At 37.6% G+C, this 72,089-nt stretch overlaps 4 protein-coding genes across 4 annotated transcripts in view; 2 read left to right on the top strand and 2 right to left on the bottom strand.

Annotated features, from left to right (window-relative positions):
* The window catches only part of zgc:100918 (Ras-related protein rab7-like), a 16,349-nt gene extending 614 nt beyond the window's left edge, over positions 1-15,735 (top strand). The window contains exons 2-6 of the mRNA XM_056466321.1: positions 1,911-1,983; positions 5,448-5,574; positions 7,990-8,208; positions 10,839-10,967; positions 11,382-15,735. Of these exons, the coding sequence (XP_056322296.1) occupies positions 1,931-1,983; positions 5,448-5,574; positions 7,990-8,208; positions 10,839-10,967; positions 11,382-11,471 (618 nt within the window). The 5' untranslated portion in view covers positions 1,911-1,930 and the 3' untranslated portion in view covers positions 11,472-15,735. The remainder of the gene's footprint in view (positions 1-1,910; positions 1,984-5,447; positions 5,575-7,989; positions 8,209-10,838; positions 10,968-11,381) is intronic.
* LOC130235820 (EKC/KEOPS complex subunit LAGE3) lies at positions 15,527-20,904 on the bottom strand. Its single transcript, XM_056466322.1, has 3 exons — positions 20,834-20,904; positions 20,523-20,651; positions 15,527-18,057 (listed from the first exon to the last, which is right to left on the bottom strand). Exons 1-3 carry the CDS (start codon positions 20,878-20,880, stop codon positions 17,943-17,945), a joined length of 291 nt encoding a protein of 96 aa, XP_056322297.1. The 5' UTR covers positions 20,881-20,904; the 3' UTR covers positions 15,527-17,942.
* Positions 20,905-36,110: 15,206 nt separating this feature from the next.
* Positions 36,111-65,490, top strand: LOC130236828 (cGMP-dependent protein kinase 1-like). Its single transcript, XM_056467597.1, is given in 20 exon segments — positions 36,111-36,449; positions 37,091-37,205; positions 37,279-37,445; positions 41,684-41,797; positions 44,634-44,739; positions 45,849-45,912; positions 48,320-48,397; positions 49,108-49,202; positions 49,289-49,354; positions 50,730-50,804; positions 53,085-53,151; positions 53,153-53,182; positions 53,276-53,415; positions 56,725-56,814; positions 56,886-57,027; positions 59,504-59,667; positions 60,932-61,054; positions 63,536-63,598; positions 63,675-63,741; positions 65,243-65,490. Coding segments are annotated over 20 exon segments (2,091 nt in total). The 5' UTR covers positions 36,111-36,223; the 3' UTR covers positions 65,342-65,490.
* Positions 65,491-71,003: 5,513 nt separating this feature from the next.
* Positions 71,004-72,089, bottom strand: part of rhobtb2b (Rho related BTB domain containing 2b) — a 21,917-nt gene continuing 20,831 nt past the window's right edge. The window contains exon 11 of the mRNA XM_056467468.1: positions 71,004-71,524. Within this exon, the coding sequence (XP_056323443.1) occupies positions 71,316-71,524 (209 nt within the window). The 3' untranslated portion in view covers positions 71,004-71,315. The remainder of the gene's footprint in view (positions 71,525-72,089) is intronic.

Raw genomic sequence — 72,089 nt, 5'->3', positions numbered from 1 at the left:
TGAATATTTCTGTTTATCGTCAATGACATGCCTTGTGTTACATACAGTATGGCAGATTTTCTCGGGCACATGTCTGACATCGTGCAACCTTCCCTTTTCATTATGTTTGTGTTTGGAAATCACAGTTATTGTGTGTCATTTGTAGTTATTGTGTGTCATTTGTAGGGCTGTACTATATGGATACAAACCTGACATTTATATACATGGCATTATACATAAGATGTTAAATATAACTCTACTTGGGTAGAATTCGTAATTTTACACTAATAGTGAGTGTATTTGTATTAAATATAATAAACAAGCATAAATTCAAGTGGTAGTTCACCCAAAAAATGAAAATTCATGTCATTATTTACTCACCCTTTACTTGTTTCAAACATTTATGACTTTCTTTCTTCTATTGAACACATAACAAGATGTTTTGAAGAATGTTGGAAATCTGTAACCATTGACATACAATTGTTTTTCCCTACTATGGAAGTCAGTGGTTGCCAGCTTTCTTCTAACTATCTTCTTTTGTGTTCAACAGAATTAAGAACTTATAAAGGTTTGGAACCTCTTGAGAGAGAGTAAATAGTATATTTTCATTATTGGCTGAACTATCCCTTTAAAACAATAGAACAAAGATATGAAAATTAAATAAACTGTGCCTTTTTGTTTCGCTGGAGAATCTAGCAGTATTGCGGTACAAAAATCGAATGTAAAATTAAACTCTATAGCCTACCGTAGTCAACTTTTCAAGTGGATCAAAAACTTTCATCAAAATGATCCTAAAACTATTCAACATCCATTTTTTTTCTTGGGACAAATTTGAAAAAATATATTTTGATCCACTTCAAATATTGACTACGGTAATCTTCATTGTTTAAATAATAAAGGACAGTTAATCTTTGTTAAGGCTAGAAATGTGTGTTTATTCTATTAACTATTCAGTTATACATTTTATTAGCTTTTCATATTTTATTTTTTAATTGCATTTTCGACTTGAAGTATTAAAAAATTACAGTTTTTATAATGTGTTTTAGTTAATGTTTAGTTGCAGTTACTGTACTGTAATGAATACCTTTTTGGTATTTAAATGAATATTTCTGTTTATTTTGTATTAATTTACTTATAGTTTCAGTAGTTCCCCTTACAGTAAAACACATTTTACTGGACTGTCCTGCCTTTAATGACTCCAGAAGACTTTTTTATGAAATGAACTCCCTTAAGGACATTTTTAACAAAGTGACACCAGGAAAAAATTTAGAATTCTTATCATGCATTAACACTAAAAATCCTATTTAACTTTTGTATTCATTTGTTTGTTGTTCTTAATTGTTTATTTATTATTGATATGTTCTTGCCGTGAAAATAGCCTTGGTTGCTGACATGGCAATAAATAAAAAATTACATTATATTATAGTTTCAGTTTTTTCAGTAGATGAAGTAAAATTAAGTTAAATGTTGCCCTGGCAGCTAGCTAAAATAAAATAAATGGTCAGAATTGAGGTTAAGGTAACATTTATTTAGTTTTACATTTAAATGCAAATGTTTTTAATCCACTTCAAATGTAATGACTACTGTAATCTAATCTATTAAAGCTACAAATTTGTGTTTATTTTATTAACTATTCAGTTAAACACGTTATTATTATTATTTTTTAATCCAATAGATTTTTCTACTTGAAGTAGTGGAAAATTACAAGTTTTATAGTTTATTTTAGTTAATGTTTATACATATCTTTATTTAGTTTTAGTTGTAATTACTGTAATGAATAACATTTTTGGTACAATAAATAAAATGATAACAAAGTAATTGATCAGAATTGAGGCAACAGTGCTAACCACTGAGCCACCGTTGTTGCATATTTAAACACTAAATGATGGCATGTGACACAATCTTATACCTATAATAATTGTATTTTTTAGGCACAGTTCAGTCCTTAAGGATGGCTTCTCGTAAGAAGGTGCTGCTGAAGGTGATCATTCTGGGGGATTCTGGGTAAGTAATGGCCTTCTCAACCTGTAATAGATTAGATTAGATTTGATTCGACTTTATTGTCATCACACATGTACAAGTAGGCAATGAAATGCAGTTCAGGTCTAACCAGCAGTGCAATAGCAGCAAGTGCAGGATACAGGTATACGTTATAAAGTGCAGCTATACAAAAGCTATGGTGATATTTACAGATGGATGTACTGTGAACATTATATACAGGTTGTGTTAGCTATGAACAGATTTAAAATAGATGAATATATGTACAGGATGCTATTAATAATCAGAGGTCTGCAGATAGACATGGACATAATGTACAGTGGGTATGTACAATTCAAGATTAATTAGTGCAATGTAGTGGAATGAATATGTGCAAATTTAATCGTGCAAATATGACACCTTCCTGTCTTTTTTTTTACTTAAACTTAAATCACTCATAAATATTGTGTTTTACATCTGACTGCCTCAAGGCCTTATGATATCCTCCACGCTATCCATTTGAACATAAAAAAGTGATGATCATCTCTTTCATTGAATTTTGAGTGTTTTTAATCAGCCTTGTTACACCAGTGGTGTTCCCGGTCAAAAGTGACCGCCATAGGAAATGAATGGGTATCCAGGCTATATTCATTCATTAGACTGAAAACATCCCCACACACACACCACCCCAACTCACTCACTCACTCACTCACTCACTCACTCACTCACTCACTCACTCACTCACTCACTCACTCACTCACTCACTCACTCACTCACTCGCTCACTCATTTCAGACTGAACAATGTCTTTTGCAGGTACACATCTCTTTTACTGTGCTGATCCTCCAGCCTGATCTCACAAGGAAACTTAACTATTTTACGTTTTGCCAGTTTAGTGGCTAATTCATATGAGTTCAGTCGTACAAAACTGTACGATTTTTAAAAGGAGGCGTGGCACCCAACCCCACCCCTAAACCCAATCGTCATTGGGGATAAGCAAATTGTACAAAACTGTATGAATGAGATGGTACAAATTCATATGGATTAGCCACTAAACCAATAAGTTATGAACTGCCATGAAAGTGTCGGATCCTCCACAGTGAATCAACTTCCTGATAAAATAGTGGATCATATCTTCACACAGACTAGATGTCAGTTCTGTGAATCCATCTATGTGTGTCTTTCTTTCTTTTCTCTTTTTTTAAAATTTATTTATTTCTCTCTCTCTCTCTTTCTGGAAATGAGCACAGAGAAGGAATCTTGTTCCCTTTCTTTCTTTTCTTTCTTTTCTTTCTTTTCTTTCTTTCTTTCTTTCTTTTCTTTCTTTCTTTCTTTCTTTCTTTTCTTTCTTTCTTTCTTTCTCTCTTTCTTTTTTTCTTTCTTTCTCTTCTTCCTTCCTTCCTTTCTTTTCTTTTCTTATTTTTATTTATTTATTTCTCTCTCTCTTTCTGGAAATGAGCACAGAGAAGGAATCTTGTTCCCTTTCTTTCTTTTCTTTCTTTCTTTCTTTCTTTCTTTCTTTCTTTCTTTCTTTCTTTCTTTTCTTTTCTTATTTTTATTTATTTCTCTCTCTCTCTCTTTCTGGAAATGAGCACAGAGAAGGAATCTACTTCCCTTTCTTTCTTTTCTTTCTTTCTTTTCTTTCTTTCTTTCTTTCTTTCTTTTCTTTCTTTCTTTTCTTTCTTTCTTTTCTTTCTTTCTTTCTTTCTTTTCTTTTCTTATTTTTATTTATTTCTCTCTCTCTCTCTCTCTCTTTCTGGAAATGAGCACAGAGAAGGAATCTACTTCCCTTTCTTTCTTTTCTTTCTTTCTTTTCTTTCTTTCTTTCTTTCTCTCTTTCTTTTTTTCTTTCTTTCTCTTCTTCCTTCCTTTCTTTCTTTTCTTTTCTTTTCTTATTTTTATTTATTTATTTCTCTCTCTCTCTCTCTCTCTCTCTCTCTTTCTGGAAATGAGCACAGAGAAGGAATCTTGTTCCCTTTCTTTCTTTTCTTTCTTTCTTTCTCTCTTTCTTTTTTTCTTTCTTTCTTTCTTTCTTTCTTTCTTTCTTTCTGTCTTTTCTTATTTTTATTTATTTCTCTCTCTCTCTCTCTCTCTTTCTGGAAATGAGCACAGAGAAGGAATCTACTTCCCTTTCTTTCTTTTCTTTCTTTCTTTTCTTTCTTTCTTTCTTTCTTTCTTCTTTCCTTCTTTTCTTTCTTTCTTTCTTTCTTTCTTTCTTTCTTTCTTTCTTTCTTTCTTTCTTTCTTTCTTTCTTTCTTTCTTTTCTTTCTTTCTCTCTTTCTTTTTTTCTTTCTTTCTTTCTTTTCTTTCTTTTTTTCTTTCTTTCTTTCTTTTCTTTCTTTCTCTCTTTCTTTTTTTCTTTCTTTCTTTCTTTTCTTTCTTTCTTTTCTTTTCTTATTTTTATTTATTTCTCTCTCTCTCTCTCTCTTTCTGGAAATGAGCACAGAGAAGGAATCTACTTCCCTTTCTTTCTTTTCTTTCTTTCTTTCTTTTCGTCCGGGAACACTAAAGTAGGAGGCGGGATGGGAACACGACAGGAGGGTTAAATATTGCAGTGTTTATGGGGAGTGTAAGTAATAAGGAGAGTGTCGGGGTGTATCAAGGTAAAGTCTAGATCAGATACGCGGCCGGCCGGAAGTGCGATATGCACATTAATATAGCAGCATTTTTTAATGACACTGTATAACAATAACTCAGATTTTTACAGTACTGTGACGGTTGGGTAAAGGGTTGGGGTAGGGGGTAGGCGTTGAAAAATACCATTTATTGGGTAATTTAATTTATAACAAATAATATTCAGAATCAGAAAGAGCTTTATTGCCAGGAATGTTCACACATATGAGGAATTTGTTTTCGTGACAGAGCTTCTACAGTGCAACAGCATTACAGAGACAAAAAACAGATAATAAATATATTTAAAAAAATAGAAGTAAGTAGTGAGTGCAAATCTACAATATATGAATATATTCAGTACAGTTCTGAATATATTCAATACAACTACTATTTTTACAGTGCTGTGACTGTTGGGTTTAGGGTTGGGGTGAGGGTAGACATTAATAAAACACAATATATGAGAAATTTAATAAATAATATAAATAATTCTCGTAAACTTCCGGCCGCAACCATATCCGATCTAGCAACAGCCGTGTATGAGGAGGCAAAAGAGTCAGTGGGGGGCAGAATTCAAAAGGGAGACATTTCTGTGGGAAAAGCTGTTCCTCCGTCTGCTGGAAGGCCGGATAAAAAACACTCTGTGAGCAGGGTGAGAGGAGTCCTTAAGAATACAGCACAGACAGGGTTTCTTCTGGATGTCCTCAATGGCTGGAAGTTGAGTCCCTGTGATGCGTTGGGCAGTTTTCACCACCCGCTGCAGTGCCTTACGCTCAGCAACAGAGCAGCTCCCATACCAGAATGATAGACAGACTTTGAGATTATAATACTTGACAGACGTTGAGCTTATGCTATAAATGCTGTTGTGTTTGTGTCGGGCAGTGTTGGGAAAACCTCTCTGATGAACCAGTATGTCAACAAGAAGTTCAGCAATCAGTATAAAGCCACCATCGGCGCAGACTTTCTAACCAAGGAGGTGATGGTGGACGACAGACTGGTGACGATGCAGGTATGAGCATATTACAAACCTGTCTGTCTGTCTGTCTATCATTTTATCCATCTATCAGTCTCTCTGTCTGTCTGTCTGTCTATCATTTTATCCATCTATCATTCTATCTGTCTGTCTGTCATTTTATCCATCTGTCTGTCTGTCTGTCTGTCTGTCTGTCTGTCTGTCTGTCTGTCTGTCTGTCTGTCATTTTATCCATCTATCATTCTCTCTCTCTCTCTGTCTGTCTGTCTATCATTTTATCCATCTATCATTCTCTCTGTCTGTCTGTCTGTCTGTCTGTCTGTCTGTCTGTCTGTCTATCATTTTATCCATCTATCATTCTATCTGTCTGTCTGTCTGTCTGTCATTTTATCCATCTAACATTCTATCTGTCTGTCTGTCTGTCTGTCTGTCATTTTATCCATCTATCATTCTCTCTGTCTGTCTGTCTGTCTGTCATTTTATCCATCTATCATTCTTTCTGTCTGTCTGTCTGTCTGTCTGTCTATCATTTTATCCATCTATCATTCTCTCTCTCTGTCTGTCTGTCTGTCTATCATTTTATCCATCTATCATTCTATCTGTCTGTCTGTCTGTCATTTTATCCATCTGTCTGTCTGTCTGTCATTTTATCCATCTATCATTCTCTCTCTCTGTCTGTCTGTCTGTCTGTCTGTCATTTTATCCATCTATCATTCTCTCTCTCTGTCTGTCTGTCTGTCTGTCTGTCATTTTATCCATCTATCATTCTCTCTGTCTGTCTGTCTGTCTGTCTGTCTGTCTGTGTCTGTCTGTCTGTCTATCATTTTATCCATCTATCATTCTATCTGTCTGTCTGTCTGTCTGTCATTTTATCCATCTATCATTCTCTCTGTCTGTCTGTCTGTCATTTTATCCATCTATCATTCTTTCTGTCTGTCTGTCTGTCTGTCTGTCTATCATTTTATCCATCTATCATTCTATCTGTCTGTCTGTCTGTCTGTCATTTTATCCATCTATCATTCTCTCTCTCTGTCTGTCTGTCTGTCTGTCTGTCATTTTATCCATCTATCATTCTCTCTGTCTGTCTGTCTGTCTGTGTCTGTCTGTCTGTCTATCATTTTATCCATCTATCATTCTCTCTGTCTGTCTGTCTGTCTGTCTGTCTGTCTGTCTGTGTCTGTCTGTCTATCATTTTATCCATCTATCATTCTCTCTGTCTGTCTGTCTGTCTGTCTGTCTGTCTGTCTGTCTGTCTGTCTATCATTTTATCCATCTATCATTCTATCTGTCTGTCTGTCTGTCTATCATTTTATCCATCTATCATTCTCTCTGTCTGTCTGTCTGTCTGTCTGTCTGTCTATCATTTTATCCATCTATCATTCTCTCTGTCTGTCTGTCTGTCTGTCTGTCATTTTATCCATCTATCATTCTCTCTGTCTGTCTGTCTGTGTCTGTCTGTCTGTCTGTCTGTCTGTCTGTCTGTCTGTCTGTCTGTCTGTCTGTCTGTCTATCATTTTATCCATCTATCATTCTGTCTGTCTGTCTGTCTGTCTGTCTGTCTGTCTGTCTGTCTGTCTATCATTTTATCCATCTATCATTCTCTCTGTCTGTCTGTCTGTCTATCTGTCTGTCTGTCTGTCTATCATTTTATCCATCTATCTGTCTGTCTGTCTGTCTATCATTTTATCCATCTATCTATCTATCTATCTATCTATCTATCTATCTATCTATCTATCTATCTATCTATCTATCTATCTATCTATCTATCTATCTATCTATCTATCTATCTATCTATCTATCTATCTATCTATCTATCTATCTATCTATCTATCTATCGTTCTGTCTGTCTATCATTCTATCTATCTATCTGTCTGTCATTTTATCTGTCTGTCTGTCTATCTTAGTAGTTATCTATGTTAGTGGTTTGATCCATATAAAAATACTATAGAAATTTATAGGAAATACTACAGTCATTTTGAACCATACTATAGTATATTGTATTTTATGTTATACACGATACAGAATGATCGCCTGTATAACATTGATAAACTGTAAAAAAAAAAAATTTAAAAATACAGAAGTATACTTTAGTTTTTACTACAGTAAACTCTTATGCATTTAGTATAATAGTTGAAGGAAATTTAGTACAGTAATTTGTTTATATTACTGTAGATGTTGTTACCATAGCAACTAGAGAAACACCTAATGTTGGAGCACATCTGATCATTTCTACTAGTGGCTTATAAACACTTAGCAGTTACTATGAATGAAATATACATGTATGTAATAAAAATACTATAGCGTTCCCAGTCTCTCAAAGGGAATATCGAAAAATAATGTAGTATGTACTTTATTTTTTATATTACTATAGAGGTTGTGTTACCATACCAACTAAAGATTTATAACAATATTCTGTCTGTGTAAAGTGCACTATCCTGATGTGTGTTTGAGATCTGGGATACAGCAGGACAGGAGCGTTTCCAGTCTCTGGGGGTGGCGTTTTACCGTGGTGCTGACTGCTGTGTTCTGGTGTACGACGTGACCGCGCCAAACACCTTCAAGACTCTGGACAGCTGGAGGGACGAGTTCCTAATTCAGGCCAGTCCTCGAGACCCGGAGAACTTCCCTTTCGTGGTGCTCGGAAACAAGATCGACTTGGAGAACAGACAGGTCTGACGGATCTCAGCCAGACGCTCGTTTAAGAGTTATTTTAAATGCTCATGTGGAGGAAATGAACGAATAGATGCTTATGTTTGAGTGAAGTTTATGTATAAACTAATTTGGAGAGGATCACATGTTTATGATTGCCTGCGTCTGGTCCCGCATTATCCAATTTAGGATTCACCAATCAGACGATTCCTAAGCCACTATAAATACCCTCAGTTCCATATCACAGCCATCTTGGTTTTGAAGAATCTCCCCTTCCACCCCTACTCCTTCTCCTTTCCTAGATAGGTGACACAGTGGCCCAGTGGTTAGCACTATTGCCTCACAGCAAGATCATCACTGGTTCTAGTCCTTATCAAACCAGCAGACGTTTCTGTGCGGAGTTTACACGTTCTCCCCATGCTCACGGGGGTTTCCCCCGGGTTCACTGGTTTCATCCCACCATCCAAAAACATGCAACTTAAGTTAATTGACTAATCCAAATCAGCACCATAGACATGCTCCTAGTAAGTAGTTATCTCTTAAGAGCAATCACTATCTGTTCATTAGCTACTACAGCAGGGGAGTTCTCCAGATCTACATCAGCTCAAACTCCCCTCTCTCCTTGCAAACAGGAGGAAGCCCAGGGCTCGAGGGCCTTATCAGCTCAGGGCTCTCTCCCGGGACAGTGTATATAAACTAGATGCAGAACCTGTGTGGAAGCCCCCTAAGTGGTGCACTAAGTGTATGCTTTACTGACAGATAGGTCTGTAAGCTAGTTTTGAATTGGGAGAGTGTGTCTGAGCCTCGGACATTGTCAGGAAGGCTATTCCAGAGTTTAGGAGCTATAAATGAGAAGGCTCGACCTCCTTTACTCGACTTTGCTATTCTAGGTATTACCAGAAGCCCTAAGTTTTGAGACCTTAAAGAGCGAGTTGGATTGTAGTGAGGCAGAAGGTTGGTTAGATAAACAGGAGCTAGATTATTTAAAGCTTTATATGTAAGAAGCAATATTTTAAATTCAATACGAAACTTGACAGGCAGCCAGTGTAAGGAGGATAAAATTATAATAATAATAGCTCCAAGTCTAAACACATGCGCTATAGGTGAATTGGACAAATTAAATTGGCCGTAGTGTATGAGTGTGTATGTGAATGTGAGAGTGTATGGGTGTTTCCCCACTACTGGGTTGCGGCTGAAAGGGCATCCGCTGCATAAAACATGTGCCAGAATAGTTAGTGGTTCATTCCGCTGTGGTGACCTGATAAATAAGAGACTAAGCAGAAGGAAAATGAATGAATCAATAATAATAATAATAATATCTTCATAAAAATGTTCTATTGATCTGTTTTAGTGTTGAGATGAATTGTAACATTTCATTGTATCATTTATATTTCATATATTGTTTTAAAATGAATTGTAGTTTATGTTTGATTTAAAATAATATTAATGAAGTATAATAATATACTGAAGTATAATCATTTTTAAATATTTAATTTTATTAACTATTCAGTTTTACATTTTATTAGTTTTATTTTTTTCTATTTGGGCCTAAGCTACGGTTAGGCCCAAATGATTTATTTATTTCAGGTAATGTGCACACACAACTTTGTATTTGTTTTAGTTGTAATTACTGTAATGAATCAAGTTTTGGGTATTTGATTTCAATTAATATTTATGTTTTGTTCCTTTCATTATAAACTTAGTTATAATTTTATTAGTAGATATAGTAAAAATAAAGTAAATGAAATCTTGCCCTGGCAGCTCGCTGAAATATAATAAAAATAAAACGTGTATCTACAAAAAAAAGTAATCCATAATTAAAACAAAATTGGCTAGGTTAACAAATTTGTGCACATTTTTAAATCATTTTATTGTAGTGTTGATTAAATAAATAGTTTAAATTATGAATGAAATACAAAAAAGTTAGGGTAATACTTGGAATCTACATTTACTTAGATTTAACCTTAATGAAGATGTGAAATGTTGCTATATATATATATAAATATATATATATATATATACACATATATACACATATATATATATATATATATATACACATATATATATCTTCATTCATTAATTTTCTTTTCGGCTTAGTCCCTTTATTAATCAGGGGTCGCCACAGAGGAATGAACTGCCAACTTATCCAGCAAATGTTTTACATGGCGGATGCAGTGGAAACACCTATACACTCTCATACACACTCATACACTACGGCCAATGTAGCTTACCCAATTCACCAATAGCGCATGTGTTTGGACTTGTGGGGGAAACCGGAGCACCAAGGTCGCCACAGAGGAATGAACTGCCAACGTATCCAGCATATGTTTTACATGGCGGATGCAGTGGAAACACCTATACACTCTCATACACACTCATACACTACGGCCAATGTAGCTTACCTAATTCACCATAGCGCATGTGTTTGGACTTGTGGGGGAAACCGGAGCACCTCCACACAGAAATGCCAACTGACTCAGTCGAGGCTCGAACCAGCGACCTTATTGCTGTGTGGTGAACGTGCTACCCACTATGCCACCGTGCAGCCCTTACCCAGTTTCTTTTAACCCAATTGATGAAATTGATTCTAAAGTCTGACAGCATGAGCCGCACACTGTATCCGTTTACTGCAAATCCCGTTTGTGCAGGTGACGACGAAACGAGCCCAGGCGTGGTGTCAGAGCAAAAGCAATATCCCGTACTTTGAGACCAGCGCAAAGGAGGCCATCAATGTGGACCAAGCTTTCCAAACCATCGCCCGCAACGCCCTCAAACAGGTGAGCGCAGAGCAACAGCTAGAACAGACAGAGAACGTTTGTTCAACACATTTCTAATCATAATAGTATTAATAACTCATCTCTAATAACTGATTTATTTTCTCTTTGTCATGATGACAGTAAATAATATTAGACTAGATATTATTCAAGATACTAGTATACAGCTTAAAGTCACATTTAAAGGCTTAACTAGGTTAATTAAGGTAAAGTTAGGGTAATTAGGTAAGTCATTGTATAACAGTGGTTTGTTCTGGAGACAATCAAAACTAATATTGCTTAAGGGGGCTAATAATATTGACCCTAAAATGAGTTTAAAACAATTATAAGCTGCTTTTATTCTAGCTGAAATAAAACAAATAGGACTTTCTGTTTATAATAATTTAAATGCTAATGTTTGCTCTGATGCTAACGCAGGAGTCTGAGGTGGAGACGTACGATTTCCCTGACCAGATCAAACTGCGAGACGACAGACCCGTGTCCTCCGGTGACGGCTGCAGCTGCTGAGACACTGACACACACGCGCACACACACACACACACATATACACACACACACATAGACATCCAGCATCCAGAAGAAAACACTCTTTTCCAAAACTTGTATGTAAAGAACTGTTAGCAAGAAACTCCCTGCCGCAGCATCAGTTTTAACAGAACTACCTTTATTATTTCTACGAGAAAGAGATAGCTATTCTATTATTTACAAGTGATTATGTTTTTGCTTCATTCATGCACATTATATAGTGTCTCCTGCTTATGTCTGTCCGTGCCTTTTACTTCTCATTTTTTTATTTTTTAGGATGTAAATGCAGTCACACTTCCTTGTAATTCCTTTTATTTGCCAAATCCCTTCACATGTTAAACCGCGGACGCTTGTTTCAACAGGGAGACTTTAAAAAGGTATGACTTTTTCTTTTTTTTTTTTTTGTCTTGCTTGACTTTTATCTCAGAATTCTGGGGTTAAATTTCAAATTAAAAGTTCTGTAGGAATTATCAGATTTTCTGACGTGCTAAACAGCCAATAAACTGATATAATAGCTGGAAAATAATGCAAATTTCAAGTAACTTTTCAGACAAACTCTGAATTCTGACATGAATTTAAAGAAAAATCTGAATTTGAAGTTACATTTCGTGTTAAGATTCTGCAGTTTTTCCCTATAATTCCTCTAAATATTAAATTAAACTTGCGTTTGAGGGGGAAATAGCAGCAGTTCCCAACACAGAATAAAAATGTAAACATTGCAAGATATAAAGCAGGTTACAATGCAAAACAGCCTATAAATTAGCAAAATTACACTGAAGTTCATATTTTATAGCGCTGCAAACATCTCAGAATTGTGAGATATCAACAAAAATAATAATAATAATTTCAAAGCAATTTGTTAAATTGCAAGTAACAAATTTTTCCCTCATAATTTCTCACAAAACTTGCAATAAAAGTGAAGGAAAATCTGTTTCTGATGCAGAAAAATGACTTTAAAATGATATTTTCAAGTGACAAAAATGGCCAAAATATAAAAGAACTGCAAATATAATCTAAAAACCAAGCAAAAATCTAAATATTAAATTAAACTTGCGTTTGAGGGGGGGAAAGCAGCAGTTCCCAACACAGAATAAAAATGTAAACATTGCAAGATATAAAGCAGGTCACAATGCACAACAGCCTATAAACTTGCAAAGTTACACTGAAGTTGAATTTTATAGCGCTGCAGACACCTCAGAATTGTTAGATATCAACAAAAATAATAATAATAATTAAATACATTTATAAATTCCAAGTTACATCATAATTTTCCATCATAATTTCTCACAAAACTTGCAATAGAAATGAAGGAAAATCTGTTTCTGATGCAGTAAAGTGTATTTAAAATATTTTCAAGTCACAAAAATAACCAAAATATTAAAGAACTGCAAATATAATCTAAAAACCAAGCAAAAATCTGGATTTGAAGTCACATTTCAAGTTGAGATCCTGCAGTTTTTCCCTATAATTCATCTAAATATTACATTAAACTTGCATTTGTGAGGGGAAAAAGCAACAGCTTTCAAGTCTCAAACATTGCAAAATATAAAGCAGGTCACAATGCAAAACAGCCTATAAACTTTCAAGATTACACTCAAGTTGAAGTTTTATAGTGCTGCAAACACCTCAGAATTGTGAGATATCAACAAAAATAAGTCATTTTAAAGCAATTTGTTAAATTGCAAGTAACATCAAATTTTTTCCCTCATAATTTCTCACAAAACTTGCAATAAAAGTGAAGGAAAAACTGTTTCTGATGCAGAAAAATGACTTTAAAATGATATTTTCAAGTGACAAAAATGGCCAAAATATTAAAGAACTGCAAATATAATCTAAAAACCAAGCAAAAATCTGAATTTGAAGTCACATTTCAAGTTGAGATCCTGCAGTTTTTCCCTATAATTCCTTTAAATATTAAATTAAACTTGCGTTTGAGGGGGGAAAAGCAGCAGTTCCCAACACAGAATAAAAATGTAAACATTGCAAGATTTAAAGCAGGTCACAATGCAAAACAGCCTATAAACATGCAAAGTTACACTGAAGTTGAATTTTATAGCGCTGCAGACACCTCAGAATTGTGAGATATCAACAAAAATAATAATAATAATTTCAAAGTAGTTTGTTAAATTGCAAGGAACATAAAATTTTTTCCCTCATAATTTCTCACAAAACTTTCTGATGCAGAAAAAGGACTTTAAAATGATATTTTCAAGTGACAAAAAATGGCCAAAATATAAAAGAACTGCAAATATAATCTAAAAACCAAGCAAAAATCTGGATTTGAAGTCACATTTCAAGTTGAGATCCTGCAGTTTTTCCCTATAATTCCTCTAAATATTAAATTAAACTTGCATTTGAGGGGGGAAAGCAGCAGTTCCCAACACAGAATAAAAATGTAAACATTGCAAAATATAAAGCAGGTCACAATGCAAAACAGCCTATAAATTAGCAAAATTACACTGAAGTTGAATTTTATAGCGCTGCAGACAAACTCACGATTGTGAGATATCAACAAAAATAATAATAATTTAAAAAAATATAGAAATTGCAAGTTACATCATAATTTTCCATCATAATTTCTCACAAAACTTACAATAGAAATGAAGAAAAAACTGTTTCTGATGCAGTAAAGTGTATTTAAAATATTTTCAAGTCACACAAATAACCAAAATATTAAAGAACTGCAAATATAATCTAAAAACCAAGCAAAAATCTGCATTTGAAGTCACATTTCAAGTTATGATCCAGCAGTTTTTACCCTATAATTGCTCTAAATATTACATTAAACTTGCATTTGTGAGGGGAAAAAGCAACAGCTTTCAAGTCTCAAACATGGCAAGATTTAAAGCAGGTCACAATGCACAACAGCCTATAAATTAGCAAAATTACACTCAAGTTCAAGTTTTATAGCGCTGCAGACAATCTCAGAATTGTGAGATATCAACAAAAATAAGTCATTTCAAAGCAATTTGTTAAATTGCAAGTAACATCAAATTTTTTCCCTCATAATTTCTCACAAAACTTGCAATAAAAGTGAAAGAAAAACTGTTTCTGATGCAGAAAAATGACTTTAAAATGATATTTTCAAGTGACAAAAATGGCCAAAATATTAAAGAACTGCAAATATAATCTAAAAACCAAGAAGTCACATTTCAAGTTATGATCCTGCATTTTTTTACCCTAGAATTGCTCTAAATATTACATTAAATTTGCATTTGTGAGGGGAAAAGCAGCAGCTTTCAAGTCTCAAATATGGCAAAATATAAAGCAGGTCACAATGCAAAACAGCCTATAAACTTCCATAATTACACTAAAGTTGAAGTTTTATAGTGCTGCAAACACCTCAGAATTGTGAGATATCAACAAAAATAATAATTAAAAAAATGCAAGTTACATCATATTTTTTCCTTATGTCTGACAAACGTGCAATAGAAATGAAGGAAAAACTGTTTCTGATGCAGTAAAATGTATTTAAAATATTATCAAGTCACAAAAATAATCTAAATATTAAAGAACTTCAAATATTATTTAAAAACCAAGCAAAAATCTGAATGGTGATATTAAAAAAGTCACAATTACCTTTTTTTTTATTGAATCTCACAGCAGAAACAGGCTTCCATGTTAACCTTAATCAATTCTTTAACTATAAAACTTTACACACACACACACACACAGTACAAGCAGTCTACATTACCAAATTTAACGCATAATTGAAGTTTAGAAACTCCAGCAAGAAAAAGTGAGCGATTGTGCCTGAGAACGAACACACACACACACACACACACACACACACACACACACAGACATCAGTGCAGAGGGCCGCGTCGCTGTCAAATGAAGGTTTTTGGGGGCATGAAATATCCAGTGCAATCATTTTAACCATGCAGCAGGTTTTCTTGATAGCGTCTCGCTGGTTATAATGTATGAATGTAACATTGATTAATTTCCATCTCCACAGCTTATGTTTCTAACCAAATTATGATGCAGTTTATGGATGTGAAGGAGAAAAACAAACAGAGAGCGAGTCCTGACAACCGTTTGATTTCTTTTTAACATCTTTATTTCCATCCTCCAGTATTGTAGATGATTTCGATCAGAGAATCGTAGTGACGTCTGCCAATAGAAACCAATAAACACATCTGTCCCTCTTTTATAAAACAATGACCTTTCCTAGAACGCTGTTCGATCATCTCTCTGTATTGTTTCTTCAACAATGCTCATAAATAAATCTTTATTCAAATGACAACGCTGTGGATCTTGTTTCTTTTGGATCTGTTTTCTTAAAGGAACACCACATTCTTGGAAAAAATAGTCTAATTTTAGTTCACCAAGAGTTAAACGAGAAGTTTTACCTTTTTTTAATACATTAAGATGATCAATGGGTCTGGCGGGAACACTTTTAGCTTAGCTTAGCATAAATCATTGAATCGGATTAGACCATTAGCATCTCGCTCAAAAATAGTCTAATCTTACAGTTCCCCTAGGGTTAAACAGTTGATTTTTTTTTTTTTTTTTTTTTTTTTTTTCAATTTTTAACACGTTCGGATGATCTTTGGATCTGGCTGTAGCAGTTTTAGCTTAGCTTAGCATAAATCATTGAATCGGATTAGACCATTAGCATATCACTCAAAAAAAGTCTAATTATACAGTTTCTATAGGGTTAAAAAGTGGATTTTTACCAAATTCAGACTATCTTCAGTTTTAGCTGGAGGAGTTTTAACATAGCTTAGCATAAATCATTGAATCGGATTAGACCATTAGCATCTCGATCAAAAATCTAATCTTACAGTTCTACTAGGGTAAAATACTTGAGATTAATCATTTTTAAATTCATTCAGCCAATCCCTGGGAACACTTTTATCTTAGCTTAGCATAAATCATTGAATCAGATTAGACCATTAGCGGTTTACTCAAAAATGATTAAAGAATTTAGATAATTTTTTTTATTTAAAGCTAGACTCTTCTGTAGTTAGATTGTGAACTAAAACGGACAGAAAATCAAAAGTTGCTGTTAAAGGGTGATACAGGAACTATACTCATCCTGGCGTAATAATCAAGGATTGTGATATTACGCAGCTCCTGAAAATCGACTAACTATTGTCAAACATAACCACATAATACTATTGCGTCTGCTGCAGCCATGATATGGCAGCAAAGTTCCTTGATTATTATGCCAGAATGAGTTATTTATTACATATTTTATTGAGTGAGATGCTAATGGTCTAATCCGATTCAATGATCTATGCTAAGCTAAAAGTGCTCCCACCAGACCAAAGGATCATCTGAACATATTAAAAAAATGCTGAAAACTCAACTGTTAAACCCTACTGGAACTGTATAATTAGACTATTTTTTGAACAAGATGCTAATGGTCTAATCCGATTCAATGATCTATGCTAAGCTAAGATGAAAGTGCTCCTGCCAGACCCAAGGATTGACTAAAATTTGTTTTAAAAATGGTAAAAATCAACTGTTTAACCCTAGGGGCTTTAAAATTAGACTACTTTTGAGCAAGATGCTAATGGTGTAATCCGATTCAATGATCTATGCCAGTGTTTCTCAACCCTGTTCCTGGAGGCACACCAACAGTACATATTTTAGATGTCTCCCTTTTCTGACCCATTAACTTCAGGTGTTGGAGTCTCTTCTGATGTTATGATAAGTTGATTCAGGTGTGTTTGATTAGAGAGAGGTTGAAAATGTGTACTGTTGGTGTGCCTTCAGGAACAGGGTTGGGAAACACTGATCTATGCTAAGCTAAAAATGCTCCCACCAGACCAAAGGATCAACTGAACATATTAAAAAATGCTAAAAATTCAACTGTTAAACCCTACAGGAACTGTATAATTAGACCATTTTTTGAACAAGATGCTAATGGTCTAATCCGATTCAATGATCTATGCTAAGCTAAGCTGAAAGTGCTCCTGCCAGACCCAAAGATTGACTAAAATGTGTTTTAAAAACGGTAAAAATCAACTGTTTAATCCTAGGGGAACTGTAAAATTAGACTATTTTGGAGTGAGATGCTAATTGTCTAATCTGATTCAATGATTTATGCTAACCTAAGCTAAAAAAATTGCCAGAGATCAGCTGAATGTAATTAAAAAAGATAAAAATCAACTGTTTAACCCTAGGGGAGCTGTAAAATTAAGACTACTTATGAGCAAGATGCTAATGGTCTGATCTGATTCAATGATCTATGCTAAGCTAAGCTAAAAGTGGTCCCGCCAGACTGAGAATGTATTCAAAAATGGTAAAACTCAACTGTTTAACTCGAGGAGAGCTGTAAAATTAGCCTATTTATAAAAAAAATGGAATAATCCTATAGGACTTTATAATGTATCTCATTTCTCAAAGCACCTTTATTATGCTTTCGGAGTCCATACTGAACAGATGTTTCTCAGTGCAAACAGTATCTGCATCCACATTTCTGCTGTTTTGTCTCTCTGAGCTTCACTGTGAAACAGGCGGTCCAAAAGCATCCATGGTTTCCATCACTAGAGACAAATGGTCCAAGAATGAACTGACAGAAACCCGGAGAATACGAGCTTCATCTGCAGCCCAGCTCCTACATGACAAGAGGAGAAATCACATGGAGGTTTTATTGCATTCTGTTTAATATACTAACATGTGTTACAGTAACCATCAGATCACTTTTATTGGAAAAGCCTATTATAATGTGTAAATTGGAGTGTTGGTCTGTTTCAAAATACTTTTTCTAATTGTTATGTCTGAAAAGTTATTTAATTACTCAAAAATTAATTTAATTACTCAATTCAATATTACTTAAAGGGCACCTATGGTAAAAAATCTACTTTTCAATCTGTTTGGACAGCCATATGTGCATGTATGGTGTATAGACCGTCATATTGGGGTGATATAAGCACACCCAGTGCTTTTTTTTTTCAATTTAACAACATAAAAAACGGTGGACCAATCAGAGCGGTTTTCAAATCGACCGCTACCTGACGTAGGAGAGCGGTCCCCCCGCCCACCAATATTGATTGACAGGCGCGTCATCATATCCTCAGTTTGTTGATTCACGTCCGCCATTTTCAGCGTGAGTCGAAGCGATATCACTAAAGGAACACGCTAACTGTATCTCCACATTATCGCTCTAATCGGAATTATTGGTTGTATCTTTAGGTAGGTTTGCAAACATGTGTACTTCTCATTGAGTCTACCTTATACTTCAGCCGTTTGCATTTCTCGCGATCCCAGAAGCTCCCTGTGAACTTAACTAGGTGCTGCTGTATCTGACGTTGTGCCATGCATTTTAGAATTCTAAACATCGGTTTCTATCAGGGTACACTCAAGTCGACGGCTGGGCGCCGCGGACCGCTGCAGAAACCTATGTTTAGAATTCAAAAATGCGTGGCGCGACGATTTGGGACATTTCATGTTTCTGCCGCGCCACAGAGAGTGTCTGGTGTGCCGTGTCGCGGCTTCGAGCGGCGCATCCGGTGCCTCAGTCAAAGTTAATTCAGTGTGCGTGGTTATTAGTCTCTGTGTACAAGCTCGGCACTTGAAACTAGCACACAGTTGGCTGTAAAACTGTCAAAGACACAAATGATTTTGTACTCTCTGCTTGGTCTGTGTCCGAGTCGTATATGTACAGCTGAATGCTGAACCTCTGCAGTCTTCCAGTCAGACTCTGTTGCAAACGCAGAGCGGGTGAGCTCATGGCCCCGCCCCCTTGTTACGTTGGGCGGGAAGCTGAAACTAATTTACATGTGAAGCAACACACCCCTAAATCAGCGAACTGTGGACACGCCCCCAACATGACACTTTCTAACACATTATAATAAAAGAATCTGAATTGTGTTTTAAACTGAACCTAAACTGGCAGAAGAACCATAATATTAATATTAAATCAGAAAAAAGAGGTGAACTATGTGCCCTTTAAAATCCATGACAAAAGTCTTCATTTTTTCTCATTAAGTCTCATGCTATTTTTTTCCATAACCTGGTAACAACCAGTACAGCGTAGACTGGCAACATGGCAGCCACATGAAATTATAAGGCTAAAAAACGTCTGTTTCTAACGTCTCGGAAGCAGACATTTACGTGGGAACAACACGACAAAAAAATGAAGTGAAGTTTTGCACAGTTCGCCGTCAGTTTGACAAGTCAACCACCATTTGTTAAATAATTTAGAACTGCAATCAAAAACGCGTTTAAACATGAATGTTTCGAATGTTCATCAATGAATGATGCGCGTCCCGTGCTGCAAACGTTACATTACAGCACATGCTTTTAGTAATGTTCACGTGGAACTGAGCTTTGCAGAGCAACAAATGTGTACAACTGGAAAGGGGGCAGTATATGATACAATAATCGTTTATCTCCATTAATGCTTTTTCATAATCATTAGAAGCCGAAATCGAATTTTCCATTAATTGCACAGCCCTACTGCTGTTTTTGTTTGCATTACACTTTGAATTTTGCTCATCATACATTTTTTAACAATTTTTAAATATTGAAATTCTAGATTCACAGACATTACTTTTGGCACATTATTTAAAATATGTGGAAAAAAATAGCTATTAACTTCTCTCTTTTTTTTTTGGCAGGGCAAGTAAAAATCTGAACCACTGGCTTAATCAGACCAGTAGAAAAAAAATCCTTAGCATTGAACCCTGCATGCACTAACAGGTGAATTGGGAAAGCTAAATTGTCCATAGTGTATGAGCATGAATGACAGTGTATGGGTGTTTCCCAGTGATGGGTTGCAGCTGGAAGGGCATTCGTTGGCAAATATATGCTGGAATAGTTGGCGGTTCATTCTGCTGTGGTGACCCCTGATGAATAAAGAGACTAGGCCGAAAAGAATATGAATGAACTTGAACTGAATAATTCAAACCGAAAGCACTCGTTAATGAATCAACATTATACATCTATTACGAGTAAATGAGATGGTGCTTTAAATTAAAAATAATTAGTCCAGTGTGGGTAAGTGTGTCGACCTAAATTGAAGTCTAAATGAGGGCAACTATTCTGATCTTCACTCTTTTTCCCCCGGTATAAACTCACACAGACAGCGTTTGTCCTGAAACGCACAGACTTTTGCTGATTCCTCCTTTTCTGGGTTCGGGATCTGGAGATAAAGACTGCAGGGCGATATTTGCCTCTCTTTCAGTCGGAAACGGGACTTTTAAGAAGCTGAAGATTGGGAGTTAAAGTATTTTGATGGATTTTGACAAATCTAATAATCTAATTAAACACCGCGCGCAGACAGCAGGTAGGAGATCAAAACTCTTAATATAATTTACGACACAAAGGAAGAGCTCATATGTGTTAAAAATAGCTTATTTGTACAGTCAGAAACAGCATTGAAAGGATACAACTCCAGTTTTCCATCTGCACCGTTTTCACTCATGCAAGCCGCCATGTTGGCATGTTTTGTTGTCCTGCTTCAGATTGAAAGCGGCATTTTCGTCATTTTTTTAATCAACTTTATTTTCTTAAAGTCACATTCGACAAATTTGGAAGTACCTTCCATTCAACACATTTGGTGAGTGTTATGATACTCGTGATGATAGGTTAAAAATAATTAATTGCAATTATTTATAATAATTTAGATTTTAAAAATCTAAGAACAAATAAATAAATAAAAAATAGCATTATATATATATATATATATATATATATATATATATATATATATATATATATATATATATATATATATATATATATATATATATATATATATAATAGCTCCAGTACATTTAACTTGATAATAATAATAATAATAATACATTTTATTTATAATGCGCTTTTCTAAAACCCAAAGCGCTTACAAGAAAGTAAAAACAACAAAGCACAGTAAACAATAATAAAAAAATACAATAAAAACACAGTAAGAATAAAAGAATAAAACAGTCCTAAAAGATGAGTTTTAAGTAGCTTTTTAAAAGCGTCCAATGAACCCGCACTCCTAATGTTAGTGGGAAGAACATTCCACAGTTTGGGAGCACGGAAAGAGAACGCCCTACCTCTCATGGTGCTGAGTTTGCAGCGAGGCTGAAACAGCGTAGGACTTGATGCTATTATATCTATATACACACAAAGTGTATAAAAAGCAGATTTGTGAATGTGTATAATGTAAAAATATGAGTCAAATGATGTTCCATTTTCATTTAGAGTAACATATATATTTTTACATGAAATTACATACTTATTTTGACCTGCACTTACTAAAATATATATGAAAGTATTAATGAAAACAACAAAAACAAAATGCTCCTTACAGAATTATTATTGTCATCAAATGACTCTTGCTCTAAATACACCTTACAATGTTTTATATATATTGTATTTTAATAACAAACATTATTTAGTTAACAAACGTAATTCTTCAAAAAAAAACTGAAAAGTTAAACATTTAAACAGGAACTTTTTCAAAACAATGACTTCTTATTTCATATATGTTATTCATTGTCATTCATTTAATTAATTGATTAAACATGTTAAATTGTCTTGATGATAACTATAACCTACTTTAGTTAAAAATATATACATTTGGAAGTATTCCCAGAGATGTGTTGCGGCTGAAAGGGCATCCGCTTCGTATAACATTTGCTGGATAAGTTGGAGGTTCATTCCGCTGTGGTGACCCCAGACTAATAAAGGGACTAAGCCGAAAAGAAAATGAATGAATGAAATTTGGAAGTATACCCCACATTCCATGTATTTTAGTGTGTTCATTTTTTTTTTACAGTCTTTGGTGTTATCATACTTGTGATGATAGGTTAAAAATAAATAATTGCATATTATTTTTCATATTTTAGCTTTTAAACATCTAGGAACACATGAATAAATCAAAATTTGCGTCAAATTAAATTTACTGGAGCTATTATATTTACAAAATGTATAAAAAAAAGCAGATTTGTGAATGTGTATGATGTAAATGTTCCGTTGTCATTTAGAGTAACACACGCACACACACACACACGTGTGTGTGAATATATATATATATATATATATATATATATATATATATATATATATATATATATATATATATATATATATATATATATATTAAATGAAGTGACATACTTATTCTGACAAAATGCTTGAGCATGACAATAAAACTGTAAGGATCCTTACATGTATTATTGTGTTGTCAAACGACTCTTGCTCTAAATATACCTAACAATGTTTTTATATATCATTCATTCATCCATTTATTCATTCATTCATTCATTCATTCATTTTCTTTTCAACTTAGTCCCTTTATTAATCTGGGGTCGCCACAGCGAAATGAACCGCTAACTTATCCAGCATATATTTTACGCAGCGGATGCCCTTCCAGCTGCAACCCATCACTGGGAAACACCCATATATTCTCATTCACACTTATACACTACGGACAGTTTAGCTTACTCAATTCACCTGTACCGCATGTGTTTGGACTGTGGGGGAAACCAGAGCACCCGGAGGAAATAACCACGCAAACGTAGGGAGAACATGCAAACTCCACACAGAAACGCCAACTGACCTGACCCAGTCAAGACTTAAACCAGCGACCGATATATATGTATACACACTAAATGACATTTTAAAAAAATGTATGCTGTTTAAATTCAAGAAAACCATTTTCTGTTTAAAAGATGTAAGAGCCACAAACAAAAACACTTCGAAGCAGGCTGAGCTTAACTACTAATTTATGCGACATCGCAGATAAAAATCCAAAATAACATTTTATACAAACAGATATTTACAACTAAGCAAATTAAAAATGTAATACATATTTTTACATAAATATCATAACTAACATAAAAGAGTAACTATCAATAACATAGGTAAGTAAAACAAGTAACGAATAAGCTTTGCTACACCGGTCGTCCCCTGTGAAGTTGCTGAGTTGGTATCGGCCGGCTGAAGCGGGAGGTATAAATGTCCACTGCTCCCGTTTCCAATCCGTTTGCCAGTGACGCCGGAGACGGAGGACGCTCACAGTCATCTCATAGGAACCTCGACCCAAACAACGATTAAAGAAACAGCCTGCGACGAAAAGTAAGTGTGCTTTTTTAAACAAAGTACTAAGATTGGATAAATAAAGCAAGTGTATTAAGCAAGAGTTGTTAGTAGTATACCTACGACATAAACCATCTAACGTTACATTATAAAACTAAATTAAAACGTTGAGAATGCTTTTAACGCTGTAACACGCTAAGTTAGACAGCAAATCGATAGATTTAAAGTGAGAATCTGGATTTGTGATTCAAATTAAAGCTTTAAAAGTTTTAAAGGAGTTATTGGTCTCATTTTTGTCAACTTTAGTTAACTTGTAATGTTGCTGTTTGAACATCAGAATCAGTTTTATTGCCAAGTGTGCTTCACACACACAAGGAATTTGTTTTGGCTACAGAAGCTTCCAGATTGAGGTAAAGTTGGTTTTATATTCGCACATTGTTTTTGAACAGTGACATCTTTTGACACGGTCCCTATATTGTCTACAATGCCACGTTGAATATTTATTCTGAAATCATATGCAATTATGACTTCAAAACAACATTAGCACTATTTAATTGACAGTGAGCAATGTTGTACTTTGCTAAATTGAATTAAAGTTGGTTTGATATTCAGACTTTCTCCTTAATAATATAATTTCAGAAAAGTATTCATTGCAAATTCTAAATAGTAAAAATCACATTAGCAGCCAACAACCATCAAAGTACAGCATTGTTTACAGTCAATTTAATAGTGCTAATGTTGTTTTAAAGTCATACTAACATGTGATTTCAGTCTGAATATTCAACGTACCATAGTAAACAATGTATAGAGCTGTCACTGAAAGAATGGCCGAATATAAAACCAACTTTACCTCAATGCTTCCAGTGTACATAAAGTGACAAGTGACAACACAAAATAAATATGAAAAAAAAAGATAAACATTAAACAGATGCGGTTAGTCAAGAAACCTGGATGTTAAGTTGTATGTACAGATTGTTATAAATATACAGGTTATAAGGTGCTGTGTACAAGTGCGAATGTAGAAGGTATTGCATTGTATATCGATATAAGGTGCTGTGTACAAGTGCGTATGAGAAAGTATTGCACATAAACATCATTATGACGCTTAAAAGTTAACATCGTGGTATTTTCTTCTGTAAAAATTCGCTTTTTAAGGCCTAAAACAATGGCTGGTTGGCCCAAAAGCTTAATCCTGGGTTAGTGACTCATACAAATGCCTACAAACATTGCCTTCACTTTTCAATAAATAAATAAATAATCAGTCATTATCAATGTAGCCAAATATAGCTAATTGCATGTTTTAAAAAGTTTGTGTTGGTGTAGACCGGCAAAAAATCTTCTACCAAAAATTCTTAACTATTATACAAAATATACTTTAATACAAATGCATAATGACCTTAATTACAATGGGATACTGAAATCACGTTTCTCTATCACTGTGTAATTAAATCAATAAAAAACGTGTTAATGTAATTGCATTTTGTAAAGAGGTTGTGGTAGGACCTATATCGAAAAAAAATGTGCAGTCAACCAAATCCTTTAACTCTTAATAAATGATAATAATAATACAAACCACACAAAATAAATATATAGCAATAATAGTAGTTGAGGTAAAGTTGGTTTTATATTCTCACATTCTTTCAGTGGCAACTTGCTCCCTGATTGTTCATCATGCTACTTTGACTATTGGGTGTGAAATCACATGCAAGTATTACTTCAAACAACTTAATTTAGCACTGTTAAATTGATTGTGAACAATACTGTACTTTAATAGTTGTTGGCTGCTTATATGATTTCACTATTTAGAAATTGCAAAGAATACTTTTCTGAAATTATATTATTAAGGGGAAAGTCTGAATGTGTGAATATAAAACCAACTTTACCCCAATAAGTTAAACAGCAAATCAATAGATCTAAATGACAATCTGGATTTGTGATTTAAATTAAAGCTTTAAAAGTTTTAAAGGGATCATTGGTCTCAACTTTAGTTAACGTTAATGTGTAACACTGCTGTTTGAACATAAACATCATTATGACACTTAAAAGTTAACCTCGTGGTATTTTCTTCTGTCAAAATTCGCTTTTTAAGGCCTAAAACAATGGCTGGATGGCCCAAAAGCTTCATCCTGGGTTAGTGACACCGACAAATGCCTACAAACATTGCATTCACTTTTCAATAAATAAATAAATAATCAGTCAGTACAAAGAGCACAGAATCACCAAGAGGCGACACTCTAGTGCAATTTTTAAACAGCCACTAGATGGCGCGGCAGCCATTTTTGAAGGAAACTCCAATAGAACAACAGCATTTTATAAGTCTGTAAAATAAACCATTAAAAGTGCTGATGATTGTGATTGTAAGTGTTGTATTGTCGCCTTTCAGGTTGTATCTCAGCTTTAATGCACTTTTTAAATAAAACACAAAGCAGCTGCTTGCAATCGCGACAGCAATAAGATCCAATGGACAGCCGATCGCTTTCACTCCAAAATGGCGAAATCCGAGGCTGATGCTGGGCGCTGCTGTTGCAATGGAACGTTCTATTAAGTGTCGCCTCTTGGTCATTTTAAGCTCTTTGGTCATTATTAATGTAGCCAAATATAGCTAATTGCATGTTTTAAAAAGTTTGTGTTGGTGTAGACCGGCAAAAAATGTAAAAATTCTTAACTATTATACAAAATATACTTTAATACAAATGCATAATGACCTTAATTACAATGGGATACTGAAATCACGTTTCTCTTTCACTGTGTAATTAAATCAATAAAAAACGTGTTAAAGTAATGGGGATATGCAGTGTTTCCTCTAGGAATTTTTTCCAGCTGTGGCGGCAGGCCTTTTTTACACAGATCTACCAACTACCTGTAGCGTTATGTCAATGACAAATGTTGTGAGCGCAGTATTAGAAGTCGAGAGCGCATTTATGTAATCGCTTACAGCATGCGGATCTCTTTGCTTGCGCGCCGATTTCCTCTGCTCGTGCACAAAACGTCTGGCACGCCCCCTGAAATATAAACCGCTTCAAGAGCACGCAGATCTTCTTGTGCGCTCGCAAATAAACGCTGCTGAAGTGCGATGTAGTGCGTTTATGTCTCCAGCATTTATTAGATTTGCTTGGAATATTTATGAATGTCTCCAATAGACCTACAGAGCGATAATAATGCGTCCTGAAGTAAAGTGAAACAGCTATACGTCGTGTTTGCTGGCCTCACGCACCTGTCAGTCAGTCAGTTAGCATGTAACCTTAAAGGGTTAAACAAATGACGCACAGCACTACTACTGTTACAGAAAAGTTCGCTGTTTTAATTCACTTACCTGTAATACATTTTGGTGCGATTATTACTATTAAAAAAAGAATAAAAAAAAAAAGTAAAAAATAAAATGTTTTGAATGAGAAGCTGTAATGTAGCCATGGCGGGATGAATTTTGGCGTGGCGCCCCGCCATGGAAGAATAAATATAGCAGAAACCATGGGTACATGCCGAAGCATGCTAATACGACTTTTAATTTGCCAGTAACCTGGGTTAATCGATTCCGGTGAATTGTATGCCAATGCTAAATCGGTGCATATAAGGTCTGTTTTCTTTCAACTGTTTTCTTTTTTTTTTCATCTCCACTGGCTGAGTGATATCCGATATAAAGTGGGTCTCAGATTGTACAAGAAGCACTGCATTAAATTACATTTTCCTCCGCCATGTCTTTAGAATATGAGCATTTATTTTACCTCAGTATAATCAATGGAGCTTCTGCGCTAGCCTGCCGATTCTGACAGGCGCGTGCGAGTAAACGGCTTTTTGTCTCGTTTTACGCTTGAGCAACTAAATGAATGCCAAAGTCTAATTAAGTGATTGTATTTGAATTACATTACAACATTAATGCTGTAAAAGGAATTGTATAATATGGAAAAAACTCACAATAACAGGTCACCGGAAGTTTATCAGTATGGGAAACACACTAGCTCTGCATATACCCTATTGCATTTTATAATGAGGTTGTGGTAGGGTCTATATTGAAAAAAAAAATATATGGCGTCATCCAAATCCTTTAACTCTTAATAAATAATAATAATACAAACCACACAAAATAACTATATAAGCAATAATAGTAGTTGAGGTAAAGTTGGTTTTATATTCTCACATTCGTTCAGTGGCAACTTGCTCCCTGATTGTTCATCATGCTACTTTGAATATTGGGTGTGAAATCGCATGTATTACTTCAAAACAACTTAATTTAGCACTGTTAAATTGATTGTGAACAATACTGTACTTTGATAGTTGATTTGATTTCACTATTTAGAAATTGCAAAGAACACCTTTCTGAAATTATATTATTAAGGGGGAAGTCTGAATGTGTATACCCCAATATAAGTAGTCCTATAGTAATCTATAGCAATCTAAAACAACGATAATAGATTGAATATGTTATAAGGACATATCAAAATAAGCTTGAAAAACTTTCATAACACTCTCAGCAAGTGATGTCAGTGTGTTTTCTGTCTGGATAGTGATGAGTTGTTTCCCCCACACCATGTCTATGGGATGGACCCTCGGTGTCAGGTGGGGTGACCCTCTCGCTCTGCTCGGTCACTTTTACCATGGTCAATACCTGCCCAAACATCTCTCACTCTTCAGTGGAGTTCAGTGGTGAAGCTTCGATTGGTGGGTGACTGTAAGCCGGGGTCCAGTTCAGTTTCCCTCTGGACGGCTGATGATGATGGTGTTCTGGAGGTGTAGTGATGAGGGTCAGAATGATAATAGCTACTACACTTTGGATTAAATCTCCATTAGAAAAGACAAATATTAACATTAATTGACTTGAATTCAAGAATCTGCTCTTCAGTTCGCTTTATAATCTTAAACATGTGGCCTTTTTACTAACGAATCAGACTATCAATACTTGCTGTATGAATATTTTATTATATATCATGTTTTTGCATAAAAGTTAATTTTCAGATGTTTTCTTTTACTGATTGGGAATAGTCCAAAAGCTTCTTCCTAGGTTAATGACTCCGACAAATGCCTACAAACGTTTTCAATCGCTCTTACATTTCTCTAAATAAATATTCAGTCAGTATCAGTGCAGGAAAATGTAGCTAATTGCATTTAGCAAACATGTTTATGTTGATGTAGACTGGCAAAAATCGGTTCTACTAAAAGTTTGCATATGCCAATATAAAATACCCTAATAAAGTAGTAATATAGTAATCTAAAACAAATAACAACAACAATAAACCCTTTTAAAAGTGCACATTAGATTGGAAAATAAGAATATCTGGCTTCGATCAAATTGCTTGCCCTGGACTAAAAAAAAACTACATCAATAGGCTAAACATTTCAATTAAAATAGCAAAATAATAGAGCAATGAGGTATATTGTATAAATGGAGTGGATTTCTGTCTTTAAATCTGTCTTGGAAAGTTCAGTTGAAGTGTCTCTGACTCTTTGTCTGTCAAAACTCTATTTTCAGGAGCTGCCAAGCCATAGGTCATGGAGACCTCGCCAATGGAACTGCAGGGCCTGATCACTGGAAACAACTGTTCCTGATGTTATTGCTATTTTTGTGTGTTAATTCTGTGATTTCCTTTTCATGCAGGATAGACTTTGTGTAGTAAGAAGCTTGCAGCCTGAATGCTGATTGTGGCAGTTTGGAACCAGTTTGATAAGACATCTGAAAGTACAAAGAAACAACCTTGAATTCAATACACCTTTATTTGTATAGCGCTTATACAATGTAGATTGTGTCAAAGCAGCTTCACATAAAAGATCATAGTAAATTGAAACAGTGTAGTTCAGTTTTCAAAGTTTAAGTTCAGTTTAGTTCACTTCAGTGTGGTTTAATAATTACTACTGAGAGTCTAAACACTGAAGAGTAAATCCAAGGATGCGCAGCTCTACAGATCCTGAACCATGCAAGCCAGTGGTGACAGCGGTGAGGAAAAAACTTCACCAATTGCCGAAGTGAAGAAAACACCTTGCGAGAACCAGGCTCAGATGGGCACGACCATTTCTCCTCTGGCCAAACTTCTTGTGCAGAGCTGCAATCTGAAGCTAGACCTCAGCGAAGACTCGTCTGCCTCTGGAGCCTCACAGGAATCAGTCTAATGTTCTCCACTCCTCCATGACCATCACAGTAGCTGCTCAGGATACGGCCTGGTCCAGGATATGGAAACCTTGGGATCATCTCGTCGCTGGTCTTGGATCGAATCAGTGGCGCTGCATAGTCTGAGGGTCTCAGGATGAGTATCCCCAGGTGGAAATGGAGAATAAAGAAAATAATTAGCGTAGCTGATGTTCACAGTGTATATCAACAAGATGCAGAAACCTGTGTGGAGCACATTCATGCATCATGCCGCTAAGTGATGCACTGAGTGTATGCTTTACTGAACAGATAGGTCTTTAATCTAGTTTTGAACTGTGAGAGTGTGTCTGAGCCTCGGACGTTATCAGGAAGGCTATTCCAGAGTTTAGGAGCTATAAATGAGAAGGCTCGACCTCCTTTACTCGACTTTGCTATTCTAGGTACTACCAGAAGCCCTGAGTTTTGAGATCTTAACCTTGAGTATGAAACAGATTGTTCTCTTGTGTCAGAGTATCTGCGGGGTCTTAAAATGTCTTACATTTTAAAATCAAAATTTTTAGGCCCTAAAAAGTCTTAAATTCACTGAAATATAGTGTTGTAGGTCTTAAATTTTAAACGGGTCTTAATTGTCCTGTCCACAGGGTGTCTGCGGGGTCTTAAAAAGTATTAAAATAGATAAATCAATTGAGAAAATTAAGGCCCTTAAAAAGTCTTAATCGGGTTTTTACGTGGTCTTAATGTTTGTTCAAGCGTTGTCCAAAGTGTTTGACTCCAAAAAAGCATAAACATATTTATTTTCCTCCTAATATTAACAACAGCGTGCTCGATCCACGCGATTGATTTGGGCCTGGGCACGTCCGGCCAAGCTCCTCCGTCTGGGTGATATTCACGTTATTTGCGACAAACACAGGAAGGTGATGTGTGACGCTCTCCACATGTAGTGAAACCATAGAGCGAAACAGACGGCAAAATGGGAGAATGTAAGTTTGCATACTCCTGGTTGGAGAAAGATGAGTTTAAACAGTGGCTGAAACCTGTCGCTGAAAACAACCACAGAATTTATTCTTTCAAGCTTTGTTTCCTCCGAGCTTACAGCTGTTCATTAAGTTAAAGGTTTGATACTGATTAGAACATGAAGTGGCTATAAGGTCCTACAATATTCTGAGATGGTCTTTAAAAAGTATTGAAATTACATTTAGGCTTCCTGCAAATACACTGGTCTATGTAAAGCTACTCAATCAGGGCCAACACACATCCAATCAGTAACATTTCATCTTAATAAAAGTTTTAAAGTTTATTTATTAACTCTTTATTATCAATATTTACCAACTCTATATATATTTCTATTTATAAACTTATTTAATTATCTTCATTTCAATAACATTTGTTTTTAATGTTTTTTTACGTTTTAACTGGGCCATTAGAAAAAATCCTTAGTTTAGCCTTGTCTAAGTCTGAAATTTCATTCATAATGGTCTTAAAAAGGTCTTTAAAAAGTCTTAAATTTGACTTGAAACCTGTAGAAATCTTTTGTGTGTGTATATATATGCTTTTGAGGGGTCAGCTCTACATGTCTGAGATCAGCTCTGAGTAGTGAGTGGGCAGTCTGACCCAAGACTTCTGTCTCCATCCCTATCTAGACTCAGATATGACCCCGCATTTACATACCTATTCGGAATTGTCCGTCTTTGCTTTAACCAATCTGAACCTTTTAGCTGAGTCGACACCATTTCTGATCTTCTGTATAAGTATATTTGCTGTGTTGCTGTATTGTAAGGCAGAAGATCGGTCAGTGAACTCCTATGTGAGTGTGGAGTCCTCCTGCCACAAAATTTTATTCAATTTTAATTCAATTCACCTTAATTTTTGTAGCTCTTTAACAGTGTAGATTGTGTCATAGCAGCTTAGCACAGAAGTTCTAGTTAACTGAAACTTGTCTCAGTCCAGTTCAGTTTAGTTTATTGTGGTTTAATTTTCACTGCTAAAAGTCCAAACACTGAAGAGCAAATCCATCAAGCTCCACAAGTCCCAAACCGCGACAGCGGAGGAACAAACTTCAATTGACAAAAGTGAAGGAAACAAACCTCAAGAGAAAACAGACTTTGTTGTGCACGACCATTTCTCCTTTGGCCAAACTTCCTGTGCAGAGCTCCAGTTTAGGCGTCGAAGGCTGGAAAACGCTGTACGTCCATCATAGAGAACCTACCATCGTAGGTCACCGGTGGGTGATTAGGCTGGCCCACAGGATCATTGCAGAGACTTGTTTGTCACTGGAGTCTTTCAGGAATCAGTCTCATGCTCTCCGCTCCTCCATGACCACCACAGCATCTGCTCAGGATACGGCCTGATCCAGGATTATGGAGACCTCTAGAAGTCCTCTATGGTTGGCATCATCTCTTCAAAGGTCTTGGATCACATCAATGGCGCTGCACAATCTCTAGAGGCCTCGGGATGAGTATCCCAAGGTGGAAATAGAGAACAAAGAAAATAAATAAAATAAAATTGCAAACTATCTTAAGTAAAATTTCTTCATTTTTGTTGAATGTCCGACTCTGAGTCTTCTCTTGATCTGATACGCAAGGCGTTTTGATTTAAACTCTTTAATCCCTCAAAAATAACAGCAGTAAACCAATACCAGTATTTACAGTCACAATGCTGAGTTTATAATCTTATATAACCACTGTATGATATTGATAAATGTGCAGTTTTGGTTATAAATAAATGTGCATTAGAATTAGTTTGTTTTAAATAACAAGGTTATAATGAGAAATGACAGATCCAAAAAGATTGAGGACTGTTGGCGTTATAGTTCACATGTTAAGTGAAAGTCATTCTGTTACTGTATAATTGAATCATGTTTGTTATAAATCATTTGACAGATGTCTTGTAATTGAAAGGCTTTATTAGGGTTTCTGCTGGATCTTTAGACCTTAAGAAGTCTTAACTAAGTTATGGTAAAAACTGGTAATAAATTTCCTGTCAAGTAAAGCTGTAGCTGTATAATGTGTGTTATTTTTGTGCTGTCTTTTATTTTTCTATAGTCTAAATGATGCCAATATCATACCATGTCTTTTCTTAATTGTCTTTGAAAGTCTTACATGCATTTAAGGTTTATTACTTTATTATTTTCACATTTGTTTTCATATATGGTGATGTTTAACCCTTTAACTGTCTGCTCTACCAAATGGTCGAGGGCATCCGTACACTACTACACTTGATTATGGTTTTTGTTAAATACAAACAAACAAGAAAACATGTTAAATAAGAGTATGACATTTTTTATGGCATACTTCAAAAAATAAAGATGTTTTGATGTTCAAAAATGATTTATTTTGAGGGGTTTTTTTTATAAATTGGTCTTACACTTCATATTTTTCATAGTATAAGCATTAATTCCGGTACTTTTACCATAAACCGACATAACTCTTTGGTACAAGATGATATTTAAAAAAAATATGGGATGTGTGAAAAAAAAAACGCATTGAGTGTGTTGACTAGTGACATTAGACGTTAAGAAATGCAATCAGGGCTTAAGTGACAGTCCAAACACACGGGCTATAGGGGAATTGAATAATCTAAATTGGCTGTTGTGTGTGTGTGAATGAGTGTATGGATGTTTTCTAGTACTGGGTTGCAGCTGGAAGGTCATCTGCTGTGTAAAACATGCCGGATAAGTTGGCGGTTCATTCTGCTGTGGCGACCTCTGATGAATAGAGGGACTAAGCTAAAGGAAAATGAATAAATAAATAATATAAAATACAGTATTTTATGTATAGTTATCTAGGTATGGATATCTAGGTATGGAATTTGTTTAGTATATATAAATATATATATATATATTAACAAATTTCATACCTGGATTGGAAATTATTTTTGTGGCGAGGGGGGTATAAATCGTTTCTAAAATGACTCATTCGATCAAACGATTCAGTAATTCAAAGCGATCCTTGATTCAAACGCGAGTAAACCGCATTTTAGGAGAACGCACGAAAAACGTTAAAACAACACATTTTTATTGATATAAGTAGCTCGCAACTCTGAAAAGCTGCACGGCAAAGTAACTAAAACATAGTGGATGATTTATAAAGTATTTAAATGTCATTATACCTCCTCAGCGCTAGTCGGTTGAAATGAATCAGTTCTAAAGTAAAAGATCCGCTGTTTTTCCACACATTCATCATCACAGACGTTATAGTGTAAGATTGTTATTATTATTATATCATTATGGGCATAAATGACGCCCAAACATGCAGTCTACGTAGTGTGTGTTATTAGGGTAGTGCGCTAACTAGTGTTGAGAAACAACCGAGTCTTTCTGTTCGGTTGAGTTCAGTTCAGCTGTGGATCTGTTCATTTCTCTGCGCTTCTCCATTATAGCAGGTGAGTCAAAAACAACGGAGCCGCTTTTTCTGCATTCTTTAGTTTATTTGAAGAACCTCAAGTATGTTTTCCACATCTCATTTTTAATGTTGTGGTGTGTTTAGTGTAAAATAAAAATTGCAGCGTTTTTTTCGCGTCGATGATTTTTTTTTTGTCTCAAATGTAGTCTTGTTTCTGTTGCATCGATCTTTAATGCTTAAATAGCTTACACACTAAAAATGAATTAATGTTATATTTGGAAACGTGCTAAACATTAACAACATAATTAGAATATATATATATATATATATTTTAAATATGTATATTTTTTTATAATTTTTTTGCTTTTAAAAATATTTTTAATTATAGAAATGTAGGATTCAAAGACGTAAGACCTGAGAATAAATCTAAAAGACAGAAATCAAATTGCATAAACTTTCAAAAAAGCCATTTATGAACATAATTATGGTTATGAGACTTCACGTATGACTTTTGACTATAACAATATATTTTGTAATAAAAAAAACAAACATTATAAAAATGAGGAATTATTTACACAAGGACTTAAGTTCTGTCCACTGACAATTCATTTTATATACACTGGAGGTTTTTTTTTAGATGTTATAGCCTGTATTTGCGCTTTGTTTTTCATAACTGTGCACCTCTTTTTAATTTCCTTCTGAGATCAATATGTCAGAAACATTAATTGCAAACAGTGTAATGTAATGTTTTACGGCATGCTGCATTTTAATGGATTCATTATATTGTGCTGATATTAGATAATAGAATATATTAAAGAACATGCATAATATTGATATTATCAGGGGCACTTCAACATACAGTGAATATATATATATATATATATATATATATATATATATATATATATATATATATATATATATATATATATATATATATATATATATACTAAATGGCCACTTTATTAGGTACACCCATTCCACTGCTCCTTAATGCAAATTTCTAATCAGCCAATCCCATGGCAGCAACTCAATGCATTTAGGCATATAATAATGGTCAAGGCGATCTGCTGCAGTTCTAACTGAGTATCAGAATGGGGAAGAAAGGTGATTTAAGTGACTTTGAACGTGGCATGGTTGTTGGTGCCAAACGAGCTGCTCTGAGTATTTCAGAAACTGCTGATCTCCTGGGATTTTCACGCACAACTATCTCTAGGGTTTACAGAGAATGGTCTGAAAAAGAGGATATATCCAGTGAGCGGCAGTTCTGTATGTGCAAATGCCTTGTTGCCAGAGGTCAGAGGAGAATGGCCAGAGTGGTTCCAGCTTATAGAAAAGCAACAGTAACTCAAATAAGCACTCGTTACAACCGAGGTCTGCAGAAGAGCATCTCTGAACACACAACACGTCCAACCTTGAGGCGGATGGGCTACAGCAGCAGAAGACCACACCGGGTGCCACTCCTATCAGCTAAGAACAGGAACATGAAGCTACAATTGGCTTACAAATCGATTTCTGCTGCCACATTCGGATGGTAGGGTCAGAATTTATCGTCAACAACATGAAAACATGGATCCATCCTGCCTTGTATCAACGGTTTAGGCTGGTGGTGGTGGTGTAATGGTGTGGGGGATATTTTCTTGGCACACTTTGAGTCCATTAGTACCAATTGAGCATCGTGTCAATGCCACAGCCTACCTGAGTATTGTTGCTGACCATGTCCATCCCTTTATGACCTCAGTGTACCCATCTTCTGATGGCTACTTCCAGCAGGATTACACACCATGTCATAAAGCGTGAATCATCTCAGACTGGTTTCTTGAACATGACAACGAGTTCACTGTACTCAAATGGCCTCCACAGTCACCAGAGCTCAACCCAATAGAGCGCCTTTGTAATGCGGTGGAATGGAAGATTGGCATCATGGATGTGCAGCCGACAAATCTGCAGCAACTACGTGATGCTATCATGTCAATATGGAGCAAAATCTCAGAGGAATATTTACAGTATCTTGTTGAATTTATGCCACGAAGGATTAAGGCAGTTCTGAAGGCAAAAGGAGGTCCAACCCGGTACTAGTAAGGTGTACCTAATAAAGTGGCCGTTAAGTGTATATTTTAACTCTCATTTATAAGAACATTCAGTTTAATAAAAAGCTTTTTTTTGTTATTTTCAAACATAATAGTTAAAGAGTCTACGTTTAAAAGTTAATGATTTAAAACCCTTGTTTGAAGCTTTTGTCAGTGTCGTGATAATACCGCACGTCATGAAAACTAATTCAGCACTGATCATAACATGAAAATCTGATTTCTGGCTAATTTCATTATAGATGTATGATCATCCAGTGGTGTGTTGGCTGGTCTCAGGTGATGATGGGAACTCTCCGCGACCTCCAGTGTGCCCTGCAGACTAAGATTGAGGAGCTGCGGCAGCGGGATGCTCTCATCGATGAGCTGGAGCTGGAGCTGGACACGAAAGATGAACTTATCAGACAGTTACAGAGCGAGCTGGACCGCATCCGACCTGCTCCAGGCCGTCACAGCACTGCAGGGACCACAGGTCAGCTAATCCTCTCGCTTGCTGTTGTACTATTATTAGCACTAATTGTCCAAACAGTCAAAAATGCAAAGCTGACAGAAAAAAATTATATGTTCACATCCGTATATCTGCTTGTCTGTCTCCACCAAAGTTTTTGACTATTTGGCACCAAATAATGGGGAGGTTAGTGTATATTCCATCAGCTGTTTACATTTCTGTCAGCTTTGCATTTAGTTAAAGAATTAATAAACTATTATGGCTAAGAACTGTGTTTTATGTCTAATTATTGGCACCATCTTGTGTCTGAATAATGTGCAGGTTAGTGAATACTCCATCAGCTGTTTTCGTTTCTGTCAGCTTTGTGTTTTTGACTGTTTGGCGCCATCTTGTGTCTGAATAATGCGCAGGTTAGTGTATACTCCATCAGCTGTTTTAGATTCTGTCAGCTTTTGCATTTAATTAACGAATTATTAAACTATTACAGCTCAGAACAATGTTATTTACATTTTGTTAGTAGCTATGTAATAAGTGGTATAAAGTACGTCCAGGCGATTGTTTTTCCAGAATAAAGCCCTTCCGTCTTATACAGCCATGCTCCATTTCACATCACACTTTATTTAGCGATAACAACCTTTTGTATGTACCTTACATCTTATATTTAGCATTACCAGATGAACCTCAGCGCATTAAACGGCAGGCCATATCAGCAGAACCGACAGTGCTGGATCCACATCAGCTCACCCACGTCCATCTCACCAACTACAGCAAGACTGAAGAGTGAGTTAGAGCCTGTAAATCTCCAGCTGATTGTTCATATTTCAGAAAAACAGCACATTTGATTCCCTCGCAGGTCTCGAGAGCTGATCCTGAAGGCTTTGTTGGAGAATGACTTCATGAAGCACCTGGAGGCTGCTCAGATCCACACCATCACCGACTGCATGTATCCCACAACACTGACCCGGGGCTGCTGCGTCATCCAGGAGGGAGATGACGGATCCACTGTGTACGTGCTGGAAGGTGAGCATTCAATTCTGCTGCATTTGTTCTAACCTCTTATAGAAATCTCTGTCATCAGATTTTTTTTTAGCTGAACTCATGATGCTTGGGTTATACTGTATATAAATGGCTCAGGAAATTCTGCTTTTCTGTAGTTACAGTTTACAGTAAACTATTGATGACATTTGTTCAGAGTTTAAATTTAATGTGTTGTCATTTTTGAGCATAAAAATAGCATAAAGATTACGTTTATATTCATTTTTAGACAACACAATACTAATGTTTTAACTTTTTAGAAGAGTTAAGAAGTCAATATCTGGTTGGTGGAGGGAAAAGACCCTGATTTTAACATTTGTTTAATGACTTATTGTGTATACACGCACCGGACACTTTATTAGGTACAACTTACTAGTACCGGGTTGGACCCCATTTTGCCTTCAGAACTGCCTTAATCCTTCGTGGCTTAGATTCAAGAAGATACTGGAAATATTCCTCAGAGATTTTGCTCCATATTGACATGATAGCATCACGCTGTTGCTGCATGTTTGTCGGCTGCACATCCATGATGCAAATCTCCTGTTCCACCACATCCCAAAGGTGCTCTATTGGATTGAGATCTGGTGACTGTGGAGGCCATTTGAGTACATTCAACTCATCGTCATGTTCAAGAAACCAGTCTGAGATTATTCACGCTTTATGATATAGTGTGTAATCCTGCTGGAAGTAGCCATCAGAAGATGGAGACACTGTGGTCATAAAGGGATGGACATGGTCAGCAACAATACTCAGGGAGGCTGTGGCGTTGACATGATGCTCAATTGGTACTAATGGGCCCAAAGTGTGCCAAGAAAACATCCCCCACACCATTACACCACCACCACCAGCCTGAACCGTTGATACAAGGCAGGATGGATCCATGCTTTCATGTTGTTGATGCCAAATTTTGACCCGACCATCCGAATGTGGCAGCAGAAATGGAGACTCATCAGACCAGGCAACGTTTCTCCAATCTTCTATTGTCCAGTTTTGGTGAGCCTGTGTGAATTGTAGCCTCAGTTTCCTGTTCTTAGCTGACAGGAGTGGCACCCGGTGTGTTCTTCTGCTGCTGTAGCCCATCCGCCTCAAGTTTGGACGTGTTGTGTGTTCAGAGATGCTCTTCTGCAGACCTCGGTTGTAACGAGTGCTTATTTGAGTTACTGTTGCCTTACTATCAGCTGGAACCAGTCTGGCCATTCTCCTCTGACCTTTGACATCAACAAGGCATTTGCGTCCACAGAACTGCCACTCACTGGATGTTTCCTCTTTTGACCATTCTCTGTAAACCCTAGACATGGTTGTGCGTGAAAATCCCAGTAGATCAGCAGTTTCTGAAATACTCAGACCAGCCCGTCTGGCACCAACAACCATGCCACGTTCAAATTCACTTAAATCCCCTTTCTTCCCCATTCTGATGCTCAGTTTGAACTGCAGCAGATCATCTTGATCATGTCCACATGCCTAAACGCATTGAGTTGCTGCCATGTGATTGGCTGATTAGAAATTTGCATTAACGAGCAGTTGGACAGGTGTACCTAATAAAGTGGCCGGTGAGTGTATATGCATGCATGTATGTATATATAACACACTTTGACTGTCGAAAAATACAAATAAAACAAAGACAAAATTGAGCTAGTTTAATTTAAATTAGGAACAGATTACAAATGTTTAAAATATGTAATTATTATTACTATTGTAATTATGGCACTCTGGAATTCTTGATTCTGATTGGTCAATAATAACATTTCAAGCTATGCTATTTCCAAGTGTTTATTTTGTTTTGCTGTTATACATTTTTAAAAGACTGATACAATCAAATTGCCTTTAGCCACTGACTTTCAATATATCAAGGAGCGGTTTCAGCTAAATCTCTCTAATTTTCTACTGTAGAAAAAGGTCTGTAAAGACCTGCATAAGATGGTCTGAGGGTGAGTGGATGAACTGCAGAACTTGATCACCAACCTGATATCACAGAGTAGGACATGTTCCTGGATTAACATCTAACATTGATCCTAGAACAACATTCCAATCAGCCAATCAGAATTAAGGGATACATTTACCGTTTATGTTCAGTTTAGGTTTATGGTTAGGATTATGCACTTCTACATGAGTGTTATCCACCTACTATCCTCTGATTTTGGGAATCATTTACAGTTATGGTAGGGGTTTAGGGGTAGGGAATAGGCATGATTACATTTTCCAACCAAAATGATGTTCCAGGATCAATATAGATGTTAATCCAGGATCACATCTTACTTAGCAAAATCTTGATGTGCGATCGTGACATTGTTGTTGAGCTGTGCTGTCCGAAAACAAAGGTGTTTTTGTCATGCTAACATCAGCGAAGTGGCCATTGAATCCACTGGCCTGTTCATCATGTGTTTGTGACAGCAAAACACAAGGAAAACACTTCATGTGGTGTCCTGTTATTTCGTTGCTTTTGCACTGATTGATTGTTAAAAACAGAAAGATGTCGTTATATAATTTTTTTAAGGAGGAATTAGTTACACTAACACAACAAGGCTTTAATTATTTTACAAAGAATTAATTTCTGCTCACAAAAATAATAGTTAAAACTGTAATACTGTAAAAAAAAGATGTAAAATAACTATCTGATGTCCAGAGTGTGAATGTGTGTGAAGTTTCAGCTCAAAACACCACACAAATACTGTTTTAAACTCTCTGAAACTGACCCTTTTAGACTTTGATTCTAATTGTGGCGTTTTGGTGACTGTCGCTTTAAATTCAAATGAGATTCTTTTCAGAAGAGGGCGGAGCTACGAATGCCTGTGTGTCAGCCATAGACTGTAAAATATATGGACGGAGCATCCGTGACGTCACCCATAGGTTTCTGAACACTGCAAAAGAAGCTACAAGTAGGCGCGGCCAACCGTCGCCATTTTGTTCGCGCGTCATCGCACCCACGGCGGGATACCAAACAAGGGCAAAGAGGCGGAGAGTGGGCGGAGCTACAGACGCCTGCTGGCACTTTGCTTAGACCTAGCAGACAGACTTTACTTTGGGAGAAACGCTTAATACTTTATTACCTGCGACTCGTTTGTGTTTTGACCACATGTGCTTGGCTGTACACTATATCAATAAAGTGTTTAGACTTTTAAAAACACTGCTGTAATACATTGAGCCAGTAAACATTGTTCTTATGACGTTTTTCTACAGGAGGAAAACGCAAATTACTTCCAAACACTTCAGATATAGTGTGTGTTAGTAAATGCTGGACTATTGATGAACTCCAGCATAACACTGTATGATAACGCTTCAGACGACTGATCTAGAGCCTACAGCTAATCAATCTGTGACATTCTGGAGTGCTTTAGTTTATAACTTTACTCACATGGGAAACGGAGGCCACATGAATGGTTTGTGAGCACAATTAAGTGCACACAGCATCCCATATCATCTGATAATTGTAAGAAATAAGTCCAAAAGGCAGCTGACTGTGTAAAGCCACATAAAACAACACAAAAATACGATGAATATGCCGAGATCAGTGGCTAATCTGCCGGATTCAGCTGAGGTGAAGTGACGGCGACCAGCGAGACCTAGCTGTCACTCAAGTGGCCACGCCCTTAATTATGCAAACTTAATATAACCTAATATAAAGGAAATGGATGAGTTATAGAAAAATTCACCCCCCTCACAGTTGTCATGGAGGATAATAATAGCTATATGAACCAAAATCGTTCTTTGTACCAGGCTGTAAACCCCTTTTTTTCTGCTGTAAAGTTGGCTATTACAACAGTGGGCTCAATTGCAACTTGCTCTATTATGGAGCCAGGACTAGCGGAACTTTGATGAATTGCAGTTTCAGTTACTTCCGTATTGGCTTCCCGAGAGAGAGCGGGAGGTTGCCGCTTGGTGTCAGCATAGTGGAAGATTGAAAACAAGACTAACGTCCTTTACTAATGAGGGAGAGATGGTCACTAGTGGGCGGGGCTTTCCCCCTCTGATGACACTTACAAAAGGAGAATGTCAATCAAAGTGTTTCTGCAGGCAGTTTTTATTCGAGCATGATTATAATAAATAAAATTAATTAATTGCTTCCACTTATATTCACACACTGCAGCCACACAACTGTGTTTAAACCCCTTATAAAAGAGATTTTTGCATAATAGGCGCCCTTTAAAATAAACCGCTTCCTATGTGAATACATGATAAATGTTATATGATGATGTCGTGTGTGTTGTTGTTGTGTGTTTGTTCAGAGGGGCTGGTGGAGGTCACTAAAGGAGGACAGAAGCTCTGCAGCATTGAACCGGGGAAGGTGTTCGGTGAACTGGCCATACTGTACAACTGCACACGCACAGCCTCCGTCACCGGTGAGATTCTCTGTGCATATGCGTGCATGTGTGTACATACGTCAAACCTGGAGTATTAAAAAAAAGCTGACTATTTCACAAAATCACACAAGCTTGAGGCTGTTTTCTTGAATATCGGCACGAGCACCATCACAAACATCATACTGAGCTTTTATTAAATATTATACTGAACTTCTAGAACTTATCTTATTCAAGAGTTCAACAAACATAGTGAGTGAGTGAGGAGAGGTGTGAACTGCTACTGAACACTACATGCACTCAACACTCGCAGCTTTGCTCACATAGCTGAAAGGGAGGAGCTATAGGATGTTAATTAGAAGGGGAGGAGCTTTTGGCCACCAAATGGAAGGGGAGGGGCTATTGCTCACTTATTGAAAGGGAAGGGGCTATCTGGCACTGATTGGAAGAGGAGGAGCTATCAGTATTTTTTAATTAAATGGGAGGATCTACTGGCCACTTATTAAAATGGGAGGAGCTATTGGCCCGCTAAATGGAAATGGAGGGGCTATTACTTGCTGATTGAAAGGGGAGGAAGTATTGGGCAGTAATTGGAAGGGGAGGGCCTATCGAGCGCTAATTGGAAGGGGAGGAGCTAGTAGCCACTATACAGTAAGAGGAGGGGCTATTACTCACTAATTGAAATGGGAGGAGCTATCTGGCACTGATTGGAAGAGGAGGAGCTATCAGTCTTTTTTAATTCAATGGGAGGATCTACTGGCTACTTATTGAAATGGAAGGAGCTATTGGCCACTAAATAAAAGGGAGGGGCTATTACTCGCTAATTGAAAGGGGAGGAGCTATTGGGCAGTAACAGTAAGGGGAGGGCCTATCGGGCACTAATTGGAAGGGGAGGAGCTATTAGCCAGTAAATGGAAAGGGTAGGGCTATTACTCACTAATTGAAAGGGGAGGAGCTTTTGGGCAGTAATGGCAAGGGGAGGGCCTGTCGGGCGCTAATTGGAAGGGAAGGAGCTATTGCTCACTTATTGAAAGGCAAGGGCTCTAATGGGAAGAGGAGGAGCTATCAGTATTTTTTAATTAAATGAGAGGATCTACTGGCCACTTATTGAAATGGGAGGAGCTATTGGCCACTAAATTGAAAGCGACGGGCAATTACTCACTAATCGAAAGGGGAGTAGCTATTGGGCAGTAATAGCAAGGGGAGGGCCTATTGGGCGCTAATTGGAATGGGAGGAGCTATTAGCCACTAAACGGAAAGAGAAGGGCTATTACTCACTAATTGAAAAAGGAGGAGCTATCTGGCACTGATTGGAAGAGGAGCTATCAGTCTTTTTTTATTTAATGGGAGGATCTACTGGCCACTTATTGAAATGGGAGGAGCTATTGGCCACTAAATAGAAAGGGAGGGGCTATTACTCGCTAATTGAAAGGGGAGGAGCTATTGGGAAGTAATAGCAAGGGGAGGGCCTATCGAGCACTAATTGGAAGGGAAGGAGCTATTGGCCACTAAATGGAAAGGGAAGGGCTATTACTCACTAATTGCAAGGGGAGGAGCTATTGGGTGGTAATCAGAAGGGGAGGAGCTATTGGGTGCTAATTGAAAGTGAAAGAGCTATCGGGTAGTAAACGGAAGGGGAGGAGCTATTGGGCACTTATTGGAAAGGGAGGAGCTATTGGCCACTAAATGGAAAGGGAGGGGCAATTGCTCACTTATTGAAAGGGAAGGGCTCTAATGGGAAGAGGAGAAGCTATCAGTATTTTTTAATTAAATGAGAGGATCTACTGGCCACTTATTGAAATGGGAGGAGCTATTGGCCACTAAATTGAAAGGGAGGGGCAATTACTCATCGAAAGGGGAACTAATCGAAAGGGGAGTAGCTATTGGGCAGTAATAGCAAGGGGAGGGCCTAGCGCTAATTAAAAGAAGAAGAGTTATTGGCCACATAATGGAAAGGAAGGGGCTATTACTCACTAACTGAAAGAGGAGGAGCTATCTGGCACTGATTGGAAGAGGAGGAGCTATCAGTCTTTTTTAATTAAATGGGAGGATCTACTGGCCACTTATTGAAATGGGAGGAGCTATTGGCCACTAAATAGAAAGGGGGGGGCTATTGCTCGTTCATTGAAAGGGGAGGAGCTATTAGGCAGCAATAGGAAGGGGAGGGCCTATCGGGCGTAATTGGAAGAGGAGGAGCTATTAGCCACTAAATGGAAAGGGTGGGGCTATTACTCACTAATTGAAAGTAGAAAACCTACTGGGCGGTAAACGGAAGGGGAGGAGCTATTGGGCACTTATTGGAAAGGAAGGAGCTATTGGCCACTAAATGGAAAGGGAGAGGCTATTGCTCACTCATTGAAAGGGAAGGGGCTATCTGGCTCTAATGGGAAGTTGAGGAGCTATCAGTCTTTTTTAATTAAATGGGAGGATCTACTGGTCACTTATTGAAATGGGAGGAGCTACTGGCCACTAAATTGAAAGGAAGGGGCTATTAATCACAAAACAAAAGGGGAGGAGCTATCGAGAGGTAATCGGAGGAGGAGGAGCTATCAGATTTTAAATAAACTGGAGGATAGGATAGGTAGGGTAGGTTTAAATGTGTTTTTTTAAGTTGTTGAGTAAAGTGCTATATAAAATAAAGTTTATTATTATTATTATTAATATTTTAATAATAATATTAATAATAATAATAATAATGTTTATCATTACTATTGTTATTAAAATAATATTATTTTTAGCATTCATATTAATGTTAATATTAATATTTATGTTAATAATAAATTATTTGACCTTTAACTTGAAATTAGGATTAGATTAGGATTAGATTAGGAACTGCACAGTATTAGGACTGATTTCCTTCTGTATTGTCTTCTGTCAGCTCTGACAGATATAAAGCTGTGGGCCATTGACCGGCAGGGTTTCCAGACCATCATGATGAGGACGGGCCTGCTTAAGCATTCAAACTACATGCAGTTCTTGAGGAGGTAAAACCCTTACACTATAAAAATCCCACATTTGAAAGCCAAAGTAAGCATGGGTCAGTATAAGATTCTGGCAATATGATAACCTTGAATAACAATATCAAGGTATCCCAGTATTGTGGTTACTGCTCTAAAATGTGTTCTTTTTTAAAGTCTGAACAAAATGACAATTCTAAAAAAAAAAAGACAATTCTGTCTAAATATTTAAAACAAATCATTGACTTCTGCTGTCTTCATTAGTTTCAAGACTCATTACAACTTGAAAAGGCATCTTTGGAGATCTTTCTTTGCAAATCAAGCATATGGATGGCAGCACGGTGGCTCACAGCAACAAGGATGCTGGTTCGAGCCCCGGCTGAGCCAGTTATTTCTGAGTGGAGTTTGCATGTTCTCCCTGTGTTGGCGTGGGTCCATTGGCCGATCACCATGACAAAGAATCAGTACTCGGTATCGGCTGATCACCATGACAAAGAATCAGTACTCGGTATCGGCTGATCACCATGACAAAGAATCAGTACTCGGTATCGGCTGATCACCATGACAAAGAATCAGTACTCGGTATCGGCTGATCACCGTGACAAAGAATCAGTACTTGGTATCGGCTGATCACCATGAAAATGAACCAGTACTCGGTATCGGCTGATCACCATGACAAAGAATCAGTACTCCGTATCGGCTGATCACCATGAAAATGAATCAGTACTCGGTATCGGCTGATCACCATGACAAAGAATCAGTACTCCGTATCGGCTGATCACAATGACAAAGAATCAGTACTCCGTATCGGCTGATCACCATGAAAATGAATCAGTACTCGGTATCGGCTGATCACCATGACAAAGAATCAGTACTCCGTATCGGCTGATCACAATGACAAAGAATCAGTACTCCGTATCGGCTGATCACCATGACAAAGAATCAGTACTCCGTATCGGCTGATCACAATGACAAAGAATCAGTACTCCGTATCGGCTGATCACCATGACAAAGAATCAGTACTCGTATCGGCTGATCACCATAACAAAGAATCAGTAATAGGTATCGGCTGCGAAAATCCTGATCGGAGCATCACTATAAATCAGTGTTGTGTTTCTGACTGTGTGTGTTTTCAGTGTGCCGTCCTTCAAGACTCTGACTGAAGATGTGCTGAGCAAACTCGCAGATGTTCTGGAAGAGGTGAGCGCTTTCATCAGTGCTTGTGTGTATAATTAGCATGGCCAGACAGAATCTGTGCACTTTTTTTTGCGATTTCTGTGCAGAATTTTGTACAAAATGTAATACAAAAACAGATCTATTTTTCTATTGTCATGAAGGCTGTACACAGTTAATAAACAACAGTAGCTATGTTTCCATCCAAAAACGTGAAATAAATGTATGCGCAAAACTGGAATATGGCATAAAAGACATGCGAATAAAGCAGCGTTTCCATCCAACGAGTCAAAGAGAACAAAGTCATCACTTCCTGATTAACTGGTGCCGAATATCAACAGTAAAAACAGAATTTGCTGCAGTAGGAGAAGCTGGCTGCATCAATCTTTTCTTTATTTAATAAATGACTTGTGCCTCAGAAGACAAATACAGACATGCAGTAAACATGTGGTGGCATTTGAAGACGCGGAGCACAGATGCTCTTGACAGTTCTGAAGGTCCTTAATAACATGATAACACTAATACTAAAACAGTTACAGTGTTTTAGAATGACCAAAACAACATTTCAGATGTTTACAGTGCACTCAGCTTGCTGGTTTGTCCATTCACACACATTTTCATCATCACATTGCAACACCTCGTCCTCTTGAATTGGTATTACTCTGAGGGGTTCTACAGAAATTTGGCTGACTGAATAAACACTCTCTTGAAACAAATTATAGCAAGTGTAAACTCTTTTTATTTTACCCACATGTGTTGTTTTAGCATCAAACGAAAAACACCAATCACAACAACAACAAAAAACTATTTTATAATGACAGAACCTAAATAGTCTTTCTGAATAAAGTCAGAGACCACTAATCCTTACGAGCACTTGAGAGCGTTGCAATAATTTCCTCTCCGATATCCTGTCACTCCTTAGAAAAGAGACCATTGTTGTATGCAGGAAAGCAGTCAAGTTGCCCTCTGTTTGAGTGAGATGAAGTTGCTCCCCGAGAAGTTGGATAAGCTTAGTATTGCTTAAACTCATAGTGAAAACAGCAAGCCCTTTAATTGAGCGATAACTGCAACAGTTCTCGAACACTGGACTGAATGTGAAGGTGATACATGTGGTGTACACTCTACCAAACACTCATTCTTACTCTATGGTAAGTGGCTCTTTATAAGGGTGCAAATCAACCTAGTGGAATTAGTATTACAACCTATTGGAAGCAGTATAACATGTCAACATACCAAACAACTCATTCATTCATTCATTTTCTTTTCAGCTTAGTCCCTTTATTAATCCGGGGTCGCCACAGTGGAATGAACCGCCAACTTATCCAGCACATGTTCTACGCAGCGGATGCTCTTCCTGCCGCAACCCATCTCTGGGAAACATCCATACACACTCACTCACACTCATACACTACGGACAATTTAGCCTTCCCAATTCACCTGTACTGCATGTCTTTGGACTGTGGGGGAAACCGGAGCACCTGGAGGAAACCCACGTGAACGCAGGGAGAACATGCAAACTCCACACAGAAACGCCAACTGACCCAGCAAAGGCTCGAACCAGCGACCTTCTTGCTGTGAGGCGACAGCACTACCTACTGCGCCACTGCGTCGCCCCATACCAAACAATACACTATGCAAAAAATAAATTAATTAATCTGAAAATAATAATAGTAACATTTAACAGTTACAACATGATCTCTTATAACAAAATCACATGACTTTTTTTAAGGCGCACGCTGGAATTTCTTTGGTAAAAGTGTTTCCATCGCAGTTTATGGCCGTCTTATAAACTCGAATAAAAAGTTTATCCTACTAAGTAATGTGCATACTGTCATGATTACCAGCGATCTCTAACCACCAGAGGTCGCTGGTAAGCACTCACCTTCACAATAACCTATGGACTACAAATCCGCCATTCATGGACTACATTTTCATACATGCACTCCGTTCACAAACACACATGCTTCCTCATTTTCACTGATTACACTTGCACCAGCTGAGGATTGTCAAAGACTGATTACACACACTATTTAAACAGCACACACACACTCACTTCCTCTGCCGAGTCTTGTTATCTGTATAGTGACACTACAACGCGTTTCCCTTAGTCTTGTTCCTCCGTGTTTTGATCTTTGCCTGGTTTCCCTTTCTCCTTGTCTGCCGCCTGTATACCGACCTCTCGCCTGTGACTGATTACGATTCTGGACTGCCGTCATACATCTGTTTGCACCTGTGTTGACCATTGCCTCCCTGAGTTTGAATAAACCTGCACGTGGATCCTAACCTTCAGTTGTCTCTGTCACTCCCCGTGTTACACATACGGCTTTATGCATATTTTCAAAATGTTTGCGCATATCCAAAATAGGTGGATGGAAACATAGCTAGTTATCCTTTGGGTCAGTTTTGTTAACATTAAAGTTGTTTTACTGCTCAGAGTCGCTACAGTGACGGCGACTTCATCATCCGCCAAGGCGCCACCGGAGACACGTTCTTCATCATCAGCGACGGTCAGGTCAGAAAACAGCCTTTCTCATGTCTTTTCTCAATATTAGCACCAATACACACTTATTCACACACACACTCATACACTACGGTCAAATTAGTTTAATTAATCAATTCCCCTATAGCGCATGTGTTTGGACTGTGGGGGAAACCGGAGCACCCGGAGGAAATTCACGCCTACATGGGGAGAACATGCAAACTCCACACAGAAATGCCAACTGACCCAGCCGGGACTCGAACCAGTGACCTTCTTGCTGTGAAGCGACTAAAATATCCCCAATCCTACCCAAAACCTAAACCCACTACCTTACTAACTATTAATAAACAGTTAATTAGTAGTTTATTAAGCTAGTAGTGTTAGTTAATGGTTTGTTAATAGCGTTAATTGTGACCTAAACTAAAGTGTTACCCATATTTTTAATTCCAATGGATAGAAAGCAAATGTACAAAGCCAAGATTATGAAGTGACTGAAAAACACATTGATTTCTAGTAGCACTGACAGCAAAACTATCAGTTCCTCAATCTCTAATGAATCATTTTAGCCTGGTTGTTAGCCTGTTCTGAAGCAGGCTAGCTGCAAAGAGCAAATCTCCATTGAACTTCATGTAATTCAGCCTGCTTTTATGCAACTGAGTCAATGCCAAATTCAGCCAAAATAGTCATAAAATCTCAGGATAATCTCTTACCTTGCTTTTGCCATCTGGTGTTTGGGTTCACAGGTGAGAGTCACGCAGCAGAAATCAGCCAATGAAGAGCCAGTATTTCTGTCCACGCTCAGCAGAGGAGACTGGTTTGGAGAACAGGCTCTCGAAGGGTCGGTCAGGAGCTGTGAAATATGAACATGTGGTAGATGAGCAGGTTATTACTGTCATAATAAGACTGAACTCGTTATGTTGACAGGGAAGATGTGCGTACAGCGAACGTGACGGCTGTTGGAGAAGTGACGTGTCTGGTTGTGGACAGAGAGTGAGGAGCTCAACAATCACTGGCAGCAAAACTGTCAAAAACAACCTGAACAGCTATCACTTACAATAATAATCATCAACTCTCGCTGTCAAAATCAATACTATAGTAACTGAGAACATAACTGTACAAATCAGTCAGTCAGACAATCAGTAAATTAATCAATGAATAAACGAGTAAATCAATCAATGAATCAATCAACCAAACAGTTGATGAATCCATTACTCAGTCAGTCAACCAATCAGTCAACCAATCAGTCAATCAATCAATCAATCAATCAATCAATCAATCAATCAATCAATCAATCAATCAATCAATCAATCAATCAATCAATCAATCAATCAATATGTCAGTGAGCCAGTCAATCAACAAATTGGTCAGTCAGTCAATCAGTCATTGAGTCAGTGAATTAATCAATCCGTCAGTAAGTCAGTCAATAAATAAATTGGTCAATCAGTTATTGAGTCAGTGAATCACTCAATCAATTAATCAATCAAACAATCAATTGATGAATTAAGTAATCAATCAGTCAGTCAATCAATTAGTCAAACAATCAATAAGTTGTTTAGTCGATCAATCAGTCAGTCAGTCAATAAATTAGTCAGACAGTTAGAGTGAGTCAATCAAACAAACAAACAAGCAAACAAACAAACAATCAATTAATGAATCAACTAATCAGTCAGTCAATCGATTGGTCAAACAATCAATCAGTCGCTCAGTCGATCAGTCAGTCAGTCAATTAATCAGAAAGTTAAACCATGTCACTCATTCAACCAATCAACCAATCAATCAATCAATCAATCAATCAATCAATCAATCAATCAATCAATCAATCAATCAGACAGTCAGTAAATCAGTTTATCAACCAATCATTAATCAATCGCTCAATGAACTGGAAAGTCAATGCATCAGTCAATCAATCAATCAATCAATCAATCAATCAATCAATCAGTCAGTCAGTCAGTAAATCAGTTTATCAACCAATCATTAATCAATCGCTGAATCAACTGGAAAGTCACTGCATCAATCAATCAATCAATTAATCAATCAATCAATCAAATCAATTAATCAGTAAGTCAGTTAATCAACCAACCAACCAATCAAGTAATCAATCAATCAATCAACTGCAAAGTCAATACATCAGTTAATCAACCAATCGATCAGTCAATCAATTATTGATTAACCAATCAAAATAAACGAACCTTAAAATTAAAACTTGATTTCATTTTGTCATAAATATGTGTTTGAAACCTTTTTAATTGGACAATAAGTGTTATTGATAATCAATAACCGCTGTATAGTCATCATATTATCTGATTGGTGAAATCCAGCATCTCTCCTTCTCCTAGTCATGTGTGTTTGTCCTGCTCTCTTTCAGGTCCTTTAAGCAGCTGATCGGCGGTCTGGACAGTGTGAGCAGTCGGCTGTGTGAGAGCGAAGAGATCAAGGCCATGTGAGCCACGTTTTCTTCCAATATTTCAGAAAAAAACAGAAATCAGCCACAATTCAGACCAATCACAGGACGTTCTCGCTCCAGCCAATCACGGTTTACCCTACAGTCATTGTTGATTCTTACATGGCAGATTCTTTTAACGTTTAATCATAATAAACCTCATTTAAATGCGGTTTAATTTAAATAGCAGGCAAGCAATAATTGAACTTTAATATAATAGTATGCCTGCCAATCACTGCATCATTGGTAATTCAGAATAAGGTTTGGGGGCTTACGCTTCTGATGTGTTGTTAAAAGCCCCTGATCTTTTGGAATTTGTTGCACTTAAAACAATAGGTTGCATAACATTTATTTTGTTAAGTTCTTAATGAATCACGCCCATTCCACGTAACGCAGCATTTGTGTTGGGTACTTAAATACGCTTATTTCACGCGGCCGCCATTTTAAAGAACCAAAGCGAGGCTGTGGTGGGAAGAAACGCGGAAGTATAGGACCAGCACTGTAAACATTGCAGTGACATGCTGTGGACTACAAACCTCCAGGTGTTGCCGAGATTTCAAAATACAGATATGGTGTAAACATCACTTTAATATCAGTCAGTACGTTTAATTTAAACAATTAAAGCAATTTAGCATCAAACAACATCACAAGCTCTGTAAGAGTAATATGCTCAAGTGTCCTCCTAGGCTTCAGTTCATGGCAGCAGGTAAACAGAGGGGACGCTTCCCTGCTTCAGCCTATGTAACTTGGTGAGCGATAAACACTGCAGTCCTCTGTAGCACACCCTCGTGTTGTCCCGGTACTGAAGTTTTAAAACAGTCTAATTCCCGCTAAGTTAAAATTGAAGCGCCGCTGAGCGCGGATGACTCGACTGATCTTCACGGCTGCTTCGCGATCCAGTCTCCATGTATCTTGTGTTTGCACTCAGTTTACCGCTCTTCACCCAGTGCAAACACAGATACACGGAGACTGGAGCGCAAGCGCGAAACAGCCATAAGGATCAGTAGAGTCATCAAGCAGATCGCTCGGCTGTGTTTGTGCTCAGTAAACAGCGGAGGGTGAACTGATGACCTTCTCGGCCAATCACAAGCATATCTGTTGAGCACGTGAACACAATGGCCAATCAGCGCTGTTTTAAGAAAGCCATCAACAGTGCTTTAAATGTTAGCGGGAAATTGACAAATTTTCTTTTAATTCAGTAACGTGACAAGTCTAATAAAGTGAAAGAATCAGTTCATTAACTGGAGTTTGATAAATGGCATCTAAAACGTGTGTTTGGGAAAGAAACCGTTAGCTAACTAGTGCCGTTTCCCTTAACTTAGCTGAAAATGAGCTCTGATATCCCTTTATATTTTCACCATTCATTCAGAACGGACCTTCGGGTCACTCAGAAGGCGGTGAAATGATAAATTTGTGTCTCTTTCTATTCGCTGATAAGATATACAGCCAAGTACACAACGTTCTAATGTAACTCCCAACGATACTTCCGGGTTTCTTCCCACCGCAGCCTCGATTTTGCTTTTAAAAATGGCAGCCGCGTGAAATCAGTCTATAGTCAGCTGTTCAGCAGTACCTGTTTCTACCAGCAGGTGGGAGTGGGACTGTTGTCACATGGCAAGTGTTAAAAAAATCCCACCACTGCACTGTCTTCATTATTTTGAGGAGCTGAAGCTGAAGAGGTAATAATACAACTGTTTCACAAAACTGAATAGTTTTGTCATTGTCAATAGTCAGTGTCATGTTCAAGAAACCAGTCTGAGATGATTCATGCTGGAAGTAGCCATCAGAAGATGGGTACACTGTAGTCATAAAGGCATGGACATGGTCAGCAACAACACTCAGGTAGACTGTGGCCTAGACACAATTCTCAATTGGTACTAATAGGCCCAAAGGGCAGCCTATCCGCCTCAAGGTTGGATGTGTTGTGTGTTCAGAGATGCTCTTCTGCAGACCTCGGTTGTATCGAGTGCTTATTTGAGTTACTGTTGCCTTTCTATCAGCTGGAACCAGTCTGGTCATTCTCCTCTGACCTCTGGCATCAACAAGGCATTTGCGCTTACAGAATATCACTGGATATTTCCTCTTCTTTCAGACCATTCTCTGTAAACCCTAGAGATGGTTGTGCGTGAAAATCCCAGATCAGCAGTTTCTGAAATACTCAGACCAGCCCGTCTGGCATCACTAGTGCATTGTGTCTGACATCATCAGGGCTGCATCCAGACACTATTGCAGGTATTAGTGGATCAACATATACTTATGGAATAATGTGTCTCTCCACAGGCTGCAAGCTGAGGCTTCGTTCTTCTCCAGGCTGCGTCTCAGTGATTTCCGTGTGGTCTGTACTCTAGGGTGTGGGGGGATTCAGCCGTGTGGAGCTGGTAAGATACACACACACATACACACACTGGAGAGAGAGACTGTGTGTTGAGTTCACTGAGTGTGTGTGTGTGTGTGTGTGTGTGTGTGTGCAGGTGCAACTGAAGGAGCATCAGAGTCGCTCGTTTGCTCTGAAGGTCCTAAAGAAGAGACACATTCTGGACAGCAGCCAACAGGGGCACATCCTGTCTGAGAGACGCATCATGATGGAGGCGCACAGTCCCTTCACTGTCAGGTACACACACACGCACAGCCAACAGGGGCACATCCTGTCTGAGAGACGCATCATGATGGAGGCACACAGTCCCTTCACCGTCAGGTACACACACACACACGCACAGCCAACAGGGGCACATCCTGTCTGAGAGACGCATCATGATAGAGGCGCACAGTCCCTTCACCGTCAGGTACACACACACACACACACACACGCACAGCCAACAGGGGCACATCCTGTCTGAGAGACGCATCATGATAGAGGCGCACAGTCCCTTCACCGTCAGGTACACACACACACACACACACGCACAGCCAACAGGGGCACATCCTCTCTGAGAGACGCATCATGATGGAGGCGCACAGTCCCTTCACCGTCAGGTACACACACTCACACCATCAAAAAACACACACAAAACACCATCAGGTACAACACACACAACTTTGACCAGCTGAATCGAATGCGATCACTCGACTGAATGGGTGATATCAGCTGATAAATATGGGCCAGTAGGGGTCTTCTACGCCTACTAGTAGGCTCAGAAGGCTGTAATCATCCATCCACATGGCTAATTAGCTATATATCCCATATGGCTGTGGCTGGGAGTTAACGAGAATTATTTATATTATTTATTAAATCTCCCATTAATTGTATTTTATTAACGTCTACCCCAACCCTAAACCATCACAGTAATGTAAAAACAGATCTTCTCTATTAGTATAGCTGATTAAACATGTGGATGGATGATAACAGCCTTCTGAGCCAACCAGTAGATGCAGAAGGCCCATACTGGCCCATATCTATCAGCTGATATGTGACCCAGGTAGCATGTCTGAATTCATAATATTCGCAAATCAGTGTGTGAGAAAGACCCGGATGACCTACTACTTCTGGCAAGATTCTGAAGTGTGCATGTAATGGACACTAGGCTATCCCATAATGCACTGTGAGAGAATTCATAAATGGGAGTGAAGCGACGCAACTAACACGAGGAGGTCACATGATCATGACTAATGGCAGATGTTGTACTCCATTTATACTACTAAAAGTCATATTATTCACCTTGTTCTCTGTTAAATTCAATTCAATTCACCTTTACTTGTATAGCACTTTTACAATGTAGATTGTGTCAAAGCAGCTTCACATAAAAGGTCACAGTAAATTGGAACAGTGTAGTTCAGTTTGTAGTGTTTAAGTTCAGTTCAGTTTAGCTCAGTTTATAGACAGCCTCAAACAGATCTATAAGGGCAAAAAGAAACTCATGATGTTGGTACGGGAACGTTTCGGTTAAAACTTGCCTTGTTATGAGGCCCCCATTCTTCTTTCATTCTCCATTTACTTAAGGCATTATTTTATCTTCTTTATTCTCTGTGTACGAGCGGGCGCAGCTATTTGAATCTTTTTGGCTCGAGACGTCCAGTCTCATTCACTTCCATTCATTTTTAGAAGTTAAAAACAGCTCGTTCTGCTGCTTGATGTTGCAAACTGACATTTTCTTATTATATTATTCTACTTTGTCTGTATTGTCATGCAAACACTTGTTTGTAGGGTAAGTAGTTTGACCGTTTTCTGCCATTTATTATTCCTAGTCATTTCTCCTATAGGCGACTGAATCGGAAGTTCAAAAACGAGCGCACTTCCCCATTGAAGAATGAAGTCAATATAGAAGGCACTTTTCTAACAGCCATGCAGTAAATTCTAATTCAGATGTACACAACCTGACTTTAGTCTTGTCTCCTATACAAGTTTTAGGAACAACAAATAATAACTTGACTTCTAGTAGCTCATTTGGTATCAGAAGTGGCTTATATGAAAGGCAAAGGCCTCTAGATTACGCTTATTTGAGCACAATAAAATATGATCATGCCTTGATTATTAATGATTTCATTAGGGGAGTAAGGTCTAACTTTAATTGCACAAAAGTCTCATCACTGAACCTTCAATAATGTCCAGTATAGAATATGTGGTGATGCTGCAGTGGAAACAGAATGAATATTGTGTCTGACTCCATCATGAGCTTAGAGGACTGCATCCATACATCTCTGCAATGACTCAAATCACTGATTAATAAAGTCATCTGGAATGGCAAAGAAAGCCTTCTTGCAGGACTCCCAGAGTTCATCAAGAGTCTTTAGATTCATCTTCAACACCTCCTCCTTCATCTTACCCCAGAGATGCTCAATAATGTTCATTTCATGAGTTCACACTTAGCTGATGATTGATTATAAAGCTTGTTTGGCATGGTGTCCTGGGAGAGAGCCCTGAGCTTATAAGGCCCTCAAGCCCGGGGCTCTCTCCCATTGCAAGGCGAGAGGGGAGTTTGAGCTCAGGTAAATCTGGAGAACTCCCCTGCTGTAATAATCAATGAACAGCCAGTGATTGCTCTTGAGAGATAACTACTTACTAGGAGCATGACTATGGTGCTGATTTGGATTAGTCAATTAACTTAAGTTGCATGTTTTTGGACGGTGGGAGGAAACCAGGAAACAAGGGGGAAACCCATGTGAGCATGGGGAGAATGTGTAAACTCCACACAGAAACGTCTGCTGGTTTGGTAAAGCCTGGAACCAGAGACATTCTTGCTGTGAAGCAACAGTGCAAACCACTGGGCCACCATGCCACCCATCTTGGAAGAAGGAGGAGTGGGGTGGAAGGGGGGATTCTTCAAAATGAAGATAGCGGTGGTACGTAACCCAGGGTATTTGTAGTGGCTTAGGAGTCGTCTGATTGGTGAGAATTGGATAATGCGGATCCAGCCACTAGCAATCATAAGCACGTGATCCTCTTGAAATTAGTTTTTTAAATAAACTTCACGTCTGGTGACTGGGCTGGCCAATCCTGGAGCACCCTGACCTTCTTTACTTTCAGGAACTTAAATGTGGAGGCTGAAGTATGAGAAGGAGAGCTATCCTGCTGGAGAATTGTCCCTCTCCTGTGGTTTGTAATGTAATGGGCTGCACAAATGTCTTGATACCTCAGACTGTTGATGTTGCAGATCTCTCGCACGCCCCCATACTGAATGTAACCCCAAACCATGATTTTTCCTCCACCAAACTTGACTGATTTGTATAAGAATCTTGGCTCCATGCTGGTTCCACTAGGTCTTCTGCAGTATTTGTGATGATTGGGATGCAGCTCAAGATGTTTCATCAGAGAAATCCACCTTCTGACACTTTTACAAATGATCAACTAGAAGTTGAGTTATTATTTGTTGCTCTTACAACTGGAGTCGACGACAAGACTTTTGTCAGGTAGTGTAGTACCTACTTGAGTAGTAGGCGATTTATAACGCAGCCTGTGAGACTGAGGATGTTCTGTGTGTTTCAGACTCTACCGCACATTCAGAGACTCTAAATACCTCTACATGCTGATGGAGGCCTGTTTGGGGGTAGAACTGTGGACACTGCTTAGAGACAGGTACACACACACACACAGTCTCTCACTCACACACGCACAGGTTGAATGTTGGTGCTGTGTGTGTCCTGCAGGGGTGTGTTTGAGGACAGCAGCTGCCGCTTCTATAGCGCATGTGTTCTGGAGGCTCTGCTCTTCCTGCACTGCCGAGGAATCATCTACAGAGACCTGAAGCCCGAGAACATCATCCTGGACCAGCGCGGATACGCCAAACTGGTACACACACACACATATACGACTAAAAAACTATGACTCCATAATAGGAAAAACTAATACTGTATATACAGCAAAATCCTCAGAGTAAAGTGTACTCAGTTCAGAGTGTACTTTGTCCCTTTATAACTTGAGCAAAAGTTGAGACCAGCACAGGTCTGTTTAATGCAACCCAGGCTCATTCTGAGAACGTAGTCCCGGGGACGTTTCTGGAGGCCGCGAAATACGTCCCGGGAGGTACGTATTTTTGCAGTTTTGTTTTCGAGAGTCCGCGAGAGGCCGCTGTGCGCGCTTTTTCCCGCGCCGTTCTCGTGTAAACCCGCTAGAGGCCGCTGTCGAACGACCTTCTGCCTGTCTGCCTGGATGACAGAATGATTGACCGTGCGACCGGCCAATCGGCTGACCCACCCTCCTCCGTCCCTAAACCCAACCAACAACGATTCACAAAAGCCGTCCAGAAAAAGAAAAGCCCTCGTCTGATTTTTACCACGTTTTCGGATTTTGACCACATTCTCACCCTGTGATGAACTTGTTCGCTTCATTTTTTGGATTTTGTTTTTGTTTTCTTACCTGATTTCTGGAAACGCTCTTCCCCGGACTCGAACCCGGTCGTCGTGGTCAGCCCCTCTCTGCGCCTCGAGTCTGCCAGAGTACACGAAGAGCTAACCGGACAAACTGGTTGCAGCGGGAGAGTTCTCCACACGGAGGCGAGCGGCCGGCAGTGTTCGCTTAAAAAAATTAAATGCAGCCGCACGTACCCCCGGCTACGTATTTCGCGGCCTCCAGAAACGTCCCCGGGATTACGTTTTCAGAATGAGCCTGGGTTGGTTTAATGTTTATCGTCTTTATTTCCATATTTATTTTGGGTTGTCACTTGTCACTTCATGTACACTGGAAGCTTCTGTAGCCAAAACAAATTCCTTGCGTGTGTGTGAAGCACACTTGTCAATAAAACTGATTGTGATATCATCACATCATCTGTGAAAAAGTAAATGGCATCACGCATACTGATGTGCATGCTGGATTTTATTCAGTAAATGCGTTTCTGGTGTAGTTTATGAGCATTTTTTCTCATCGGATAAAAAGTTTATGCTACTCAGTTGTGCATATACATTTTTTATGCGCATCTTAGCATTTCCATTAAGCATTTTTTATGCAATATTCCAATATGCATATAAAAATAGGTGACTGGAAACAGATACTGGTTACAGGTTTCCCACATTTTTCAAAATATCTTCTTTTGTGTTCAACAGAATAAAGAAACTCAGTTTGTAACAAGGATGAGTAAACGATCTGTCAGTTTTGGGTGAACTCTTTAAAGAGGACCTATTATGCTGAAATCTCTTTTATAAGGGGTTTAAACACAGTTATGTGTCAGCAGTGTGTGACTATAAGCAGCTTCTAATGTTAAACATGTATTAATTCTATTGTTTATAATCAGACTTGATAATAACAGTCTGCAGAAACACTTTGATTGACATTCTCCATTTGCATGTGTCATCAGAGGGGGGAAGCCCCGCCCACTAGCGACCATCTCTCCCTCATTAGCATATGACGTTAACCTTGTTTTTGAATCTGCCACTATGCTGACACACAGGCATTTGTAGCTCCGCCCTCTTCTGAAAAGAGCACGATCTCATTTAAATTTAAAGTGACAGTCACCAAAACGCCACTATTAGAATCAAATCCTAAAAGGGTCAGATTCAGAGAGTTAAAGAACATTTGTGGGGTATTTTGAGCTGACACTTATCTAGGGACATTAGACTTATTTGACATCTTGTATTAAAGGGCATAATAGGTGCTCTTTAAGGGTGTACTCACACTATGTACAGTTGTCTTGAACCAGGCCAAAGCACGCTTGTTCCCCCCTCCCGTCTCCCCCGACGGCCCGCATTCACATTACATTCTGGGCACGCTTACGTCATCGATAATGCGCTGGTCAGAGGCACTCTCGCTCAGCACAGTGAAGATTTCTTCAGTTATATCGTCGTAAGTCATTTGATATACAGTGACACGCAGTGAAATATTTCGCCGAACAGATCAGCCACTTTTGACGCTCATAAACAATAAACAAGTCCTCATGCTGCAGGTATTAGGAGGTTTGCTGAAGGTGCGGAGTTTTCGTGCAGTGAGAGGTTTGCGTCTTTAATAAACTACGACAGTTTGCGTTCATTGAACAGTAAGAATCATTAACAAACACATATGAAACAGTCCCTTAATAGTCACGTCTCGCTTTCAGTTTCGGGCTTTAGCACGTTTTGCACTCACACACAAGCGTACCGCGCCAAAGCCCAAGTGAGCCCGATTCAGAGCACTCACACTTCTCAAACGATCCGGGAAACGGGCCTGGGCACGGTTCGGATAGCATAGTGTGAGTTGGCCCTTATCTGTAGATTTCTAATCTAATTAGACACATGAGTTTGTTGAGAAGTGTGTGAACTGCTGTACGTTCACCTGCAATGCTGCCGTTTTCCTGCAGGTGGACTTTGGTTTTGCTAAGAAGGTTGGTCTGGGGAAGAAGACTTGGACGTTTTGCGGGACCCCGGAGTATGTGGCTCCTGAGATCATCCTAAATAAAGGCCACGACGTCTCTGCGGACTGCTGGTCTCTGGGAATCCTCATCTTTGAGCTGCTCAGCGGCAGGTTTGGCCCTTCATCACTGTCTGTATGCTAATAAATCCCATAGTTTGATGGTTAGGGGTAGCTTGAGTTGCAAGAACAAATACGTGAAGGCCTGTGCACACCGGGATGCTTTTTGCCTGCATTTTCCATTGACGTCTAATGCCTTGTGACTAAATAAAGGGCGCCAATGTGATCGTGCACACCAACGCGCAAAACGGCAGGCGTAAAAGCGTCATTTTTAAAGAAACGCCTCACGCTCGTTATTTTCGACGCGCCGCATCAATACCTTCTCCACCAATCAGATTGGCACTTTTGTTCATGTGCAAGGAGCTGCTGAAGTTACAGATGCGAGCGCACATTGAAGAAGATGCCCAGAGGCGATACGAACGTTGAGCTGCTTATCGCACTGATATAACAATAATCATTTCTTCATCGCTAGAGCTGGATGCTTGTTCGAATCGGCAGTAACTTTAACAACAAGCGTGTCAACTTTCTCTCTTCTTCTTCTGTGTTACAAGCGGGTGTCAGAAGCTTAAAGTTATGTAGCGCCATCTAACGTCAAGGAGTGATTTTGCGTACTCTTCTGCTCGACGGCAGTGAAAATCGCTGGAGTTTGAATCCGGAAAAACGTCTCCAAAAACGCTATCGATAAACACAAACGAAAAGTGGTGTGTACGAGTCTTAAGGGTCAACTTAAGGAAATTTAAGGCTGCCATTAAAGTCCGCATGAAGCGAAAGCTGTGACCTTTTTTTGTGATGCAGTTCCTAGAGAAACAAAATATTACATGAGAACACAGTGGGCGTGGCTTGTTTATTCTACTGTGAGCTGATTGGATGTAGTAAAGTAGGCGAGTTTCATTGTAGAAAGATGGGGAAAGGGATTTGAGGAGAGTTATTATAACCTAACAGACTCCTCCTCCTCACTGCTTGATGTTCAAAACTGACAGCTGGAGGGGCGTGGTTAAATATGTTCACCACGCCCAATACCTCACACTGACCTAATCTGAGAATTAAACTGAAAACAAGAATTTGCATTTCAAGATTTCAATTAAAGATTACAAAGGCAAACTATTTATTTTTCTTAATGACCTGCACAGATCAATTGTTCACCACAAAACTAGCAATGTGAGCTAACTAAATCAATATGCTGAGTTTTGATTTCATGTGTACTTTACACTGAGGAGAGGCGAAGCATCAACTAGACTGACCAACGCTGAATGAAGAAGCCCAATGGCCGGCCCTAAAGCTCTTCTAGTGATTAACGGTGAACACTTGTGTCCTGCAGTCCTCCGTTCTCCGGCTCGGACCCCATGAAGACCTACAACATCATCCTGAGAGGAATCGACATGGTGGAGTTTCCTAAGAAGATCAACAAGAGCGCCGCAAACCTCATCAAGAGGCTCTGCAGGTATTCAGGAACAACGTATATCCTATATCATGGGGTTTTAAAATGTTTATTCCAGACATTAAGAGTTATGGAATTGACTGTATTTATTGATCCTAATTGTGGCATTTTGGTGACTGTCGCTTTAAATTCAAATGAGATCGTGCTCTTTTCAGAAGAGAGCGGAGCTACAAATGCCTGTGTGTCAGCATAGTGGCACGTTCAACAGGACTAACGTTATACGAGTGAAAAAGTGAAACGTTAACGTCAGTGTGTGCTTTATGCTTCTGTCAGTCTATAGAGACTCCTGTCGCTGTTCATTTGTGCTTCATCTAAAGCTCCACACTTATAATCCTCTTAGTCTATGCTGACATTATCTTCAGCAGCTCAAACACTCTAATGGCGGATGGCTGCTTCTCACTCAGGGCTGTCTATGCTAATGAGGGAGAGATGGTCACTAGTGGGCGGGGCTTTCCCCCTCTGATGACACGTTTAAAGGGAGAATGTCAATCAAAGGGCTCTACTTTAATGATCTAGGCCAGGGATTTTCAACTCAGCGATCCTGCAGGTGTCGCGTTTCAACAGATTTAGAGTGTTTTACTGAATTTTATTTATATTTTTGAATAATAGATATTTAATGGCAGATACTCAGCCAATCCAGTTTAAAGCAGAAGCTGGTCTTTTGCAATCTCCCTGTTAACCTGTGGTTCTCTTTGAATCTGTGTATGTTATATATATATATATATATATATATATATATATATATATATATATATATATAAAAACATATAAAATATATATGAAATGCTCATTTAAACCTTTATTTATTACCAAATATATATATATATATATAAATAATTAGTTTGCCTTTGTAATCTTTAATTGAAATCTTGAAATGCAAATTCTTCTTTGTTTTCAGTTCAATTCTCAGATTAGGTCAGTGTGAGGTATTGGGCGTGGTGAACATATTTAACCACGCCCCTCCAGCTGTCAGTTTTAACAACAAACAGTGAGGAGGAGGAGTTAATAAATAAAGGTTTAAATGAGCGTTTCATACAAACATTTTAGAGAAAATGTCAGACAGGTGGGCCTTCAAAAATTGACCAGAGAAAGAAGTGGCCCTGGGTGCAATTAAGCATTAATGACATGTCCGAATCCACTTTTGCTATCTTAAGGATCGATAAATACGCTCTGCGCACGGTGCACAGTCTAACGGGGTTGTGCTTATTCTCTTAATGAGTTCTGGGCATGTTTTGAGCATAACGTGCATTAAACCAATCAGAATCTCATCTCCCATTCCCTTTAAGAGTCAGTTGCGTCGCGCCATGGGGCATTTGCTATTTACATGGCGGACTTTGTAAGTGTAAAAACTGAACGCTTCACTAGAGAGAAAACAGTTAAACAGAGCATCTGCAGCGCGAGGATAAAGAACGAGCCTCCTCCATTCAGCCTATTTACTTTCTCTTTACTTTTACTCTTTACTTTACTCCTTTACTTTACTCCTTTAGTACAGAAACGGTGGAAACTCACTCCTCTGAAGACTCCATTAGCCTACATATTTAATTTAGTTTATTAAGCACAAAGATTTGCTTCAAAACTATTTCTAAATTCAGTTCTAATTTCCAGCAAAGGAATAAATGAACAATAATAATGGAGTGTGGTCGAAAACTGAGTTATATCCAAACACACGTCCTGTTCTTATGCCCCTTATGGTGATGCAGACGTCTCCAAAACCAACAGGAGGACAAATCTAAACTTGTTTATATTAAAACAAATATAAATATGCATATAATCAATAATACTGATCATAATAATAACATTATACTGATGCAGATCATCATGAATAAACTAAAAAAGCTCCCCGAGGTGAAGAAGGCATGGAGGCAGTGGTGTTTCTATTGATGTAGAAAATAATTATTTCTGTATCATTTTAATCCTTTAATAACTTTTCATCTGTAAAGATATTTGTGTGTTGCTGTTCATCCTGTGTGTATTCAGCAGTGTGTAAGCGTTTAGGACCTGCATAGGCTCATAACTAACACGCTCTTCTGGACTTTATAGCAGCTTTCAGTTGGTCAGTGGCGCGGTCTATTTCAGTTCCTCAAAATAGCAACGCTCAAACATTGCGCCTTAACACACCTCCTTTATAGAGCAGCACACCCACGAGTCCACAAAGTGGTGCAAATAGATTTACTATTTAAACAATGTGGTGAAAACCGTGAAAATTACTGTTACGCCGGTCTGAAAAAAGCAACAAATCACACCAAACACATCTTGCACCTTAGTGCAGCGAGTGTATGATAGGCCCCAAAGTGTTCCTGCAGGCTGATTTTATCAAGTGCGATTATAAAAAAACACAATTAACACATGTTTACCATTAGAAGCTGGTTATATTCACATGCTGCTGACACACAACAGTGTTTAAACATTAGCTTTAAGTCAAATGCATTCACCAGATTGTCTCTGTTTATAAAACAACATGGAATAAACTGTTGTGTGTGGCAGAGACAACCCCTCAGAGAGACTGGGCAACCAGAAGAACGGAGTAAAAGACATCCAGAAGCACAAGTACTGTGTTTTACCACATCAGTGTATTATCCGCTGTGAGCTGGAGGTGTGTCATCTGTGTGTGTGTGTGTTTCAGATGGTTTGAGGGCTTTAACTGGGATGGTCTTCGTGAAGGAACTTTGACTCCTCCGTTTATTCCCAGCGTAAGTCTCTGCCTTCAGATATTAACACAACACTGTCACACAATTATTTGCAGGAATATGAAAAATACTGCACAATTGAAGACAAAATTGTTTGCCCTCCTGTTAAATTTTTATTATTTTTAATATTTCCCATGTGATGTTTTTCTAATCATAATAGTTTTAATAACTCATCTCTAATAACTGATTTATTTTCTCTTTGTCATGATGACAGTAAATAATATTTGACTAGATATTCTTCAGGATACTAGAATTCAGCTTAAAGTGACATTTAAAGGCTTAACTAGGTTAATTAGGGTACAGTTAGGGTAATTAAGCAAGTCATTGTATAACAGTGGTTTGTTCTTGATCCAATTTTTTTCTTTTGCTTAAGACTTATAATGTTGAATGAAAACTGCTTTTATTCTAGCCAAAATAAAACAAGACTTTCTCCTGAAGAAAAAACATTTTAGCAAATACTGTGAAAAATTCTTTGCTCTGTTAAACCATTCATTCATTTTCCTTCGGCTTAGTCCCTTATTTATCAGGGGTTTCCGCAGTAGAATGAACCACCAACTATTCCAGCATGTTTTACAAAGCAGTTGCCCTTCCAGCGGCAACCCAGTACTGGGAAACACCCATACACACACACTACGGCCAATTTAGTTCATCAACTACCCTATAGCTAGGCCCACACGGAATCTGCATGCGCAGAATTCCCCAGATTTTTAGCTCATCATTAATTCTGTTTATTTACTTGAGTAAATGTGTGTAAATTTATATTTATTCAGTTTTTAAATTCATTACAGTAATATTATTGACTAATATGAAAATGTTCATCTGATTTATGTACAATACAGTCTGTACAGTAATATTTTCTGTCTTTTAGTAGAGATATTATATGAGAGATTTGCTTTGTTTACCAAATAAAGTGGATCTGATTGGATTTGCATTGTAAACATTAAATAAAAGTTTAAAAGTTATTATTTTTTATTTCATATATTAAGGTTTTAGTTATGAGACTCCCAAAATAATTCTGCATAAATCTGCAGATTTTTACTAAAATTCTCTGCAGAAATAGCAAATAAAAACGTCCGCAGATTCCGACTGGCCCTGCCTATAGCGCATGTGTTTAGACTGAGGGGGAAACTGGAGCACTCGAAGGAAACCCACACGAACATGGGGAGAACTCCACACAGAAACGCCAACTGACCCAGCCGGGACTCAAACCAGTGACCTTCTTGCAGCGAGGCAACAGTGCTAACCACTAAGCCACTGTGCCACCCTGTTAAACATCATTTGGGAAATATTTGAAAAGCAACTCACAATAGGGCGAATCATTTTGACTTCAGCTGTATACATGTAGCAAGATAAATGATCTGTTACAGTTTAGTGTAATTGTATTTATTTTGAGCTACTGAATAAAATGATCAGATGTGACACACGGTAAACTAATGAAATATTCTAAATAGATCAAATAAATATTATACTTCACCTCATCTTGACTGTGTGTGTGTGTGTTCAGGTTAACGGGCCGCTGGACAGCAGTAATTTTGACTGTTTTCCTGAAGACACTGATGATCCTCCGGCTGATGAAGAGTCAGGCTGGGACGCAGACTTCTGATCTTTATTTTATCATTTAAGTCAAATTTATACAGAAAATCTTGAACTGCAACAACAAAAAATCTTCCTTTAAAAGTTTTTCACACTTGAAAACATAAAAAAACCTAAAACTGAACATTTTGGGACAAAAAAAAATTAGTTTTTATTTGTTGGGTTTTAAGAAACGTAAAACTTCTGAGTGAGTTTGTGCGTGCGAAATTCTGTCGTATGGCGCTGTGAAAAGGGGCAGGATTAAACAAGATGATTAGACAATAAAAAGCGAGCGATTGCTCTATATTTTACATCTCAGTCCAGAGAGGTCATGTTTTGATCCTCGATTGGTCTCACGCAGTCACGTGATGCAATTTCGCAGATCAGAGTTCACAAAGCTTGAACTCTGCAATGCAGTGGATTGCTAAACTTGGCGCACGAGCTTGCGTTTCCAGTCTGATGCATTCGTGTGCGTATGAATGAAGTTCTATGGGGAGAAAAGTGCAGTGTGACTGCAGTGAAATGTTCGGGGACATGTCACTCGTGTGTGAGAGGGGAGAAAAGTGACAAACTGAGGAAAAAAATGAAGAAATGAGAGGGAAAACTTTTCAGAAATGAGAGACAAGTGTCCAAAAAGTGAGGGGGAAAATTTTTAATTAACTAAATATATGAATTGTAAGGGGAAAAATGTGAAATATTTAGTTAATAAATTGTCAAAAAAAATCTGAAATTTGAAAAAAAGCTTTCAGAAATGTGAGGGAAAATGGCAGATTTTTAGAAAAAAAAAATATCTGAAAAGTGATGAAAAAATGGCAGAAATGTGAGGGAAATATATCAGAAATTTGAGGAAATACATTAGACATGTCAGAAAATAAAAATGTTACAAATTTTAGGGGCGAAAAGACAGAACTGTGAGGGTAATTTTTAAAAGATGAGAAAAAAAAATGGCTAGAAATGTGAGGGAAATATATCAGAAATTTGAAAAACGTTTTTAGAAATGTGAGGAAAAATGGCAACGATTTTTAGAAAATAAAAATAAAAAATTAGGAAAAAAGAAAAAATCATAGAAATGTGAGAGAAATATATCTAAAAGTTGAGAAAATATTTTACAAATGTGAGGGGAGAACGTCAAAACAGTTAAAAAAAAAAAAGGGAATAAAAAAAAAATCAGAAACATGAGGAAAAATGTCAGATATTTGAGCAAAAATGTCAGGAATTTGATTGAAAAATGTCAGGAATTTGAGCAAAAATGTCAGATATTTGAGCAAAAATGTCAGGAATTTGAGCAAAAATGTCAGGAATTTGATTGAAAAATGTCAGGAATTTGAGCAAAAATGTCAGATATTTGAGCAAAAATGTCAGGAATTTGAGCAAAAATGTCAGATATTTGAGCAAAAATGTCAGATATTTGAGCAAAAATGTCAGGAATTTGATTGAAAAATGTCAGGAATTTGATTAAAAAATGTCAGGAATTTGATTAAAAATGTCAGGAATTTGATTAAAAATGTCAGGAATTTGAGCAAAAATGTCAGATATTTGAGCAAAAATGTCAGGAATTTGAGCAAAAATGTCAGATATTTGAGCAAAAATGTCAGATATTTGAGCAAAAATGTCAGATATTTGAGCAAAAATGTCAGGAATTTGATTGAAAAATGTCAGGAATTTGATTAAAAATGTCAGGAATTTGATTAAAAATGTCAGGAATTTGAGCAAAAATGTCAGATATTTGAGCAAAAATGTCAGGAATTTGATTAAAAATGTCAGGAATTTGAGCAAAAATGTCAGGAATTTGAGCAAAAATGTCAGATATTTGAGCAAAAATGTCAGGAATTTGAGCAAAAATGTCAGGAATTTGAGCAAAAATGTCAGATATTTGAGCAAAAATGTCAGATATTTGAGCAAAAATGTCAGGAATTTGAGCAAAAATGTCAGGAATTTGAGCAAAAATGTCAGGAATTTGAGCAAAAATGTCAGGAATTTGATTGAAAAATGTCAGGAATTTGAGCAAAAATGTCAGATATTTGAGCAAAAATGTCAGATATTTGAGCAAAAATGTCAGGAATTTGATTGAAAAATGTCAGGAATTTGATTAAAAATGTCAGGAATTTGATTGAAAAATGTCAGGAATTTGATTGAAAAATGTCAGGAATTTGATTAAAAATGTCAGGAATTTGATTAAAAATGTCAGGAATTTGATTAAAAATGTCAGGAATTTGATTGAAAAATGTCAGGAATTTGATTAAAAATGTCAGGAATTTGATTGAAAAATGTCAGGAATTTGATTAAAAATGTCAGGAATTTGATTAAAAATGTCAGGAATTTGATTGAAAAATGTCAGGAATTTGATTAAAAATGTCAGGAATTTGATTAAAAATGTCAGGAATTTGATTGAAAAATGTCAGGAATTTGATGCAAAAATGTCAGGAATTTGATTAAAAATGTCAGGAATTTGATTAAAAATGTCAGGAATTTGATTAAAAATGTCAGGAATTTGATTAAAAATGTCAGGAATTTGATTAAAAATGTCAGGAATTTGATTGAAAAATGTCAGGAATTTGATTAAAAATGTCAGGAATTTGATTGAAAAATGTCAGATATTTGAGCAAAAATGTCAGGAATTTGAGCAAAAATGTCAGATATTTGAGCAAAAATGTCAGGAATTTGATTGAAAAATGTCAGGAAAATAAGAGTTTGGAGCAAAAAAAAAAAAAAAAAAGTCAAACATGAGGAAAAAAAAAAGGTTTCCTCAAAAGATGACCATTGTAACTGCAAAAACTCTTGGTCAGACCTGTGAGAAAAAGTAAACGTGAGCTATAAAACCATTTAAAAATAATAAAATTAAATCCCTTAATTGAGAGCTTATTGAAATTGCTGTCCTCAGTTGATATAATTGATCATTTATTTATTACGATTCTGACTTACAAACTTGGCTGACGTGCGAAATCTAAACTCAGTTACTATACTCTTTTCATTTCACTGTGCAAACAAGCGTCCACATGAAGAATCCCTTCATCAGCGTCTCGATTCATAACTCTGAAAACTGGAGAAACATGAAGAGACTCCGCCAGCAGAATCTAGAGGAAAATCACACTGTATATTATACTAGAATACACCAGTTTACTGAAGTCAAAAATAAAGTAGATCACTATAGTAGTACAGTATACTGGAGGATTCATTAACAGAGTTGTAAATAATATAATATAGTATAATACACTTTACTATAGTATGGTTCAAAAAGAATGTAAATGACTATATTATTTCTTCATATGAGCATACTATGTGTGTGTGTTGCGATTCACAGCAGTCTTTACAAGTACAGTAATAAAAATAACGCATTATTGGCTAAAAATGCACAGCGATCTGTTCAGACAGGTTTAGTTAGTTCTTGAACAGTTTCTGTGGTTCTTCAGTGGCAGGTCAGGAAAACACTTCTAATTAAACCACACTACTTAGGGCTCACTCACACAGAACATGTCTTTGCATCTAAAAATGTGAGATGTGGCACTTGAATGTTTTATAAAAACGCACCTCCTCCGCCATGTTCCTGTAAAATAAATCTGTTGTCATGCCAACTTGTGAGTGTAAACAGAAGCTTGCAACACTTCTGATTGGTCCACTGCTTTGGAAATGACACCGATGAGTGGTGCTGTGTGATAGGTTCAATTCTTTTCATTTGACACAAACACATGCTAGACGATTCAAAAGATGCGAGTGTAACAGTCATGCAAGTCCACCAACATTTGAAAGGAAAAAAACGCAGTCTGTGTAAATGACCCTTAAGCATCTTAAGTAAAATAGTTCAAATCCTAGGAGTCTCTTTTGGCCTTGATGTCAGATGTGTGACGAAAACAGTTTATGGTGAATAAAATAAACCTGAAATATAATATAAAATCTTCCAATTTAAAGCTTTAAATGTTCAATGTAAAACATTTAAATTATTAAATGTAAATATTACTATTGTAATTTAAATGTTATTAAAAACCCTATTACCAATAGAAACTAAACATAAATTGATGCTAGAAGTAAAACATATTTGTAATAAGGAGATAAAATTTTGGTTTATAATAATAAAGCTAAAACTACACTTCCACTTTATTAGGTACACCTTACTAGTACCGGGTTGGACCCCCTTTTGCCTTCAGAACTGCCTTAATCCTTCGTAGTATAGATTCAACAAGGTACTGGTAATATTCCTCTGAGATTTTGCTCCATATTGACATGATAGCATCACGCTGTTGCTGCAGATTTGTCGGCTGCACATCCATGATGCCAATCTCCCGTTCCAACACATCCCAAAGGTGCTTTATTTGGTTGAGTTCTGGTGACTGTGGAGGTCATTTGAGTATAGTGAACTCATTGTCATGTTCAAGAAACCAGTCTGAGATGATTCACGCTTTATGACATGGTGCGTTATCCTGCTGGAAGTAGACATCAGAAGATGGGTACACTGTGGTCATAAAGGGACGGACATGGTCAGCAACAATACTCAGGTAGGCTGTGGTGTTGACACGATGATCAATTGGTACTAAGAAAATCTCCCCCACACCATTACACCACCACCACCAGCCTGAACCGTTGATAGAAGGCAGGATGGATCCATGCTTTCATGTTGTTGAGGCCAAATTTTGACCCGACCATCTGAATGTGGCAGCAGAAATGGAGACTCATCAGACCAGGCAACGTTTCTCCAGTCTTCAATTGTCCAGTTTTGGTGAGCCTGTGTGAATTGTAGCCTCAGTTTCCTGTTCTTAGCTGACAGGAGTGGCACCCGGTGTGGTCTTCTGCTGCTGTAGCCCATCCGCCTCAAGGTTGGACGTGTTGTGATGTTCAGAGATGCTCTTCTGCAGACCTCGGTTGTAACGAGTGCTTATTTGAGTTACTGTTGCCTTTCTATCAGCTGGAACCAGTCTGGCCATTCTCCTCTGATCTCTAGCATCAACAAGGCATTTGCGCCCACAGAACTGCCGCTCACTGGATATTTCCTCTTTGTCAGCCCATTCTCTGTAAACCCTAGAGATGGTTGTGCGTGAAAATCCCAGTAGATCAGCAATTTCTGAAATACTCAGAGCAGCCCGTCTAGCACCAACAACCATGCCACGTTCGGTCACTTAAATCCCCTTTCTTCTCCATTCTGATGCTCGCTTTGAACTGCAGCAGATCGTCTTGACCATGTCTACATGCCTAAATGCATTGAGTTGCTGCCATGTGATTGGCCGATAAGAAATTTGTGTTAACGAGCATTTGGACAGGTGTACCTAATAAAGTGGCCAGTGAGTGTATATTACATATAAAAATGAGCCAATCATAGTCATATCTGTTGAGCATGTGAATCAATGGCCAATCAGCAGTGTTTAGGAACCCCCATTACTACAGTAAGTTATAGTAAATACTTTAGCGTTTTTGAACCATAGTAAAATAAATATATTGTGGTTATTGTACAGTTGCTATGGCATCAATAATAATAGTATTATAAACAAATGGTCTGTTGTGGTGATTCTAAAGTTGCCATGGTAGCGTAACACCTATAGTAATATAAACGAATGACCCAATGGTTAGTGTAGTTTTCTACAACTATAAGGTATATTATACTGCAATACACCACAGTTTACTGTAGTAAAAACTAAAGTACACAACTTTAGTACAGTTAATCAGTTCACTGTAGTTAATATGCTGGAGCATTCATTAACAAAGAGTTGTCAATAATATAATATATACAGTATATGGCCCAAAAAATAGTATTTACTGTAAATTACTATAGTATTTGTTCATGTTGTTACTCAACAGTCCTCAAATGTTGGCAGAAAAATATATATATATAATTTTTCAGTACCGACTTATTTTGACAACCCTAAAAGATGATGATGATGATGATCATGAATATGATGAAGATGATGTTAAAGATTATGATGATGATGAAGTGATGCAGATGGTGATGATGATGATTATGGAGGTCAGTCAGTGAGTCAGATGATGGAGGAACATGATGATGAAGGTCAGTCAGTGTGTCAGATGATAGCAGAGGAGCCTGATGATGAAGGTGATGATGGCGGCGCAGGGCTCTGTATGCTCCTCAGTGTCCACCTCCTCCTGCTCTGCCTCTTCAGGTTGAGACTGTCCTCCTGCTGCCGCTCCTTCAGGGCTCGCTGATAGTGATCGTCCTCCTTCAGGAACCAGACCGGCGGCCAGCGCTGCTTCTCAAAGTACTCCTGGTTTTCTGAACAACACCATTGGAGGCGTTTAAAACACAACGCACATGACTGACATTGCATCAAATATAAATAACAAAAACACTTTGCATTTAGCTTAACTAGAGGGGTGTCTCCACTGCCCCTTTACACACGGCTGTTATTATGACGTGCTCATCAGCATTTTAAATCCTTGAAAGTTTTTAATAATTTGATTTTCTTTTTAAAGTATGAACATTTATATGTGTGGAAAATAAATGTATATAATCTAATTTCAAATGAACAATACTCTATATATAACTGAAAAGTTCTATTCTTTGGTTGTTGATTATATTAATTTTATTAACAGTTCAGCCATGAGAGACATTAACCTTTGTCTTTCTGGATACAGGCTGAGTCAAAGTGATGCAAATGCTACGGGCAGGCTTTTTACAACTCTGCCTTTGTCTTCGGGTGATGCTTTCATGCTAAAGAAACCCTTTTGTTGATTAACTCATCTGGTCAGAAGCTGGGCAGGTTTCTCACACCTATATGCAGGTTATCTTGCTGACTCCAAATCTTAACTAGCATGCGTTGTTTAGCTATCTCCCCTCC

The sequence above is a fragment of the Danio aesculapii genome, chromosome 10 (genome assembly GCF_903798145.1).
Source record: "Danio aesculapii chromosome 10, fDanAes4.1, whole genome shotgun sequence".
NCBI lineage: Eukaryota > Metazoa > Chordata > Actinopteri > Cypriniformes > Danionidae > Danio > Danio aesculapii.
Note: the sequence above shows the minus strand (reverse complement) of the source record. Positions and strands in the feature narration are given on the sequence as shown.

What these genes read in the sequence shown, in the direction of transcription:
- LOC130235820 (XM_056466322.1), bottom strand. Translation starts at nt 20,880, where the DNA reads ATGGCGGCTTGCATGAGTGAAAACGGTGCAGATGGAAAACTGGAGTT. An exon ending in GCAGATGGAAAACTGGAGTT is followed by an intron (nt 20,652 to 20,833) that starts GTATCCTTTCAA and finishes CCCAATCTTCAG; the next exon opens with CTTCTTAAAAGTCCCGTTTC. An exon ending in TCAGGACAAACGCTGTCTGT is followed by an intron (nt 18,058 to 20,522) that starts GTGAGTTTATAC and finishes CTTGTCATGTAG; the next exon opens with GAGCTGGGCTGCAGATGAAG.